At 40.1% G+C, this 54055-nt stretch overlaps 3 protein-coding genes across 8 annotated transcripts; 1 reads left to right on the top strand and 2 right to left on the bottom strand.

Annotated features, from left to right (window-relative positions):
• The first annotated feature begins 8848 nt into the window (after positions 1-8848).
• Fen1 (flap endonuclease 1) lies at positions 8849-13749 on the top strand. The gene is made up of 8 exons (XM_046616499.2): positions 8849-9148; positions 9649-9751; positions 10389-10555; positions 10659-10768; positions 11528-11731; positions 11909-12127; positions 12258-12440; positions 13080-13749. Exons 1-8 carry the CDS (start codon positions 9067-9069, stop codon positions 13152-13154), a joined length of 1143 nt encoding a protein of 380 aa, XP_046472455.1. The 5' UTR covers positions 8849-9066; the 3' UTR covers positions 13155-13749.
• On the bottom strand, positions 11595-17685 carry LOC124214268 (reticulon-4-interacting protein 1 homolog, mitochondrial). 4 transcript variants are annotated; one of them, XM_046616498.2, is made up of 9 exons: positions 17330-17685; positions 16648-16900; positions 15992-16137; positions 15521-15670; positions 15284-15410; positions 15121-15208; positions 14753-14938; positions 14369-14546; positions 11595-14232 (listed from the first exon to the last, which is right to left on the bottom strand). In XM_046616498.2, exons 1-9 carry the CDS (start codon positions 17375-17377, stop codon positions 14029-14031), a joined length of 1380 nt encoding a protein of 459 aa, XP_046472454.1. In that variant the 5' UTR covers positions 17378-17685; the 3' UTR covers positions 11595-14028. The 4 variants fall into 4 exon arrangements, with proteins under 4 accessions (XP_046472454.1, XP_046472451.1, XP_046472452.1 ...); XM_046616495.2 differs by having other exon boundaries at positions 15121-15410; XM_046616496.2 differs by having other exon boundaries at positions 15121-15404.
• A 5392-nt stretch (positions 17686-23077) lies between these two features.
• LOC124214550 (uncharacterized) lies at positions 23078-46645 on the bottom strand. 3 transcript variants are annotated; one of them, XM_046616927.2, is made up of 6 exons: positions 46596-46645; positions 44648-46075; positions 28312-28455; positions 25500-25804; positions 25006-25262; positions 23078-24009 (listed from the first exon to the last, which is right to left on the bottom strand). In XM_046616927.2, exons 2-6 carry the CDS (start codon positions 44949-44951, stop codon positions 23256-23258), a joined length of 1764 nt encoding a protein of 587 aa, XP_046472883.1. In that variant the 5' UTR covers positions 44952-46075; positions 46596-46645; the 3' UTR covers positions 23078-23255. The 3 variants fall into 3 exon arrangements, with proteins under 3 accessions (XP_046472883.1, XP_068990368.1, XP_046472882.1); XM_069134267.1 differs by having other exon boundaries at positions 23078-24006; XM_046616926.2 differs by lacking the exon at positions 46596-46645 and adding an exon at positions 46206-46566.
• Between the last annotated feature and the right edge of the window lie 7410 nt (positions 46646-54055).

The raw sequence follows: 54055 nt of genomic DNA, 5'->3' as shown, positions 1-54055 counted from the left end.
ATTTCTCGACTTCCAGGATAAGCGCTCCGTGGTTCCTGGTTCATGTTTGCAATAAATTATTTCAATTCGTTTTTCGCGCAACCCCAAATTCGGTAGCTGTCAGTCCGCTAATAAAATTTCTCGACTTCCAGGATAAGCGCTCCGTGGTTCCTGGTTCATGTTTGCAATAAATTATTTCAATTCGTTTTTCGCGCAACCCCAAATTCGGTAGCTGTCAGTCCGCTAATAAAATTTCTCGACTTCCAGGATAAGCGCTCCGTGGTTCCTGGTTCATGTTTGCAATAAATTATTTCAATTCGTTTTTCGCGCAACCCCAAATTCGGTAGCTGTCAGTCCGCTAATAAAATTTCTCGACTTCCAGGATAAGCGCTCCGTGGTTCCTGGTTCATGTTTGCAATAAATTATTTCAATTCGTTTTTCGCGCAAGCCCATATTCGGTAGCTGTCAGTCCGCTAATAAAATTTCTCGACTTCCAGGATAAGCGCTCCGTGGTTCCTGGTTCATGTTTACAATAAATTATTTCAATTCGTTTTTCGCGCAACCCCAAATTCGGTAGCTGTCAGTCCGCTAATAAAATTTCTCGACTTCCAGGATAAGCGCTCCGTGGTTCCTGGTTCATGTTTGCAATAAATTATTTCAATTCGTTTTTCGCGCAAGCCCATATTCGGTAGCTGTCAGTCCGCTAATAAAATTTCTCGACTTCCAGGATAAGCGCTCCGTGGTTCCTGGTTCATGTTTGCAATAAATTATTTCAATTCGTTTTTCGCGCAACCCCAAATTCGGTAGCTGTCAGTCCGCTAATATATTTATTAGTATTCGAGGTATAACTCGAGGTGGTTGAAGGTGGTCGGAGGTGGACGAGGAGGAGGACGAGGAGGACGAGGATTTGTGCTGGGTGAGTAAAACACTTTTATAATATTTGATGGCAATTGTAATTATATTTCATCTGAAATATTACAAACTTGTCACGTTTACAATAAATTATTTCAATTCATTTTTCGTGCAAGCACATATTCAGTAGCTATGAATAATCTTATACAATTTATTATATTATTAATTAATTAATCAATATTCTTATAATATTTAATGGCAATTGTAATTATATTTCATCTGAAATATTACAAACTTGTCACGTTTACAATAAATTATTTCAATTCATTTTTCGTGCAAGCACATATTCAGTAGCTATGAATAATCTTATACAATTTATTATATTATTAATTAATTAATTAATCACATTAATCCTTACACAATATTTTTGATGTGTTCCTATACTAAAAATATTTATTACTATTCCAGGTATTACCCAGGGTGGTCAGAGGTGGACGAGGAAGAGGAGGAGCTGGACGAGGAGGAGGACCAGGTGGACGAGGAGGAGGACGAGGTGGACGAGGAGCAGGCGGGGTGGGTCGTGGGAGAGGACCTCTCCTCTCCTCAGAGGAGGGGAGGGGGAGGGGGAGGGGGAGGGGCAGGGAAGGGGGAGAGGTGGGCGGGGAGGGGGAAGGGATGGGAAGGGAAGGGAAGGGAAGGGAAGGGGGGGTGGCGGGGAGGGTGGAGGGGGGAGGGGGGGAGGGCGGGAGGGGGGCGGGAGGGAGGGAGGGAGGGAGGGCGGGCGGGCGGGGGGGGCGGGAGGGAGGCGGGAGGGAGGGAGGGAGGGAGGGCGGGCGGGCGCGGGAGGGGGGGGGGGTGTACTGTTAACTCTAACGGGCTCGCATCGACATCCGTCCTCCACTCTCTCCCTCCCTCCCGCCCGCCCGCCCGCCCTCCCTCCCTCCCACCCTCCCTCCCTCCCTCCCTCCCTCCCGCCCCCCCTCCCGCCCTCCCCCCCTCCCCCCTCCACCCTCCCCGCCACCCCCCCCTTCCCTTCCCTTCCCTTCCCTTCCCTTCCCATCCCTTCCCCCTCCCCGCCCACCTCTCCCCCTTCCCTGCCCCTCCCCCTCCCCCTCCCCCTCCCCTCCTCTGAGGAGAGGAGAGGTCCTCTCCCACGACCCACCCCGCCTGCTCCTCGTCCACCTCGTCCTCCTCCTCGTCCACCTGGTCCTCCTCCTCATCCAGCTCGTCCTCCTCCTCGTCCACCTCTGACCACCCTGGGTAATACCTGGAATAGTAATAAATATTTTTAGTATAGGAACACATCAAAAATATTGTGTAAGGATTAATGTGATTAATTAATTAATTAATAATATAATAAATTGTATAAGATTATTCATAGCTACTGAATATGTGCTTGCACGAAAAATGAATTGAAATAATTTATTGTAAACGTGACAAGTTTGTAATATTTCAGATGAAATATAATTACAATTGCCATTAAATATTATAAGAATATTGATTAATTAATTAATAATATAATAAATTGTATAAGATTATTCATAGCTACTGAATATGTGCTTGCACGAAAAATGAATTGAAATAATTTATTGTAAACGTGACAAGTTTGTAATATTTCAGATGAAATATAATTACAATTGCCATCAAATATTATAAAAGTGTTTTACTCACCCAGCACAAATTCTCGTCCTCCTCGTCCTCCTCCTCGTCCACCTCCGACCACCTTCAACCACCTCGAGTTATACCTCGAATACTAATAAATATATTAGCGGACTGACAGCTACCGAATATGGGCTTGCGCGAAAAACGAATTGAAATAATTTATTGCAAACATGAACCAGGAACCACGGAGCGCTTATCCTGGAAGTCGAGAAATTTTATTAGCGGACTGACAGCTACCGAATTTGGGGTTGCGCGAAAAACGAATTGAAATAATTTATTGCAAACATGAACCAGGAACCACGGAGCGCTTATCCTGGAAGTCGAGAAATTTTATTAGCGGACTGACAGCTACCGAATTTGGGGTTGCGCGAAAAACGAATTGAAATAATTTATTGCAAACATGAACCAGGAACCACGGAGCGCTTATCCTGGAAGTCGAGAAATTTTATTAGCGGACTGACAGCTACCGAATTTGGGGTTGCGCGAAAAACGAATTGAAATAATTTATTGCAAACATGAACCAGGAACCACGGAGCGCTTATCCTGGAAGTCGAGAAATTTTATTAGCGGACTGACAGCTACCGAATTTGGGGTTGCGCGAAAAACGAATCGAAATAATTTATTGCAAACATGAACCAGGAACCACGGAGCGCTTATCCTGGAAGTCGAGAAATTTTATTAGCGGACTGACAGCTACCGAATTTGGGGTTGCGCGAAAAACGAATTGAAATAATTTATTGCAAACATGAACCAGGAACCACGGAGCGCTTATCCTGGTAGTCGAGAAATTTTATTAGCGGACTGACAGCTACCGAATTTGGGGTTGCGCGAAAAACGAATTGAAATAATTTATTGCAAACATGAACCAGGAACCACGGAGCGCTTATCCTGGAAGTCGAGAAATTTTATTAGCGGACTGACAGCTACCGAATTTGGGGTTGCGCGAAAAACGAATTGAAATAATTTATTGCAAACATGAACCAGGAACCACGGAGCGCTTATCCTGGAAGTCGAGAAATTTTATTAGCGGACTGACAGCTACCGAATTTGGGGTTGCGCGAAAAACGAATTGAAATAATTTATTGCAAACATGAACCAGGAACCACGGAGCGCTTATCCTGGAAGTCGAGAAATTTTATTAGCGGACTGACAGCTACCGAATTTGGGGTTGCGCGAAAAACGAATTGAAATAATTTATTGCAAACATGAACCAGGAACCACGGAGCGCTTATCCTGGAAGTCGAGAAATTTTATTAGCGGACTGACAGCTACCGAATTTGGGGTTGCGCGAAAAACGAATTGAAATAATTTATTGCAAACATGAACCAGGAACCACGGAGCGCTTATCCTGGTAGTCGAGAAATTTTATTAGCGGACTGACAGCTACCGAATTTGGGGTTGCGCGAAAAACGAATTGAAATAATTTATTGCAAACATGAACCAGGAACCACGGAGCGCTTATCCTGGAAGTCGAGAAATTTTATTAGCGGACTGACAGCTACCGAATTTGGGGTTGCGCGAAAAACGAATTGAAATAATTTATTGCAAACATGAACCAGGAACCACGGAGCGCTTATCCTGGAAGTCGAGAAATTTTATTAGCGGACTGACAGCTACCGAATTTGGGGTTGCGCGAAAAACGAATTGAAATAATTTATTGCAAACATGAACCAGGAACCACGGAGCGCTTATCCTGGAAGTCGAGAAATTTTATTAGCGGACTGACAGCTACCGAATTTGGGATTGCGCGAAAAACGAATTGTAATAATTTATTGCAAACATGAACCAGGAACCACGGAGCGCTTATCCTGGAAGTCGAGAAATTTTATTAGCGGACTGACAGCTACCGAATTTGGGGTTGCGCGAAAAACGAATTGAAATAATTTATTGCAAACATGAACCAGGAACCACGGAGCGCTCATCCTGGAAGTCGAGAAATTTTATTAGCGGACTGACAGCTACCGAATTTGGGGTTGCGCGAAAAACGAATTGAAATAATTTATTGTAAACATGAACCAGGAACCACGGAGCGCTTATCCTGGAAGTCGAGTTTCACCGCGTAGCGGACCCGAAGCGCGGGATCCGGGAGGTTGAGAACCCGGTACTCGAAATACGTAGCGGACCCGAAGCGCGGGATCCGGGAGGTTGAGAACCCGGTACTCGAAATTTGCGGAGCGCGACTCTCATCCGTCCGCTCTACTGCGCGGTTGCTTCCAGACTGAGGAATTCTGCTAGCTGATTTTGAATTGGTGACGTCACTTTCTGAACATCCGACATCCAAACTATGGTTTCGAACTTTGATACTATGTATGATGATGTATGATGTACGATGTATGATGTACGATGTATGATGTACGATGTATGATGTACGATGTATGATGTATGATGATATGATATGATGTATAATGATTTTAGCTTTCACATTTCATACAAGAAATACACACCTCATCTCTCCTGCCGATTTCAGACTCAAGCGGCCAGGCCCTTCGATGGTCAGCCGTTGACTGAAGATATATTCTTCAGTGAACGGGTCGGCTAATAACGCTGCCGTTCTGCGACAGTTGGATGATGAAAAATTTCGCTCGTATCTTTCAAATGTGTGTTAAAATACACTCGAAGTCTTAAGAAGCGTCGTTCTTTCTCTCCCTATCACCTTTCTAGGTCTTTAAACCACTACGCAGCGTTAAATACCGTCTCATATACGAAGCATCCATTTCATCTCGTTCAAAATTAGCGCATCCGTGATGTATTACAGTTACTCTGAACTTTTTTCCATCCGAATACTTTTCGAAAAACAATTCTGCTCCTCTACCCAACGCAGATACTTCACTTGCGACCAGCTAAAACAACGTTTCGATTCTATGCCTATGAAAATTCAAGATCGAGAGAGCAAATGAAAAGTTGTTGAAATAATTATGAATACTAATGTTATGGAATACATCGAGCGCGCGTCGAATAGAATCCCATTTCGAAATGAATAATTCTTCTCTTTTCATATCATAGCTAATCTAGTAATATAGGTAAATAGGACGGTTGGAGGTGTTCGGAAATGGTAGGAGGTGGTCGGCGCTGGCAGAAGGTGATAGGGGATGGTCGAAAGTGGCCATTGATGGTGGGAGGTGGCAGGGGGAGGTAGGAGGTATTCGAAAATGGTAGGACATTTCAAATGTTAAAGTCGACGATGATCCGGTGCATAATTTTATCGTTACAGATTTTCTTTTCCCATGAGGCATAGAGTATTCAACAACGATAATGCAGTCCTTAAAATTCATCATTCATCTCTGTCTGGAAAGCTAATTCGCAAGGCGTGGTATTCTATTCTATTTGCATTATCAGAAAAGTACCCGTACTCTACATACACTGTTTCTAATCTTTTGCTACATTTGGCTTAATCCCCATGCTTCCGCAGCACGAATAGTCGGAAATGTTTTTGATTATCCATAATAAAATAAAAGAAGTAACAAAGCTTAAATTTATTGTTAAAGCTCTAATGAAGACATCAAACTGCGGTCGAATCAATTCATTTATTATATTTTACATATTATTTGCACATGACCTCTGTATATTTGATAAATTATTCCTAAATACATTGAAACATATGTATTTATAATGAAATATCATGCAATGGGCTGTGTAAAATATAAACTATAATTTCTATCGAATAGCTGCTTTTATGTCAACAGGGCTTTGAGACTCAGTTCAGTTCGTCCTCCTCCTCGTCCACCTCCGACCACCTCCAACAATCGCCAACCACCTCGAACAACCACCGATAACCACCTCGGGTTGTACCTGGAATAGCAATAAATATTTTCAGTATAAGAACACATCAAAAATATCATGTAAGAATTAATATAATTTATTAATTAATCAATAATATAATAAATTTTATTAACGCATTTATAGATACCGAATTGTAGCTTGCGCGAAAGATGAATTGAAATAATTTATTGAAAACATGACATGTTTCAAAAATTTTAGATAAAATATGATTACAAATGCCACTAAGTGTTACAAAAATATTAAACTCACCGAGCACAAATCCTCGTTCTCCTTCTCGTCCACCTCCGACCACTTCCAACGACCACCGATAACCACCTCGGGTTATACCTTGAATACTAATAAATATTTTCAGAACACATCAAAATTATTGTGTCAGGATTAATATAATTCTTTTATTGACATATTTCACCGAGAAGATTGTGAGCAAATTATGGAACATTATTGAAATTTTATTGGCGCATTGATCGCCGCTGAATTTGGATTTGTGCGAAAAATGAATTTAAAGAATTTATTGTTAACATGACAAGTTCAAAATATTTCAGATAAAATATAATTACAATTGCCATTGAATATTGTGAAAATATTATACATACCATGCACAAATAGTAACATAGCTTTTTGTTATCGATTTAAATGAAAATAGTTCATTGTAATCATTGATTTTGTACTATTAGCGTATACGAATGGCTAAAAACTGAAAGCAATCAATAATTATGCAGCAAAATATTTAAGTCACGCCGAATAAAGGTTAATAATAAACTCAGATAATGAAGAAAAAATATCTTTCAAATCGGTTCAAAGTGGAAACCAGGTTCTTCAGACGCTGCTATATGAAAGATCGGGAAAAGTACACGTATGATTTTTTTCTTAAATCAATCAAATACCATCATTTTTAAGCGAAACGTTGATTTTTGATAATTTTTTTTAATGGGTGATAACTAACGAAGCTTTTTAAAATTTTGAGTGTATTTCAACTCATATTTGAACAGCTCCATAAAAATGTCCCTATCATCAATCATCGCAAATTGGCGAAGTTATTAGCTGACCATTAAAGCGCCTCGCCGCTGGAATCTCGAATTGGCAGGAAAGATGGAGTGCGTAATTCTTCGCTGAAATGGAAAAATTAATATTACTTTGAATTGACATATATTTTCATCATCGATGAACGAAAAAACGTAGAAAAAAATGTCAAGTCACATTCATTTCCGTTCAGAATTTTGTTAGTGAAAATCGTTACTTTTTACGTTTGAGCTCGACGATTAATATGACATCACGGTTTTTTCGGTTATTTTAGTACATCGATAATAAAATAGTGTACGAATTGAAAATAATTAGCTTTAAAACCCTTGCTCGCTAAAGCTTGCTCGAGGTCGGATGCCTAGTGTAACTAGTTTTTGTGCTCGTGCGCTCGCTTACTAGTTGTCAGTGTTTTACCATATGCCATAGTTGTAGGGGAGACCGGGGCACGATGGACTTCCCAAAAAATTCTGGTATTTGCTTCACAGTATACAGAATGAACAATGTCTTTGTGCATGTGACGGAAACCGAATCTGCACGTAAGATTTTTCCTATACATATAATGTTACAAATCACGTTTACACATGCATGTAAGTATAACGTATTGTTATTTTGTGATAATAAATTTCGTCGAAAAGTACCACAGAACAATCAGCTCAGTGCTAACAGATTTGAAACACGACGCCCAGCAATTTTAGCTCTAATTGAACGACGTGATTGTATGTATTCCTACGTATACTATGCCAACTACTCACCAATTGCAATTTCTTGATCCTGGTCGTTCGGTTTTTTTTTCGGATTTCAAATGTTACCTGAAGCATACATATTGGTTTGATAGCACAAAACATGACGTTTTCAATAATCGAACTTCTAAACTTGAAAATTAATCCTGAAAGTCAAAAGTCACCAGGTCAAGGATCTGGGCAGCCAAAACCACGGAGCGCTTGTCCTGGAGGTCGAGATCCACCAAGTGGAGGACCTCGACAGCCAAATTAAAACTAACTTTGGTTGATTATGAAAAATTTGTACAACGAATCTGTTTCTATGTCCTGCATGTTTTTTTTTTATTCACAATTTCACTTTGTGTAAAAAACCAACAGGCAGCTAAGGTTGTCCCTGGTCTGCGGGATCGGCGTTGTGTTTGGGTCATCAATCCAAGACTGGAAGTAGGAAGGCGACATTGTTATAGTAAAATCATCAAATTTATATAATCTTTATTTATTTAATATATAATAATAAATTAATAATTAATAATAAAATCAATTATTATTTTAATGATGATAATCGAAATTTATGACATTATTTTGTTAATGATATTATTACTATATTATGAATTTTGTGATGATGATGATGCCATAGAATACTGTATATTAGTACGATTAGTATATATCCTGTAGGTGCATTTCGGAACTAGCTGGCAGAGGTACCCACAAACTCGGCAGCACAAAAGACGTAACAGATGGTCGACAGTACTGGAAGCTAATTTCCCATGGAGCCTAGTAATTTCCGAACGCGCCTTATGCATACATAGCTGTGCGGTTGGCAGCCTCTACTTCAAGTTCCGAAATGGCGGGTAAATGGTTTGGGAATAGCAAGAGTGAATAGTGGTTGGTTGCACGTATTGTGTTGCGGGACGAAAAATGTATTGTGTATACTGTGTGAATAATGAGATGTTGTTCAGAGCCACTTGATTGTGAAATTCTGCTCTTTTAAATTAATCCTTGCCTGAGAATACTCAACTTTCTCTAAGTTATCGAGTCAATATTGTCAAAAGCCATGGGTATTTTGGGATTATCTAAATTGATCGCAGACGTCGCACCGTCGGCTGTAAAGGAAAAAGATATAAAGCACTATTTCGGTACGTAATATTAATATTAATATCAATAACAAAGTTCACACCGTTCCAGAAATATATTTTCAATTTACTTTGAATCCACTTGTTATACTCATACAATATTCTCTTTTAACCCTCACGAGGCGTACTATTGCGGCATCCCGATTCACAATCAGTAAGCACATGGCTATGTCAATACCCGTGTGTCTTTAATCAATTATATATTACGATTTAAGTAATCTATTTCAACTTTTTTTTTACAATTTAAAGATCAGACTGTGTAGAAAGAGATAGTGTTAACGGAATGATTATACAAAAAGAGTATTCTTGATATAACAGAAAGAACGAAAACGAATTCATTAAAGTTTGTCCAAATATAACTTCACCCCTGGGTATCTCAGTGCGCCTCTTGAGGGTTAAAATTAGTTTTGGTCTATCATATACAGCTCTTGATACCAACATCAATTTGTCAAATGGTTCAAGTTGCAAGTGTCATTTTGCCTATTAGTTGTATACTTTTGCAGGTCGTAAGATTGCCATTGATGCATCAATGTGTCTTTATCAGTTTCTCATTGCGGTGCGCAGCGAAGGGGCCCAGCTTACATCTATTGATGGCGAAACTACAAGGTATACCAGAAGTGTTGGTTTCTAATTTTCCTTCACAAAGATAGCGGTTTTGTTAATGGGAAATTTGATGATTTAATTTAATATTGAACCATGATTTTATCATAATTTATGTATGAATTTTTGTATTTAGATTTCATTTACCAATGTCTTTTTTTAAACCATATCTACTTGCACTACTCCATATTTGTTTCAGCTTTTCATTTTATTACTTATATTTATGAAAACCTCTCTCGTTCCATGTCTTTTTCCATGATTCTTACCAGGTAATAGATACCGCCAATTTGGCTCGTGAATCATATCTACTTTGTGGTTTTGGACATGAGATACAACTTTTTATGAAAAAACCCTATTGACGGCATAAAAAAGGCCAAACTTACTTGAATTACAGTCACAAATTCTAGACCCGCAACTTTTTGTTGAAGCAGATTTTTGTAATTATTATCAACACAACAGTTGCAACGATGTCTTTATTGGGAGTATCGTGATTTAAATTAATATTGCAAGATGAAAATTCAGTTTATTAGCTAATGTTCGTAGCTGACAAAAATTTAAATCGTATATTAATTATTAAAGTATTTTTTAATTTGTGCATGTAGTCCGACAATATTTAATTAAATCATTTGAATGATATTTACAGTCACTTGATGGGTATATTCTACAGAACGTTGCGCTTTATAGAACAGGGTATAAAGCCTGTTTATGTATTTGATGGTAAACCACCAAACTTGAAAGGTGGGGAATTGGCAAAACGTGCGGAGAAGAGAGATGAGGCGCAGAAAGCCTTAGAAGTTGCTGAAGCAGCTGGTAATCTAAATAGATTCCATCCTTTGACATTTTCTGTGCTTTAAAAAATGATTTATTGGGATACTAGGCCGCCATAGCTTATGTCATTTATCTTGTCAAATAGGAAATACTGAGGATATTCAAAAATTCAACAGAAGGCTAGTTAAAGTTACGAAGCAACATGCCGAAGATTCTAAACAACTCTTAAAGCTGATGGGTGTTCCATATATTGATGTAAGATTCTCATACATATAGCAATCTCAGAGATCATTCAATTTTTAAGAGAGGTTTGGCGATTTTTATACTTTTCAACAGTCATGTAAAGTACAGTTACTATGAGTGTGAGGATGGTTTTTAAAGATTTTCACGTTTCTAGTGGTATAAGTGGTGTGGTACAAAAAATTCCATACCACCTATTACAGAAAATTATGACGAATTCATACAGAATGTAACATATAGTTTTTGTTTGTTGAAGCAGAATTTAGGTGGAACAGTAAGAATTACCTCAACAAACTTGGTATTTTCTTTGCATTTGGCACTAGACAGAAACAAACATATGTGTATATTACAGTGGTTCACCATATAAAAAAATTTTTTTTTTCAATGCAGCTTCCTCATAAAGCGGTTGTTTATGATCAAAAACATATTCCCTGGAAATTTGAGCTCAATTGGATAAGATTTAAAGGTCCTGCTTTCGAGTTTTAGTTTTTACATTGAAATAATGCGTAAATTTATTTTCGTCTATATTTTCACGCAAAATCGACAGTGAGTCAAGTTCAGCATTTTTTGTACATGTTATTTCAATGTTAAACCGAAAACTAGAAAGCGGAACCTCTACATCTTATCCGATCGAGTTAAAATTTGCAAGGGATTTATTTTTCATCGTAAAGAACGGTTTTCAAACGAAGCAGTACTGAAAAAAATTTTTTTAGGTGAACCACACTAATGTGTATTTGTCTTCAACCTTTAAAAGTAATAATCAAACTGATACAGGCTCCATGTGAAGCTGAGGCTCAGTGTACTGCTCTGGTTAAATCTGGAAAAGTTTTTGCGACAGCAACAGAGGATATGGATGCATTGACATTTGGATGTAATGTACTACTTCGACGTATGACATTTAGTGAGGCCAGAAAAATGCCTATACAAGAGATTCATTATGATAAAGTATTGGAAGGTCTGGAATTGAATAAGGACGAGGTAAATACAAGGCTGATATGAAAAGAATAATTTGAAAATTCGATTCTTCCAATGACACAGTTTTCTATGAAGAGCTATCAAAAATGTCGCCAGCATCAATGATTGGTACTTACTGTTGTGTATACAGCAATATGGTTTATTCCAACCTGACAATTCTATTTCAAATGTTATTTACAGTTTATTGATCTATGCATAATGTTGGGCTGTGATTATACTGACAGCATTAGAGGTATTGGGCCAAAGCGAGCTATGGAGCTAATTAAAACGCACAGATCTCTTGAAAAGATTTTGGAAAATTTAGATACCAATAAGTATCCTGTACCGACTGATTGGAACTATAAACAAGCCAGAATATTATTTCAAGAACCCGAAGTTATGGATCCAAATAATATTGAGGCATGTAGTGGTACTTATATTTTGCAATAATCTTCAGATAACTAGGCGAAGGAAAAATTATAAACCAGTTTTGGGCTCCAAAGAATTTTCAAGTTCTTCTCTTCTTGATTAAAACTTGTTTGTTTTGCAGCTGAAGTGGTCAGATCCAGATGAGGAAGGCTTGGTTAATTTTTTGTGTGGTGATAAGCAATTTAATGAAGATAGAGTTAGAAATGGTTCGAAAAAGTTGTTGAAAGCTCGTGGTACTTCAACCCAGGGTCGGCTCGACTCGTTCTTCAAAGTGTTGCCCAGTACAACTCCAGTCAAGCGTAAGGTAAGACATTGATCTGTTGAGTATCTATTGGATATTCATAACACAGTAAAACCACCGTAGTGTCAATAACTATTCCATCATCCTTGTTTTGACAAATCTGCTTTCCTACTGTGACTGATTAGATTTGTGGAAAGTGACAATTCAGCAGCACAGCACATGGCAGATTACTATAGTGAACTTGTAATCATTTGTGATAGGAAAAAATATACGGGAACTTGTTGTCGATTTTACTGCTCAACTTTAACTTGACTTCCACACTGTTCAAATTTTGGGTGGGTGCAGAAAAAAACTCTCGAATATCTCTGATTTCATACACAAGAAAAGATACACACCTAGTGTTAAAAATGATATAGGTACAAGTAAAAGCAGATAACATTTTTATTGAGCTTGGAATTTCAAAAAATTTTATCTTAATTTCGTAACTTTAGTTAAATTTTGTTGATAAATAAAGATAAGTCATTTTTATTAGATGTTTGATGATTCGTCCCTGTCATGTTTGACAAGGAACTATTAACTGCATTAATATTTTCCCCTAGGAGTTGCCACTAAAGAGGTTTTACTGCCTTGCCTTATTTAGGAATCTAACACTCAGATTTACCAGGACATATTGATTAATTCATTTTTTGTTTAACACAACAGGCCGATGACAAAAAGACACCAGCGAAAAAAGGCAAACCTGCTGGAAGAGGTAAATTTCGAGGAAAAGCCAAGTAAATGGAAAGTTATCTCAAAATTTTGTCATGCAACTCAGGAGTATAAATTCCTCTGTTAAGAGGTCTGCCCTGGGTCTGTCGATTTTTACAACAAAGTAATTCAAGTGAAATTTCGAATTTTAATTATTCCAAGTAACAAATTTTTCTAATATGCAAATGATCCGTTATAGATATGAATTACTAGCTGAATTCAATTCATTCTTTTATTATGAATTCTTTACTTTTACTGTTGGCCATTTATGTCTTGCCAAACAATGTCAATAAGTCTGCAACAATAACTTCGATTAAGTAAAATTACAACAATTTTCAATCAATAAATCTGCAGTTATAACTTCAATTATATAAAAATTCATCCATTTTCAAATTAAACATTATGTATATATATTTTGTTTGCACAAAAGTTCAAATAATTAACAGTTTATAATTTGTTAAGGCAACTCATGATTAGTTCTTAAACTTTCCTTCATATCTAGTTATATATATATATATTTGATAATAAAACATGCTATAAACATTTACTAACTTAACTTTGTATTAAAGCTCCCCATTCTTATACCCTGAATTTTAGGGGCCATTTTATGTAAATATGGCCTTAATTTGAGCTGGTTACGAGTGGAGTCTATCGCAATTTTGAAGTTACGTGGAAGACACACTCGCAAATTTGAAGTGATAATTGGCCAGACTGAACTGTGCTTTTCAGCGTCAACGTCAATTCTTGGTAATTAAAATATTACCTGAACTCTCTGGTGTCCAACTATAAATGTCTGGTTTGGCAATTCATTCAAATATTTGTATTATCAAGGTCTGCAATAGTTGTAACACCATTACTGAATCACCAAGCCATGAATTAGTATATCCTGTAAATAATACAAGCGTCAGTGGAATCTAATTATAGTGCTGCCGACAGCATTCGGATTCAATGCTTCGTGTAAGGCTTGTTCAATGTTGTGTGGTGCATAAGCTTTATGAACAACAGCCTGTAGTTGATCTGCATCAACGAGTTGACGCAATGCATCCAGATTGGCAGTGTTTATTTTTGAACCATCGTTCCATTGGTTTGGTTTCAAACCAAATAAGTACTGTAATCATACAGTAAAAAGTTATGTCAGTCTACACTTGTAATAATATTTTGATTTTATTCATTGTCAATACTATCAAATTACACGAAATATTATGCATTGTGAGAGCAAAATATATTACAAATAAAATACATACTCGTATTAACAGTTTGATTCTGACATATCCGGAAAATATGCTTCCAAAAACAAATCCTAACGTATCGGATGTCAAATGTTCTGGTACTGTGGATACGTAAGAACCATGCGGTAGTAAATGATTTCTCAGTATACAGTCTTTAATTTGTTGACCACCGGTGTAAAAGATGGCGTCGAATCTGCAATAATGGATTCAAAATGAAGAACTGAGTAAAGGATTAATTTTTTCTTGATTTCACTCGCGTCTTTCAGCCAAACCTGGAAACAAATCACTCTTTGAATAGAGATTGATCGAACACATTGGCGTTTTCTTTCTCTCAAAAAATTATTAACGTATTATATTTTTTTGGAATCACCATGTCTGAAAGAAGACATATTTACTCACTTATCTTGTAGTTCTAATTCTTTTTCTATATTCGATTCGTTGAAGGGAATAACTTCGTCCGCTCCCAGAGCTTTAGCAACAGGTATTGCTTGCTGTTTACAAGCTGCAACAACATAACCACCCCAAAGTTTAGTTAGCTGAATTAAAATACAGCCAACTGGGGTAGTCCCACCATACACAAGAATTCTGTGGAAATGTTTATATCGATTACAACAATACAGCAAGTTACTTCACATTCAGTAGTTGTCTGGTAGTTTTTATTTATATAATATTGCAGATCTGTTATTAACATTTATGCATCTTTAGCGTCAATTTTAAAATTCAACAATGGCTTGATTCAGTTTGTTACTAAATCTTTGAAGAATGACCTTTTTCCTCGAGCATTGCCTTCTGCGATCACAGATTCATTAACAATGGCATCCCATGCCAAACATCCACTGTACGGTAAGCTGGCTGCTGCATCAAAGTTTACAAGTTTTGGCCTTCTGGCTACTACGGTTTCTGAAACTACCAAATATTCTGCCATGGTACCTTGTGCCCATGAAGGAACGGCCAGATACACCTCATCACCAATGTCAAAATCTATGACACTTGGACCAATATCAACCACTATTCCGGCACAATCTCTTCCTATTATCACTGGCAAATCTCTCTGTTTCTGCAACAGAGTAACGGGATAAACAATGGTCTTTTTGTGATTTTGTAATGAGTTTGTAAATACGTATTTGTTGAAAAATGCAGATCAGTGTTAATTGCTTGAATATTTACACCAGAGTTAAGAAGCTGTCTGTACGTCCTTGCGTAGCCAGAACATATTTTTGCATCTACGACATTCACAGATGCAGATTTTACTTGGATTAATAAATCGTCAGGTTTTTGAATGGCTGGCATTTCCACGTCGTCTATTGTAGTGACACCCTGTTGAACCATAAGAATTTATGAAACATTGTAAAACCAAAAGTATATACAGAGTTGGAAGATTTTACTTTCTGACTTACCAGACTCCAACGTCGTTTTATAATAATTACGTATTAGTGTAAGACACGTGTGATAAAATGAAAACTCCGATATGTAACAATGTACCACCATTTACACATGCTTGACCTACTTTATTTTTTTACTAGTGGAAACATAAACTATAAGTTCGATCACTTTTCTTTCTTTTAAACCAGAACATCTGGCACCATTAGATACCAAAAGTACACTGGTAACATGCCAAATGATACTTATAATACAAACCTCAATACCAATGTAATGATGACATATAATGGCTTTCATGTGGTGCATGTGCTGTGGTGGGTGGTGACAATTTAAGCCTGTGCTAAATCCTATAAGACTTCCAGCAGTTAAACCAATAACACAAAAGGCTAGCTCTCGTCTTGACACTGAAATATAAGCAAACCTGCATTAAAGAAACTGTAACTAGAATACAAAAGTGTAGGTTTATTTATTACTATTCATTATCTGAATGCAAAACAAAAATTTTAAGAGAATATGAAATTAGGGCAAAAAATAAAAATGGGTTGGTAGATAAGTCATTTCAGAGGGCACTTTTTAGAAATAACTAGCTTTGAATCATCCCATCATTCTTGCATCCAGATAATCATTGTCAATTTTGCAAAATAAGTTTTTGTCACTAGTTTCAGAGGTCTGAAACATCGCTAGCATTCATGTGTATCAATATCCATTCTCTACAGTTGGAGGGAAGAAATTTAGGTAGACAATAACATGCGAGTGGTAAGTTGAATTTCAATTGCGATTATATGCAAAGGAGAGATCAGAGTGAGATTACATTGAACTAAATTGAGAAGCATACGGTCCATGAGTGCATCGTACTTCAAGGATGCAGGTTTTCAGGACCAGGTTCAGTAATGGAAGAGTTGGATAATGCACACCTGGAAGAATACCTCCAGCAGTAAACAAGTTGGCTACTTGTTGATAAAATTCACGCGGGTTGAATTGCAGTGAATAATACTGAAACTGGAGTTGTTCCCATCCAGTGTGAGCCCAGGTCAACAGTTGTTGGCCAACATCTTTTAGTCGTTGGCCATATTCTCCCTGGTAAAATTCCTGCAGAAGTTGTTGAAGCTGCGTTATCCATCTGGCCAACACTTGCTGTCCCTGCTGCGCTATCACTGATGCTTGAACCTGCAAAAATAAGATTTCATGGAAATATAACAATTTCTTTTCTATTGGAAGAATGTTTCACCAGAGTTTTTTATGTAAGAGACATAGAAAAATGTTTTTCAATGTGAAGAAGAAGTTTATGAAATCCAGTTTTTGCTTGTTTAGGATTGGAATTTATTCTAAAGGAATGTATTTGTATACCTCTGCTTGGAAAGTTATAAATAAATATGACTTGATTGAAATCTGTAACTTGTACAGTTTCTTTTACTATATTATTGGAATTATGGCAGGTTACATTTGTGACTGGATGATCAAAAGAAAATTAGAAAAACTATGAATGATAGTTTGCGGGCAAAAATGATGGGAAGATATGTAAAATATTATTGTATGCGTTTGTAATTTTTAACGTTTTAAATGAATGATCAATGAAAATTCGAACGGAACAAATACCTGTAACGTCTCGAGTTGATTGGATATTCGAAAACGAATTTCGTCCATTGTTAATATTAAGTAAAATTCTGATTTTAATTCAAAACATTGTCGAGATCAAGAATCACGTTTGAAGCTGAGAGAGGCTCAAGCCAGAAAATAACCAGCCAGAGATACGGCACACAAGTGATATAAATAACTGATTAACACATTGCATGCATCTCAAAAATAGATGCAAAGGATATTTTTTGGGGCTATCGTGTTTTGAATCAACTGCTCGACCCGACGATTTTATCCTTACAATCGTGCGATGATGAACATCGGATACAAATTTCCTTAAATTTAATTCATTTTCGTATTTCCAAGGCAACAGGTTATGGTAAATTTGACTTACAGCAAAAGTGCGTACTCAATGCGCATTCGGTGCAATCTCCCTAGTTTTCCTGTCTCTCCATTGGTTAAAAACTAGGGATTCTATGCTCAGTGCACATTTTTCTTTAAGTCGGATTCCCATTAGCTTCTACCCAAATCACGTAAGTCAAATGATTTGTTGGGCTTTCAACTTGTGATGTAACCCCACTTGAGTTATGATCACGAACGTCACGAATCACATGATTTGACTGATGCACCCTCTACCGAAAATATATTTTACTGACAGCCAATTGAGAAACTGATGATTGCGCAAAGCGATGCCTGATAAGAGCTCACACGTCCGCCTTTTTCGTGTTATTAACTTCATGGCACCTTGTGCGTGATTGAAAATATAAGTATAAAGACTCGTAGTCTTCTGGGATTTTTCGTGATCGAAAATGAACGAGTTAAATTCATTGTTAAGAAGCGTCCTCTGCGTCCTACCTTGAAAGGGCAACTCAACCGGCAAGCGGTCCGTACGTAAAGTTTACACAAGAGCGGATGTTACCGTCGCTCACCGGGTGTGCCCAGATAATGCAGAGTCGAATGTTATTATGCCTATAGAATGACGAACGGAAACAGATTGAAATTTTTATATAATCCCTTAGAAAAACTACAATATATTAGTATTTGACCAGTGAAAATAATTTACTTCACTTATGCTCGTTTCCACGCCACCGCAAGCGGTAGAGCACCCAGCGCGTTTTTTTTTTTACGTTGTATCCCCAGTAGGCCTACTCCACAGAGAATAGTTGCAAGATCGATCTGGTGTTCTTGGAAAAATTACACATGACTTTTTTTCAAATGGTAATTATGGTAAATTGTTTTTCCCAATCAATTTGTACTCGCGTGTATTCGCAATTTGTTGCGAACGGCGATTGACTTCGGATGTTCGCGCACGGTTTTTTTTTCTTATGAGGTATGAGATAATCACAAAAATGGAGAACCTGGTGAATACGCAAAACAATCAAAAACGAAACTAAGATCGAAAACACGAACCGCTGTAAGACGTTGGCATTTACCTGTCGAAAGACGATGCAGAAATCTTTGAAGAAATAGAAACAAATCGGAATAGAATAAGAAGCTGTATAATTCTATGGTGAAAGACAAACCAAACATGACCCAGAGCGACTCGAGAAAAAAAACTCGACGTTAAAACGATCGCAATAAAAAACTGCAAAAGCATTAAAAAAAACTACAGCCAAATAAATTTTGCTACACTTCGTGATCACGATGATTCTGAAGTACATCACTAAATCTATGTATCGGTGAAAACAACATGACTAACCCTGAACCAGACCTAAGCCTAAAAAATGAGGCGTTGATTTTTCAGTATAGTTAATGAAACTCGGTTACGTGGAACAAATAAAAATATAATTAGTGCCATATGTCGATACAGACAAAAATATACTTAGTTTAAAGAAGTGAAAAATATAATTAACGAAAATAAACAAATTAATTATCTGAAACATTTTTGTTCCTGCGTGTTGAGCGCCGGTTTTCAAATGCCGCGCTTTCTTTCATAACTAAAAGGTATCAAGTCCACGCGCTAAAGGCGCCGTGGAACTTGAAAACTTTATTATTCGTCAAACAATTGACCGAAGAGCTGAAAAATTAGCACATTGAGAGTGCGTAACTCTTTTATGTACTGTTTGCAAAACCGACGGGCAAAAAACCGTGTACGACTCCCGTTATTAATTGGCCCGCAAAAAGCTGCGTCCAATTCGCGTTATTAATCTACGCGCAATAAGGCGTGACGAACTGGATGGAATAATGATCGGTAATGACTAAATAATTGAATTGAATAACGATTAAAAAATGGTTGCAAAGTGACAATAGGCAATTCGATCTCGTTAATATTCAAATGCTTACAAATGGTTGAGAGACTCGAATACGGAGTCTTTTGGTAAAAATATTTCTGTGATCGTTTGACGCTGTGGATTACAAAGGTTAGTAACATCACGGTACATCGCGACCTTCCTACCCTCGCCTGTTTCCCAACGAAGCCACCCAACAGAAAAGAGAGATTCACACATTCATTCATAAATCCCGCGACGGATCCCAAAACGTCCGCCTACCTACCCGGTTACCTATATTCGACCTAATCGATTCTCCCTTGTTTCCAACACACATCATTCTTCATCATTTGCGCCGTGGTCACTGACTTACATTTTCGTTGGTTACCTGTTGGGAGCAAAATGTTTTTGTATCGTAGTCTGCCTACTCAGAATACAGTATCGCGGTCATATCCCGCCCACCCTAATATTGCATTTATTATTTTAGTAATCCACCACTTAAACGGCATCATTGGTAAATTCAAACGTAAATTATTACATCAGTTGCAAAACACAATTCGATCTCGCGAGTGCCGAGTAAGCGATGGTTACCTGTCGCGATGCTTATTCCACTTTTAGCAACGTGTAAAATTTCTAAATGAAGTAAGCTACGCTAAATTGCATTATGAAAAAAAATGATTCGACTGAAAGTCAAGCACGTTGCGATCGTGCATGAGCCTAACCATGCAGCTAAGAAATCGAAGATATGTGTAACAATTGTTACCGCCACGCCACGTGACAGAGGAATCCCAGGGAAATACCCATAACCTAACACATGCAAACTCACCAACGTTGCCGAGAAATGGAGAAGTCAACCGGAAGTCTCTGCTTAAATCTGTGAAAAACAAAGCAAGACACTCGAATTAATTTAGCAAATTGGCTTTTCGGTTTTCAAATGAATTATTACTGTTGTCTATTTTCATATTTATGCATTCCATATTATGCAAGAACAAAAGTTCGGCTTTAAATGACCACCGTAAATTATCAATCAAAAATTGAATTAAGTACAGTGCAACCTCTGAATAAGCCCTCTCAAAATAAGTCCGCTTCCCCTAATCTTCGCTCGAGAGTTGCCCCCACTACTTCACGCATCGTAGCACATCGCAGAATCTGGGGCGAACCTCTGAATAAGTCCGCCCGTGGAAATTGTATTTTGGTCTCAATTTATGCTTTGAATAATAGTATAGTAATGAATTAATCTATCGTTAACACCTATTAGTATTTGAATTTTTTTAAAATTTCGATATATTAATAAAAAAATGTAATTATCTTAAAAAAGGTAACACAAAGTAAAATATTCAGCAATTCTTGTCAAAAAATAATATCATTCTTTAATATCAAATAATATCATTCTTCGCATGTACTTGAGCATTTGAAATTTTAAAGTAAAAAACAATTCTTTTTTTTATAGCGAATAATTATTTTATTATTAATGCGAAATACAATTTATAATACATAATGCAGTCCATAGCGCATACATTGTGCATGTATGTTACGCAAGGGGCCTATACACTTTGCACGTGCAATTCGTCGAATGAGCGAGCGGACTTATTTGGAGGTTGAGCCGAGAATTTTTTTTAGCGAATTCGGACCGCGGGTGGGGGTAACTCATTTCTCGGAATTATATTCCCCTAACCGCCCGAGCCCGGTCTCATTCGGAGGTTGCACTGTATTGTTACCTGAAATCTGGGATGCTCCACACTCTACGTAGTAGTTGTTGTAGCATCTCACGTGCATTGGTGAAGCGATGTACTTTTCACATAAGTCACATCTTCACTAAACTCTTATAATCCAAAAAACCCGCACCCCAATAACACTCGATTCTACACTCACTTTTTGTGCTGTAGTTGTCTGACTGAACCGACCGAATAAACTTGCTAACAGTGCAATTGCGCATTCGCCGAAAATCAGCCAAAATAATTATAAAATTGCACTCGACGCACAGAGAGAATAATACACATCACTGAAGTCTGAAGTTGTACAAAACAATGAAAACTCAGCACACGAAATTCACAATCAACGTTCGCAGGATGTTTTTATTTCAGTAGCTCAGTTTTGGATCGGGCTATACGCGGCTCCTCGTGTATTATTTACAGATAAGTATGGTGGAAATGCATTGATCAAAAATCACGACACATCCTGAAGAACGCGGTCTGTACGTTGAACCGGTACCACCGAGAACACGTGACTTCGCTCGAATTGCTCGGAAACGACTGATTCCGTCCGGCGCTCAGATGAGAGTAAAATCAGTTCTCTGAAGGACGGAACATAACAACCCCCCCCCCCCCCCCTGACGCTCTTCCCATGGAGTGGGGGTAGCTACACACGCTAGCCCAGCTGCCCCCCCTCTTCACGGTAGAGCGACAGAGAGAACGGGAGAATTATTATCTTCTGTCCTTCAAAGAACTGATTCAAGTCCATTCACGGGACGCTCACGCCGTTACTTACGTTTTATATTATACCTATATCTCTATGGTGCAACGCGATCTACTGCTTAGAGGATTGCCGTAACATGCGACGTCAGGCGGAGTTTGAAGTCTCCGACTACTTATGGCGTTGACTCAAGATCTGATTTACGCTCTGTCTGTAAATTGTTGAAATGAAAACTTTCACTTACCCAGCCTCTGAGACTCGTCAAATCTCTAAGATCGCGTGCCAATTTTCATACATTACAGGTTCTTCTTTTACGGTATGATTAATGCATGAAACTCATTTGTTTTTACATATCTGTGTTTGGCATTCGATATAAAATGAGGCTATCATAGCCTGAATCGCGTCAGTGATGCATAGGCTTGGATAGGGTTTGGAGAATAGTCAAAATACGTGACACGTACACGCAAAAAAGTATTTTTTTCTCGGTTTTGATGATTTCCGGATTTTCTATAAATCCTATTAATCATAAATCATCAAAACTCCAAGTAAAAATCTGCTACGTCGCATCGTTATGGAGATATATTCATTTTTGTCAAAATCGACTGAAGTCGACGCTTCTAACGTTTAGGAAGACGGTTTTGGCTGTACGACACATTTTTCGAAAAACTAAGCAGCGTTCAAATAAAAATTGACCCGTTTTCCATCGGCAATTTAATGTGACAACTTTACCTTCACCCATCGCCAACCTTAAATTGAAGCTCTTTAAACTCACGTAATAAAATAAATCACTATATGGAACACCAGTTCGGTGTCCCCTCGCGAATTCATTGCAACTCATGTATGTCATAGGCCATTGAAAACTAAAAGTGACGTATTTTTTTCATCGGCAGATAAAAGGCTTAAAGAGGTGAAAACGGTTCCCAAAGATAGGAACGCAATTGGATATTGATTTATTGATCCACACGATGAATTTGAATGAATCCAACGGTGAAATGTTCCTATTGAAGAATGAATTTTTGAAATTCGTCAATAGAACCTACGCCAAGTATATTTACCCTCGCACATTCTTGACGTCTGAAACAAATCAATCGAGGATAACAGATAGGCACTCGTACAACAATCGTATATTGTTTCAAAACAGATGCATTCGTCATGTATTTGAATATATTTACACGTATGTATATAATTAGAAATAAGCTACGAATTTACATCTATCTATATTGACAACTATAATACAAATGTCTAGCACGCCAATTAGCTTCTTCCTCGCAACATATCATATTGCCAGAATCGGTTACAACGGTTCGTTTCATCAACGACCCCGAGGTTCATAAAACCGTGTTATATACCACGTCGACGTCGGTGTTGATGATCGAATCGATCTGTTGGGAGGTGTGTATTAAATTGACGTAATTATTATGGCCACTTCTTTCGTCAGCGTCGGGATAAACGCTGTCGTTTCGCACGGTGATTTTCACTTTTGCGACGATATGAGTATCCGATAGGTTTGGCACGTTTTCAGCTGCGGCATTCTCGCATATCTCCGCGTATATGTCTTCCGCCTTAGCCTTCGTCAGGTTTGGCGGACTAGATGAAAGCACCAGACTATCCCTAACACGGGCGTAATTTGGCTCAAGCTCAACGTGAGCCTGATGTGTGTCCAGAACGCCAGCCGAGATCGATCTCTGAACGGGTTGCTTGGGACCCCTGTTGCTGCTGGATGACGTCACGTCCGGTTCAAGACTCGCGTACTTCTCCCCCGAACGCATGGCGACTTCCGGTCGCACGGCGAACGTGAAGGAAGCCGACTTCTTCGCCGGATTCCGGCTTTTGCTACTTTGTGTTAGCTTCGAGATTTTTTCGAGGAAACCACCACCGTTCCCCGTTTGTCTTGTCTGACTTCGTTCTCGACTTGCTGTCTTCTTTAGATTCTCTAAACCATCGCGGAGACTTCGCAGGATTGGCTTCGTTTCGGGCTTTGGCTTGATTTCCTTCAAATTTAGTTCCTTTTCTGGCGTGATCTTTGGCTGCCACGTATGCGGTGCGACTCTTGGCTCCGTTGCACGGTCACCCAGTGTCCTGCTGTTGTACAAAATAAGAATTAAATAAAACGGGTTTTGTAACCCTGAGCCCCTGGAGTGAATTCAAGTTTGAGTTTAAGGGGGAATGGGTCGTACCACCTGAATCAAAACTGAGGAAAAGAGGAAGAAAACAGAAACGTTTTACAAAATCTTCAGCATTGTTAATCTTGATGTTGATTATGCCAATTATGGTGAACACTAATAAAACAACAGCCTTACGGTGCGATGGCAATGAATTTGCTAACAAAATTCGAAGAACGCAAGGATACCAACGATTTGAGAAGCGTTTTTACAATTAAGACGTTGCAAATAATTGAACTGTTGAGACTCTGTTCACACGCTGACCAGATATAATTTATAAATTGTGCGAAAACCATTCAAAAAATTTTACATTAAGCTACAGTTATAATGTGCACATTTAATTGTTGACAAACATCTGTTATACCGTACTTACGCAAATCTATTTTTATCTACTCTAAGGTCAGCTATTTGTAAAAAAAATTTCAGGCCATCTTTGGAGATCTCTATAGTGAATAAAATAAGCCCCGAAATTATCAAAAAGGGATTAAAAAAACACCAAAGTTTGGACGTTTCAATTATAATACATTTTTTCAAAATGCTAATACCTCAGTTTGTTGTATTGGAATTCATTTTTATTTATTTCTATTAAATAGTAGGAATTTTGTTTCATTTGCGTTTAAAAACTTAAAGAGAAATAACACTATTGAAGATTTTTGGGACGGTTTTTTCTCTCCTCCTAAACTCTTATTTGATCAATGGGTCTTATTCATCCATAAACATTACTAACTCGAATTGGACCAGGGGCTAGGATGACTGGAATTTCAAAAACTGCAATTAAGAGTTCATAAGAATTCAATTGTTCAATCATCCCGGTCTGCGTATTTTTTAGAAAATTTGGCAAATTTCTATAGTGCTATCCTATTCTATCCCAGAATGTACATACCTACATAGGTATGTATAATAGAGACACACGTACCAGCAGGCAGTCAGTAATCTCTGCATCTTTGGAGATGCAAGGAGCCGAGTCTCCGAAGGATAACCGAGACGAGCGCGTCTAACTCGTGGTGCTCCAGGCCCTGAAACCATCAGTTCGAGCATTTCTGGATCGTGCACTGGTCTCTCCGGTACGAGACATCCCAAGACGATTGAGCCTCTGGTAGCTGTTTGAAACTGCATCAAACCCGCGTACTCACGGGGAAGAGGGACTGGCAGCGGACCAGCCACTAGTCTCACCTGTGATAGGAATGCAAAGAGAATTAGAAATCTAATTGTCGCCTGCATCATTTGTCGTAAGGTCGCAGCATTGTTTTTGTAGACTCAAGGTTCGCACCAATCAATCACCAATACAATTTACATAGAATAACGTTACCGCACACATTATACAAAAGCGCGCATTCGCACGGGACTAATCGTTCGGCTGCTGCTGCAAGGAGTACCTGTAACAAGACCTTATGGTACAGGAAGACGTACCTTGAGTGGCAGATCCCTCTTAGCGAGCTGGTGCACCTTGTAGAGTATGGCGTCAGAGTCAGTGTCCAAGCTCCCGCTGGGGCAGGTCGCGTAAAACTCGCCTCTGGCAGAGAGAGGAGCGAAGATTTCCCTTCCGTGGGAGTCTAGGCACTGCGCGTACTGATCCTTCTCCAAAGATCCCTTAACCCCGTTGATCCCAAAGGTCAGGGGATAGCGCCTCGTGTCCTGGAATACCGCGACCAGCCGTAGGACCTCACCGGCACGGACCGTCGTTTTCGTGTAGTGAGCTCGGAGGTTACCGTTTTCTGTGAAAGACGTAGTAATTGACCATTAGGGTGATGACCCGGAGTGTGGGACTCTTGGAATAACGAGAATACATCAATGTCGTGTTTGGTAGAAAACATGAACGGAATAATCGCCAAGATCGGCTCTGATAATTGTCAATTCAGAGCACCAATGTGTTGTGCACCAAAGTGGTATGTGTATTCGAAGTATTGTTGCTGGTTGACGAACTGACGATATTGATTAAGACAGTTGATGAAATAATTGTTTTTACTAGTATGATCTGTATAGATCGAGGATGTGTAAAGAGTGTGAACACAACTTCGTTACAGTATCGTGGGTCGGAAAAGTATATGAAATTTGTACCGTTGTATAAAATGGAAAACCTTAATCACAACAATTGTTATGTGTTACGCTATACATGTGCCTTGGATAAATGAGGGCATACTGATAGAATGAAAACTCTAACAAGTTGAACGATTATCGATGCCAAAGAGTCAAGAAGACGAGGTATGAACTGCAAAAAAGGAAGAAATTTAAGTAAAAAAGTGAAGCGTATGTATATACTTATAACATGAATAAGCAAAAAAAAAAAAAGAAAGGTAGCCATGTTGGATAAAAAAAACAAGTCTTGGTTCAAAATGAGTCCAAGTCTTCCAAGCTTTCGACAAAGATTTGGGTCGCAATAACACTTAAAATGAAGATACGCAATGATCTTACCGCGCTCTGCAATATGTTATGTTCGGAATTGACTTTTAGTCAGATAACTTCATAGGGTTAAACGTCGCAGGGATTCCTGCATTCCTGGATTTACTACAGAGAGTACAACTCATGCTGGTGAATCAGAAATTTAATAAAAGTACAAGACAGCGGGTCAAGAACGCTTAGCGATGAAAGGTTCATTTGCATTTGCAATTGTCCACGAAGCACGAAAATTGAATGCACTTTACGAAACTTGAGCATCGATGTGATGGATCGTTCGAACGAGTCGTTTATGATTTAAAGTACTACAAGAAAATTGAGTTTACATTACATGGAGATTTTTCTACGACGCCTCCAACAGATCGACAACTAGTTTGATAGTGACTTTGAAATAAAGAAGCACCTATGAAAGAAATTGAACTTTGATGGTCTATATTGTAAAACCCACTTTGCGAATAGATTTGATAGCTGGTAATAAACAAAATACACAGGATTAATCATTCCGATGTAAGCATCTTTCCGAATTGAGGGATTGATCCTCTTTGTATCGGATGTTCTATTTTTTTGGTACCTGGATTATTTCGTGAAAGTGGCCGCTCACACTCAGGGAGGTGGCAATCCTACGCAGCATAACGTAGGACACGAAATCACCGCGGCTGGTCGAGTGGCTACTTTCACCAAATATACCCTGTATATTTTCAATCATTGCAGGATCATCCGTTCGCACCATCATCAATGTGCACGGCATCCAACGACGATCGATCGTTAATATTCTGCAAGTCAGAAGTGAACTATGTAATGACGTGATTCCAAGTGGGTTTGGCTCGGGAATTTCCGTGTCACGGGTAACTGCTTTCAAACGCTCCATCAACCCAGTGTTAAACATTCCCATTTTCAATTACGTGCGTCTCATGCGAACGCGTGCAACATTCAAGGTGAAAGTATTTCCACGTGATACGAGGAGATGAAAAAGGAGCGAGGCATGCTTGATTGCTCATCGCCAAACCGCGTAGCCTGCAGCTAGGCAACTTGGGTTACGTACGCGTCAGCAGTAGTCTCAGGGATCCGAGTAAGTCGCAGCTGACTAGGCGCAATTAACAGCCGATGATTAATTGTAAGAGTGAATCGGGCGGAACAGCGGTATCAAGAGTTGGGAAGAGAGAGAGAAAAACTTTTAAAAAATTTTCAGCCGTGTTATTCGTGCGAATGATAGTAAACACGGATTAAATATACCCCCTAAAAGTTGAGAGAAATTAATTTAAGATAATTCGATTGACGCAAGTTAAGATATCGAGACGATGCGAAAAGGTTTTATGATTAGAACGTTCAGTCCGATTAAGCTCTGGTGTTTTTTTTAAACAATTGTTTCACCATATAGATCCTCAGATATTATTTGAAAATAATATTACCGATAGTTATCTTAAGACGAGATAGAGATAGATTTTTGTAAGTACGATACACCGTGCAGCAGATATTCGTTATGAATAAAAAGTTCGCGTTATAACTGCACGTAATCTTTTTTATAGTGTTTATTGGAATTTAACCAGTGAGAAAAACAAGTCCAAAATGATGAGAATCGGAAGAAAACTGCAGGGTACAATCAGTTTGAACGTTTTAATCATAAAACCATTTCTGAAATTGTTGATATTTCAAATTGCGTTATTCACATTTTCTCAGTTCATTTCTATTATGTGGTAAAAATTTTGTTTTATGTCTATTTTGGTATTAATCTTCGTAAACAATATTGCTGAAGATTTTTGAATGAATTTTTCTCTGTCCTCGGTTTGGCCTATTCACCCTTGAATCTGATGAAATAAGTTATTCTTACCCATTTTCGAATGCGTCAGGGTGTAAGCCCTGAGAGGCGAAGTCAACAGGAAAGCTGGGACTCCGGCTCTCACAAGAGTCTCAACTCTTCGATAGACTCTCGCAGTTCCGGTCATGTTGCTGCCAGACACTACGGAGAACCAGCCTGGAAAATAAAAATGTCACGATTAACGATTGGTCTTGCTTCAATTAACGATTTCTATGATGGTATGAATTTTGTCTTACTCCGATACCACCCACAACGCGTCGTAATAATGCTCCGGTTGGTTGGGGAATACGGTGTAATCACGATCGTAGAGCGCGTACGCGCGATTCAAGAGAGAAAATTACGCGAAGATCGAGAGGGAAAGAAAGAGAGAGCGAGAGAGAGAGAGAGAGGAAGAGAGGAAAAAGACCGTTTGATATTAATTTGCCGTTAGCGGATGAAGAGTAGTCTCTGCTTGTACATCATATTCTACCTACTGCGACTTGTTAACTAAATTCGAATGGGAACTTTCCCACGATATCTCGTTATATAAGTTCAAATTAGCTCATCTCGCCGGATTGTTATCCCAAATTCAAATTTATAGCGTGATTTTAAGAACTTGGGTACGTGATGTGATACATACATGTGCACGAAATTCTTGATGGGCTATTGGAATTCGTTACGAAAACCTTCAGGGAATACTTGTTACTTATAAAAATCAGTTGCACGAATGAATTTAGGGAAGGCTAGTAAAAGTATAAAGTCACACTCTTGGTAAAATTTCGGTCGGATCAACAAAATATAGCTTGGTTTTTTCGCAGTAAGCCCGATTCCATTATCGGATTCATAGTCGGTTTGGTTGCTGGATGCTTGATCAGGACAAGATGGTGTATCCAAAATTTTCGAAGTGGTGAAAGATACCGTCGTAGAACGGCGAGCGAAAAAAAGCATTCAAAGAGTTAAATGAAACATACAATATTTCAATTATTCTGAAGTTTGAATGGCTACTATTTCATAACCAGAAGTTGTGAAATATTAAGAAAAATGCTGTAATTTATTTTGATTTCTATAACTTGTCTGAAGATGGAATAAAGCAACGAAAATTTTGTTAACAAATTTTATGGTCAATTATACTTTTTCGCAGTAACTCTGTCAAGTATAAAATTTGATTAAAAATCCCTCTCTTGAGGTAATGGGCGCTTATCATTGCTAAAGAGTTAGCCTTGATTCACGATATCAATTGGTTGTGTTGCGATGTAAAAAAAAGAATCCAAAATTTGTCAGAAAATAACTATGACATAATTGAAACCGTATAACACCGATTTCTCAAAGTTAACTCCTCGATAATACATATTCGTTTCGAACATGTTCGTATAGCTGATGCCGTTGTCAATTTCAACTCCGAAACAAAGATCGTACACATAATGTATTCTTTTCATAGAGTCTCTGTGAGAAATTTTTTGCACGCATCAGCGATTGAAACATCGATAATGATTGTCCTCCGGAGTTGGCCATAGTTCTTAGAATGATAATGACATCATAAAATTCAGAAGCCGATTATCCATGGTCAAGTATTCAGTCATCGTGATTTACCTTTCGCAATTATCGCCTATACGTTGGCTAATATAGGTGTACGAGCCTAGGGGATCTTCGACTCTCTAGGAACGGAATAAGATCGGTGTAAGATTTATACAGATTATGCTAATGAAAGCCGATCGTGTCCCGCGATATTACCACCACCTATATACCTGTATGAGTTGTACAACTATATGCGAGATAATATCTTCATCCCGAGGGCGAATAGGGTAGTTACTCCAAATACTAATTGCTAGGTACCTAGATTGTCGAGTCCGCGATCAACGGAGCGTTGGGTTAACAACATATTCTCCTTGACACTCAACTTTGACATCTTGGTAATTATAATGGGTGAAATAATTTATCGATCCCAGAGCTGGTATAGAGCTTGGAAATTACGACGTGCACACGTATAGTTCCAGGCATTCGCTCTACCTAAGCATCCTAGTTTGCATGTTTAGCAGAGACAAAAAATGCTTAGATACGTTCGCGTTGCGCCCGCGATTCCTGTAAATAACAAAAGGGCTGCGAATATCAAATTCGTACCAACCGTTTTGATTTATCGTCATTCCAATTGAGACACACCCGGTAGTCCCTCGTAACTCTGATCAGTTCGGTTGGTCAAAGGATTGGACTGAATTTTTCACCACGTCGAAACTGGTCGAATCCAACGCGTTCAACGTACAACAGATATGCACGGTACAAACAGCTCGTAAACTCGGGTTTTAAAATAATTGCGGTTATTATAGCCACGCTGATGGTACCGCTATAATGTAATTAAATTTTAATTCGACGCTGTGGTAGGCAAGAGCACCTTCACTGGCGCCGAGACACGGTGAAGGTGTTGAAAATCGTTTCTCGTTACTCTTTTGATTGCAGAAAAAGGATCCTGGCCAACGAGGCACTTCATTCACCGAAGTCAAGTCACGTTTTACACGAAACTCGCTGTATATCTCTGACTTTTTTAGTAGATTTCAATTCTGCTTTGTGATGTAAGGACAACAATGGTAAAGACGAGAAATTAGATGAAAGAATAGAATCTGAGGGTAATGTTCTGACGTTAATACTTAATTACGGTCTTCGGAATGACTTCCGATTTTAAATTAGTGTAAAATTTAACAAATCTTTTCAGAACGAATCTAGTGATGCGCATCCAATTTGCAATGTGACTCACGAAGTGAAAAGTTACGGTCAACTGAATGTACCCATGAATTGAAAAAACAGCCAAGACGTTGGTAACAAATTGAAATGTATTTCGGAGGTAACGAACTTCTGAAGAAGCGCAACCTGCAATTAAACATTTTCAAAAATATGTTTGTAGCTTACGAATGCAAAAAATCTATGAACCTCGCTACAAAATTAAGAAAAAGGTCGATTTTTGGCCAACAAACTTCCTTCGACGAGGTTCGAGATGTCTTTCAAAGCCTGCGCGAACTAATCCCACGTTCGGTGGGTGCACCGAGAAAAATTTCATTTGTTATAGTAACTAGAAAAATTCAGTAAAACAGGTATCGTTAAAAAAAACTGTTTGAATATCGTTGAAATTATGAAAAACGAAGTACGCGTAACCATTTTGCGCTATTGTCTATCCTTTTTTGGTAATTGCAACGCAAAATCAGTTTGTGAGGTTAACTCTACTTTTTTAGTTAAACAAGGCTTTAACATCAATTTATTGTTGCACAAGAATTAAATTTTCGCAACAGTTGCAAGAAAATATAGTAACAGTGATCGTAATGAGAAAGAATAGTAACGGATCTAGACCTTCTGGTAACAGCTGCAAAACTAATTTTCATTTTGTACCTAGAACTATATTTTTCGATTGTGGTAAAAATTGAAATTAGTTAAGGACTGAGCGGTAACCGAAACTAAAAATTTCTCTCAGTGTGCAGTTCACGGTGTAACCCGGGGGTCCTTTTAGCCGAGGACACCGGACGACGCCGAGGATCAATTGACCGGGGGACCCTTACTTCCATCTTGGGAATGAAAAGAGCCGATGTCTCGGGTCGCCTCGGTCATCCTGCCTTCGCAGCTCTGTCTTTTTTGGCGTTTTCCTTTCCCCGCCGTCTGCTGAACGGATTAGCCCAGGGCATCATTATTTTACGGTTCGCACGTTCGTCTCTATTTCTCTTTCTCTATCACTCTCTTCGCTATCCCTGCCGGCCTCTTTGTTAAATCATTTGTAACGGAGTCTCGCGTCCGATAACGTTGTACCTAATATTAGGCTGGTATCACACTGGCTAAGTTTACTCAATTTCTATGCTGCCGTATAAAAGCTTCGAAAACGGTTCGGTATCGGAATATGAAAAGTGGCGAACAGTCGGACAGTGCGGGTTACCTGATCTTGGAAGATTAATAACTTTCTAGGCGATCGAAAGAACGATACTCATATTTGGTCACAAACGATCAGCAATTAAACCTGGGTCACGTGAAAGTTCTCATCAATATTAACAAAAGTTACCAGCCGAGCTAAAAGTTGAAGGTCAGCTGTAATGTATGTACTAATGAAAGTTAATTTTGGATCCTGGGTGCGTCATTCACCCTATTGTAACACGCAAATCGGGGAAAAAATATAACCATAAGTTGCGCACGGATAAGTCCCTTACAATCCCACCGCAAGGTTTGATCAAAGTTAGTGGTGTACTTTTCAGATCTTCCAGGAATCCATCAATGCATTATCTTCGCTTCTCTTTAAGTTCTCCCATTGTTTTCTAATGCTTCGTCAAAGTACAAGTTATACTCACCAACTGATTTTTTGATTTTAGATAAAGCTAGCATGAGTTATCGTGTCCAACGCCAAAATACTGGATCTGCGAAAACTAGTTCTAAACGGCTAAATTTTCAACATTTGTAGATGAAAATTTTATAAACTATGATTCAAATATTGTTTTTTCATATGCCTTAAGTTTGAATCAAATAATTCTTCCATTATGTTTTTAAACAGTCAAGTCATGTATTCCATTAACAAGTTATGTTAAACTTATCGTTTTCTGAGTAGGCATGCTGTCACGAATCATAGCAAAATTCAGCGTGACTGCAGGTCTAGACACTGCAGCAAATGTTTCAAAAGGTAAGCCTATCATGGAGCCAATGCACTAATTATACAGGAGGTTACACAAGACAGCAAGTCTTCCGCCACTTTCCATTTCCATAATGGACATCCGACACAGAATTAGTACAGCCCGATGCGTCTAGTTCTACGTTATACATATGGTTCAATTATTACGACCGCAGCGTGTATATCCACAATAAAATCTGCGTGGAAAACGAGTGCGAGCAATTGCGAGGAAGTTGCATTGGCAGTACTGTCTTTGATTAACGAGTTGATTTCTCAATTCTCATTTTTTCGTCAAAGATGAAATCACCAGCAATCTGTTTTTGCTCTCATTTTCTTCTTGGGCAATATTTAAAACTGCCGCGCGAAAATTGATGAGCATCGAAAATAATCCTGTTGTTGAAACAGAATTGTTTCAACCGTGTGAAAAACGACCATTTTGAATTTCTTACAGTATCTGAATTCGCGTGTTGAATAGGCAAAAAGCTTATTTGTTTAATTTCAGCCAACTTACATTTACCACAGTAAGTATATACGAATAATAACATTAACGCAAGTTTTCTACATAACAGTCAATATTTTATATACGAGTATTGATTTAATTGCCAGCCAATTAAGAGGAAGTGGATACGTAATTCAGTTCTCATATAGATATTCTGAAGCAAACTTGGGAAAGATAAACCCACATTAACTATGTATATCCACAAGATCCACGAGAACAGATAGCTGCAAGAGCTCTCGCACGATTATCGTTTGCATTGGAGAGTAACGATCGGATTTGAAGGAAAAAGAAATCGGAAATTTATCAATTTCCTGCTGATCAATTATAAGGTTGAATAGGACTGTCTGATTCAACGGTTATAAGGAACAAAGAAAAAACCGTTCAAAAAATCTCCAGCATTGTTATTTACGCTAATGATGGTGAACACGAATGAAACAACATCCGAATTGCGTACGATACTAACGATTTAAGAAGAGTTTTATTGATGAAACCGTACAAAATGATTAAATACTTTTCAGCGGTCAACTGAAAATCATTTTACAAATATTTATGCCTAGAGTGGATAAAAGTAGATTTGTTTAAGTATATACGGTAAGATGTCTTTAATGTTTTTCAGACAATTTGTGGGGATCCGGCAAGCGAGTGAAATGAGCTTAAAACATTACAACGGGATCAAAAACACCAGACTTCAATTATTTTGAACGTTTCAAAGCCTCTTTCCCGTCGAAAAAAATCATTTTTCGCAAAGTCAAAATGTTTGATAGAGTCTTTCAATTTTCATGCCTAAATAAAAAGTTTTTTGACCAAATTTATTCAGTGAAAACCTTCTTTGGAGTGCGTTACTACTTTTCAAATTAAACAGCTGTTCCGTCATTGTGGGAAATATGCTACAATCGCTGTCAAAGGGTCCCAAGGCCCAAAACCGAGATACTGGGATCGGATCGAGTTTGAAAGGCTCGGATACGTGCATAGTGCCCATTGGCGGGGTGGAACTTTTTAGTGACTGGACCACGAACAGCATTTTCGCATTGCGCGGCGACATTCTTAAATCAATTAGCGCTCTACCCAAAGAACCAGCCGACCTTCGATGATCACACCACGCCGTACAACGCCTTCTGCGAAGTGTTCAGCTCCGCGAAGTCTTGGAAATCCTCAAGACTCCGCATAGTTTTTGCCGGAGGCCGAAGGACCTCGTCCTTTTTAGGGGATCTTCAATAGAAACGTGAATTCCCCCGTCAAGCAGCACGAGCGCTACCGACAGTTATTTTTGAAATTTCTTTAGCCGGTCAATACGCGCGTGACTTTTTGCCTCCTTACCGCGGATTTCGAACTATCCGAAGACACGAGAGAGTCAGTGAGTAAAATTGATTAACGGCAGATCTGCGCGGGCAACTGAATCCCGCGATCATAGTTAGGTATACGTATATCTGTAATAAAAAATTTTAATTGGCCAATTTTAATTGACCTTGCGTTACTAGTCGAACATTAATTTTCTCCATCTATATCGAGATCTTCGCTGCGGCATCCCTCAGGGCTAATTGCGCGATTGCTTGCGGGTATAAGTGTTTGGTATTAATTAACGACATAGTTCAATAACTTGCCGTTACAAACCACGATAGTCAAGAACGTTCCATTGTGACTATTTTCATTCCACGCTGTGCAATCAACGAGACTTTAAAAAGGTTTTACTACTAATTCATGAATATACCGACCTCAAATCGATTAATTCCGTGTGACGTGGCGATAATTTTAATGCCGTCATTGTTAAACGTCGTGCTTGAGATTTGAAATAAAAACAATGGCATTACCCAGAGGTTTGTGCTTCCTCGCTTCGCCTTTTACACATGCAAACTGATTCACCGAAATGAATTGCTCTGTTCGCCGAGGTCCGTTAGAAATACGCTCTAGGATATCCGACGACGATTCAACCGAGCCCCGAAGAATGCCAGCCCTGTAAATTGACCGCAAAGAAATTTCGTTACGGGCTGTTATATATTTTATTCGAATCTTGCAGCCGCATCTTAAACTGTCGCAACACTCTCGCCGGTGTGAGAGGACTATCTTAATAAATGAGCCTCCCAAAGTGAACGCTGGTATTTGTGTATTGAGGTACGCGTTTAGAAGTACTCGTTACGCAATAGGAATATATTTCATGTCTTCCTCGCCTGCTCATTAGGGCTGCTAATTAAATTCATGTTGAAACAAGGTCGGAAAGTAACGAGGAATTTGGAGCGGTCAATCATGTCGCTCTGCACGCAAGCCCTTTATATATTTCTCATTGACAGCGGCACAGCTGGACATTTTTACAAGCACGAGGCGTGATTTCGACATGCTGTCGGAAAGAATTCGACCGAAGCTTATACTTTCCATAGATATTAAAACTATGTCACTTATGTCCTGAAATAAGTATTTTTTCTCGTACTGAATAAGTTTATTACGCTGTATAGTGAAGTTTAACAGACTTTCGCCATTCGAGAAATGTGGGGTTTTCATTGGGTTTTTGAAATTCTGAATTATTTATCAGGAAATTTTTCGTTTGTTCGATCATAACTCGAAATCTGACGGACCGATCTAACGAAATTTGGTTCATTGTTTTGACTTCACTTAGAACCGATTAGATTTCGGGGAAAATCTGTGAAGCCATCCCTGAACTATTCAAGAAAACCATGGGAACAACTGAATGTTCTGGGGCAGTTATTTTTTATGCTTCTTCCAATTCAGAACCACAATAAATCGGTTGGCATCAAAAAAAAAAAAAATGTATAAAAATATGCGGAATCATTTGAAATCATGCGTAGTGAGGAAATGTGAGCGAACAGTTTCTTGACCCCGCCGAAATTTTTACGGCCATCCCATTTTCACAAAATTGATCTTGGCACGTGCTGCTTTTAGGTTCCTTAAAATCCTTCCAGACTGTCAGACTTCCTCGCAATATCCCGCGCTCGTAAATTTAGTCCTGCCCCAGCCGTTCCCATCTCTGAACCCGCACGCGAACACCTGGGTATTATATAGCCTATGGATTTGGGAACACCTTGACGATAGCTATGTCGGCCTTATCCTATTCTTCACGGTAGTGAAATTGACACTGGTATACGGGTGCGGGACAAAACGGGTAAACGGCAGATAAAGGGTTGAACATTTTTTCTAGGAAACTTATCACCCGAGTGCGCACGCGTGGCACCAAGTTTTTCGATTGTTTAGGCAGGCCTGCCAACTGTGTCCGTCTAGTCCTCATTGGGAAACTTCAATAGGCGCAAGTTTCTCGACGTTATCTTGACTTACATGCAGTGCCGTCACAATTTGGCAACCTCAAATTCTTAACGCGACATAACCTTGAAAGGCCTATAAATTTCCATAGCTAGCGTATTATCGTAACTAGGTTGGTCAACCTGATGAGTAGACGGAGAACTCGGCGCGAATCGGTTGAATCCACCAATGGAATCATATAATTTGGCGCATGCGCAATTGGATGCCCAGTTTCCTGTGACTGTCATAGTATGTCATAACGAAAATTTACTGTAAAAGATATTGGTTCGCGTTAATTGACACCGAGCAGTATAGTTTCAGGGCTCGTGTGTTATATATATCAATTTACATATGCTAATTGACAAGCGGCAATTATGAAACTGTGCAGAAACGGCGCAGAGTATACGAACGGTAAGCTACATGTGCTGGCAAATCAATTACAATTACATTACCTTTAACGAATGGCCGTTGATCGTGTTGCACTCGACTCCACTGCATACGGTCATTTTACAGAATCAATTTTAATATTCATTCGTGTCCCTCTCATTCCATTAACGCATAATGGCAGCCATACGATTCTTGTATGGAGTGTAAATAGTAATACGCGTGAGGTATTCCTGCTCACGAATCGCTCCGGAATCCCACTTGGGGATTCCTGCGGGTCGATGACGCGGGTGGACAAGGACGAGGGTCACAGCTGGGGCTTTGTCAAGGCAGATGGCTCGGGTCTTGTTGGTTCAAGATGGGTATCCAGGTGCAGGGGGTCACTTTCACAACCTCAAAACGTGAGGGTTTCAGGAATTAATACCGATTTCATAACCAGAGGTGAGAAAAGGTCGTCTCATCGTTAGCTCAATTTACGATAGACATTTGTTATGAAAAAGTCACGGAGAGACCAAAATTACTAATCAGAATGGTGACTGAAGCTAAACCCTGGGGTACGGTACAGGAAATTAGTTATCATGTTCGTAGGTATTTTAATTATTTGTAGGCAAGTACACGTATAATGTAGTGAAATTCATTTCATATCTGTCAACGAGAAGTACAAGTATATAAATTATTGGCTAACCATAACAAGAAAGTGTTCAGTTCGAATATTATCGTAGGAAACACTATGTAAGAATTGATACATAACTTTGAAATTTTAATTTGCTAACTTTTTTCACATCAAAAATGGTTTAATTTTCGTCACTTAAGCCCAACGCTTTGTCGATAGCCATCGCGAAGTGTTGTCTTCGAGTGGGTAACAAAAAAGCTTTATCGAGTAATCCTAACGATGATAGGGATTTGTGTAGCGTGTAGAGATGCAACGGACGAGAGTGAAACGCGTTATACGGAAGATACAGTACCTGAACAATCTTGATTTTATTGCATATTTACAAAATATGGGTAAAGCTTTCTAGACGAACTGAATAAAAATCGAGATGATTCTTACGCTCTATCGCGTATAATAATACGCCAGTCTCTCAACTTTCTACCGGTCGAGTTCCGTCAATCTACCCTGGCAATGAAGAATAGTTGATTTGTAGAAACAGAGAGAGAGAGACAATTAAACGTTTTAGCTCAGTTTCGCTGAGACCGTAACAACGACTTTCTCGAGGCATATAATTTGTCTTAGAATAAAGATCGGTCATTTCAGCCGGTTAAGGGAGGGAAAAGCGTGCGGAAAATTTCCATGCAACTCTCGCTATTGCGACTGCTCCTGCCTTCGTTACATAGATTCCAAGGCGAGTATCGCGAACAGGGATCTGCATCGTTCGTAATTCTTGTAATATAGTGATACCGATATATTCCAGGTTATAATGCGATATTAGTTCGGCGGCAAGTCAACCGTGAAAGTGCCGTTCTGGGTCCGGCGCGCGTGATGCTTTATGTAGTCAACTAGCCATGCAGGTTATACTTGCGTGGATTCAAGAATCGTTATTCATACGATTGAAATGGCGCAGAAAAAGAAACGACCTCAATATCCAAGCGTACGAGGCTTTCAGCTTAAACGTTACGACCCGTTCAGGATACGGTGATCCCGAAGTAACGTGAGTCGAATTAAATAAATCGAAGAAATTTCACTTTACTTATGAAATTCAACCCCGGCACGGTAGTACCGCCGTTTCTTTGTATATTACACACGTGTGAACTCCAGTTGTGAACACGTTGTAAGATAATCCGAAGAGCCCAATCAGCATCCAGATGATTCATTAATTTATGTATAGGAATCAAGTATTACGGAATGTGAAACACAGACGTGACGCTCGTGTTGCATCTCCCACGTAGCTCGATCAGACGGCGGAAATCATGACAGATCGCCGTTATAATTGAAAGTTGATGGTTAATTCGGGTCTTCTTGTATGCTGGACATGATCACCAGCTGTCCTCTCTAGAATGTTGTTTAACTCAGAGATACGTATCTGAATTTTAATCTTCTTTACACGTGAATTTATACTGTATAATATAACTGTATTCCACCATCAAATGTGACGTCGATACCTCCGGGATTTGCAATCAAAACTTTAGCACTTAAGCCATTGTAGCTGGGATTTACATCGAAAGGCATTCGTAGTCAACTGATACCGATATATCGGAATGAGTTTCTTCATAGAACATTTTCGCACGTGATTGATTTCTCAAGTATCAAGTAGTAAGTATACTTACTAGTCGGCATGTTTCAGAGATTGCCTGCCGCAATGAGAGACATTGAAAGTGAGAATACAGTAATTTTTGAAAAGAGAAAAGATTTTATGTCACCATAGAGACTACTTGATGTTATTAGAATTGTTTGGATTATTGATACTACTTTATGAATACTTGCACTTCAATCGTATTCTGGGATTACCGTCTTTAGTAGGTATACTTCGGAACACTAATAACGATGCCACTACAACCATCCCGAAATCAAAACAATATTCAACAATTCCATGCAATTGGTCCAGTTCCAGAACGATAAGTCGTTTTGAGGTGCAAATACGTTATACGTATGAACGGAGATCGTGAACGTATGTACCATAATTTGCGGAGTCACGTAACGACCGGCCCTTAAAATGGCTGGGCACTGAAGATTTGCTGATCGTCGGACAATTGAGACGTTTGCGGCCACTTTGCGAACCGCGGTAAGTTCCGTTCGATCTGCACCGTATGTTGGAAGCGTTACGTTTCGCTGATTTAAATCTCGTCAACTTCTTGCATCGATTCAATTAACACCTACGTGCGGTGGCATTCCGAAGTATTTTAACGATCCGAAACAGCCTGAGATTTGCGAGACCTCAGCAGGTAACAGTAAATCACTTGATATACGTGGCGGATCAAGACTCAAAACTGTATATGTGACACTGAACAGTGCGAAGAGGAAACATTTCGCCTAATCCGTAAGGTCGCCTGTGTTCAATCGGGTCACTGCACTTTCGGTAATCATCGACTAATTTCATCACGGTAATTAGTGTATAAGCTCGATCTACTTGTAGGCCTGTCAAGATCGCAGACTTCGATTACTTTTCTATCTTCTATGATTTTTCATGAAACTAATCAATTTGTGGATACAAGTTTCGACATCGACGAAGCTGAGTCGTTAATCCGTCGCCGGATGTGGGCCGTGAGCATCAATATGTCATCTTAAGCTCGAATTATGACGTTTCGGATATTAGGCATATATACGTAAGATTTATCGATCACGAACAACATGTTACGCTTGTAGCCAAACGCTCGTTTGAATACCAGACTTAAATATTTGAACCTGGCAGCCAAGCTAATAGATTATTCTATCCCACGCCATGGTAATGCGTTGTGTAATGTGGTGTCCATTTTTTCAGAACTCTAGGCATTGGTTGTACAAAAAAAGTCAGTGACAGCGTCGTCAGAGTAGTTTGGAATGACAAATAGAAACACCCAAGTGTTGCGCTTTAACGATCTGTAATTGGACTATTTCATTCGTAATTATCTGTATCATTCCTCATATCTTTCACTTTCGATTGATGTACGTATTTCTTGAAATCCAACTTTGAACCTCGCAAGGGCACCAGATCACTTGTAAAAGTCAAAGATTACTTTGAAATTCACTGAAAAAGTCGTATTTTTCTGCAATTTTTTTCAATTTCTTTGTTTCCGTTGACTTTACATCAACTTTCAACAGTCGAATGATAGTGCGCAACTTGGCGAGCGCGCTACTTGGAATGATACTATAACGACATTAAACGTTTATCCATGTGGCCATGGTACTTAACAATTTTCACATATTGTTCGGCAAAAAACTCTTGTACTATTCGTTATCAGATTTCCTGCACCATTCATGACCAATGAACATCCAACTACCACGTGTTGCCCTTTTTTCACCGGAAAATGGAAGCAGGTATCTCTGTTCCGTGATAAGACACGATTTGCATTGGCTACCAAAGTCAGCCGTTAATCAATGGTTCATTGGCTCATGAGATCTCCTCCGCATCTCGTGCATAGGCGCAACTCTATCCGTTAATACTCGCACCGAGACCGCGGTGTTTCGTTATCTTCATACCATATTTCCAATTATCGGCTGTAACATTGAAACAGCTTACTTACGGAGCGTCAGTCCTTCCCATAAATTAAACTGTAGATGCTTCCTGCGTGCCATCTTGAACCATATTTCAGCCGAGATACGAGTCACCGAGTAATGCATTATACGCGTTTCCAGGGTGCATCTTGGACTGTCCTGGACTGCCGATGACCTCTCGAAGACTCAAAGGCTCACATCGCGGAAATGCGGACATCCGGAATTCCCGATGCACGACGCATCGCTAAATCGAGAGTGTATTCCTCCTCCTGAAGGGATCCGCGTGAATCAACCAGCTGAGTACGATTCTCTGACGTGGCATAGATCATAGATCACTGCCGGCGTCGTCGGTACAAGCTGCTATTCGCACGCGCCTCGGCCCGCTGGCCCCTCTCTTTTTCCATCGTCTCCTGTCTCGATCTCGGCTTGATCATGCCTCTAAGTCATAACCCGACATCACGTCAGTCATTGGTGCGAAGATCATTTTTCCGTACTGCGAAGGTGGGCTTTCGAAACGAGTCTCTTACGCGATCGTGACGTTTAATCTATCGGGATCGCGGATCTGGCTCGGTTTCCGAATTGAACACATGCTTCCACGGAGGCGGAACTTCGGCATGCCGGTCAATTCAGCAAACAAGGAGGTACGGCTCGATTGACGATTACATACCATAGCAGTTCGCATCAAGTCCCGCGTTCCTGCGGTCAATGATCGGCCGGTACGAACATGCTAACTGTGCTCGATAATATACAATTACTGACCATAAATGGCTCGTGAACAACTGATCGGCGTTGCACGTGAACAAACAAATTTGCGAACGTTAAGATCAGCATCGATCGTCGATCTCTCGGGTCGCGGTTCGCAGTTGACCTTCTGCCCTTGGCATATTACTTCGTACAAGCAACTCCCGCTAGTCTTATTCGCAAAAAAATCTTCTACACATTATTTTCTGATCGGCCATAGAAGCCTCGCTAGTATTACTTGTTTGGAACACGCGATAGAATATCCTCGATGTTATAGCATTTCTTGTGGTGTTGAGAGTACTTAAATGTCTTACTGAAGGGAGTGACGTACGCCGTTTGCTGTTTTAGCGGTCTTCGATAAATTGTGGATGATTAATGCTTAGCTTGTGTGATAGTCGTATTTTAGTGTAAAAGAACCTCAGGCCAGATGAACTTCAGGTTGTGTGTAACGAAGCAAGGTCTCGACCGTTTGTACGGTAAAGAGATGGGTTAGATAACTTTATGCAAAAAGAAAAGACAACGGTATTGTTGCAACCGTTGTTCATCATTTAATTGATTCCGAAGCGGTCACTCGCGATTTGAAGTCAGAGATCAAAACATATTAAGAAATAGTTTTTGTATAGTGATATAAATTCATATAATGCTTAAGCCCCATAGTGAGGTCAGATAAATTCTTGATATTAAGGACGGAAAACGAAATGAAAAATAGTATCTGCAAGGTATGAATGCAAGAACCTATACAACGCTAACCATTCGCGTTGTGAATCTGTCAGATGATTCGATTTATAGGAACCTATCGAATGAGTGCGGAAGAATTTTGTGCAACCCAAGTTCTAATTTGCCTGACCCGAAGTTTAGAAATAGAGATATAACAATAACAGTTATTAACATGTTATACCGTAACGCAAAATTTGAGTTGTTAAGAGACGATTTTGTGAAAATTGAAGAAAATTTCGGTTTCAAACTGCTTCAAAACTGCAACATATACGTACAGCAATTCGAGTTCTACCTGACGATGGCGCGTTAAATCTTTCTTGCTATTTTGAATTATAGCTGAATGATGGATTTATACGCCACCTGTCTATCATCTGGAAGGTCTCACGTGAGCTTCAACGAGCCTCAACGATGATTACTTAATTAATATTCCCAAGTTTATGATAGGTACGCGTTGGCTGAGGTTACTGCACGATTCTACGGTAAACAATTACTCGTTTCCGCGCTCGTCATTTAATAGGCAGAAATGGTTTTGCCCCCCTTGTTACACCGGATGTTTCCATCCATTGTTTCCTTAAATCATACCACAGAGTCTTGTGACTATTCAGGGAACTTGTTAGCTCCACTTTGTGTTACAAATAATGTTGTTACAAACGCGTTCTCTCTCGTCAGGCGTAGCAGATATAATTAACATACTATAAGTACGTTTCAGGTTTCCACTGCACGGATTCGCAACAATCGGCAAGTGTCTTTTGCACGGAGGATTGGATTAAGCTATTAATTCGTTTAAAATCGGTTGAAAATGCTTCTTAATTTGCAAAGTGAATCTTCGGGATCACTCGACAAGCTTGGGGTAGATTCACTTTTTCTCGGATGAAATTAAGATTAATACTTCAAATTGAGAATTATATAGATAGATCATAGATTACAGTGTAATGCGGGTATCGCGAAGATACAGCGCCGTGCTAACGAGTGGGAAATGTGTTAATGGCATGCGCCCACGTGGCACACGTCAGCATTGCACCAACAATAGTACTTTACGATGCGTTCCTAGCTAGATGTATATTTTCCATTAGCAATATAAGGATCGCATTTCCACCCGAGTCTAATGACCGGTAAACTTCTCAATAAAAATTTAAACCTGACTGCAGAAACAGAACCTTATTATTATCCACTTATGCCTTTCATCTCGGCAGTTATTTCTATACGATTGTTCTAATTTTCTTGCGGATGCAACATGTCTCTACAAAAAAGATGATATATTTGGATCGATATCCTCGTTCAGCCTTTCTAATTAATAATAATTATTCCTTTGTCAGTGGGCTCTTGTTCAGTAAAACACAGTATGTACGTATTTAGAAAATCGGTATCAAGTAAGAGCGAACGTTCCTGAATGGTGTGAATACAGATCCAGTGAAAGTGTAATCATTTTGTAGGAAGCTTAATTTCTTAGAGTAACCACAAAAATAATCGATTTAAATGAACATTCAAGCTTTCTAAAATATATTCTAGTTCTTTAATGTCGTTGTTATCAAATGATGAAATGATGTATTGAAACAAAGTAACAAAAATGTCGCGGTAATTGTCGTATTTAGATTCCGAATTGATCGGTAGTTCGATTTTAAGTTTCATATGCTCTAACACGTTAGAAAAGAGCACACGTTATATGAGAAATTTTCCGTTGCAGAACGGGACTATTTAGATTTTATTTAGAACATTTGAACATAATTGTGGCAAGCTCTTAAAACGTGAATTCTATTTTAATAAACAAGAGGATCGATTTTCATCCTGAAATTCTCAGTCGTTCAAAACAAGTCAATGATATATAACGAAAAAATATTGAGACAAAAATTTGTTTTCGCATTCCTTTAAATAGATGTAATGAATAGTCAGTAGTTCCGCAGGCAAGTTATCGATTGAAAGAGAATTTTCTTAACTGCTTTAGCCGATTTCGGTACCGGGAAAAGCGTGTTGACGTAAATGATAAGTCGATCAGTAACGCAAGATAAGACTGGGTAACGAAACTCACCGGGATAGCCTTCGGGGATGACGATTTCTGGTCCCACCTTGACGTCGTGCCGGTAACGATGCATCAGCAGAGTAGCCGTGACCCTGAGTGACCTTGGCTGCTGCTTGTAGAGGAGAACGGGCCTGCCACCCGTACCCTCAAGTCGCACAACCCTCGGTAGGGAAAATCTATCGAGGAATTCCCGAAGGGGCATAAATCCACCGGAGTTCGTCTCCGCCGTCGCTTCGCGCGAACTCGGCAGAGACTTTGGCAGGGATGTTCCTTCGCCGCTGGAAATCGTCGAGAATTCGCCGTTCGACGACATTCTTGTATCGTGATTCACGATCGGATATCGCTGCTGCTCTTCGAGGTTCAAACAGCGTCGATCGATGATCGGTGGTATTTCATCACACCAACTGCTTCCAATTGTGTTTCCAACAAGGTTTTGTAACGTGGTGGTCAAGACAAAGTCACATTCACTCACTTAGTAGGGACGGCGTAAACGCGTCCACTTTTCACCAGGCTTCTTCCACTCATGCCGGTCGACCTAAACGAGGTTTAATTCTTAATACGGCGTCGTAGACGAATTTTCACCTCGCTTAGTGACGCTTGAAGGCTATGACGATTCGTCCGGATAATAACAGGTTTGTTAGAAACACTTTCTTCGGTTATGTCACAGTAAAGGCACTGAGAACTTCCTGTCGCCTTCCGCGTGCATTAATTCCTGAGGATCGGAACTCCTGGGAATACACTAGCCGACTAGTCAGCCTGAGGTATTGTCACTTCCGAAGTTGACGGTGAATCCGTATGGTTTCACTCTCGAGTCAAGACTGCGGTTGTCATTTTATTCACTGAACGATATCCGTTGCCTCGGGCAACAGAACGCAGTGAAGGTTAGGCGACGAAAATAATCAACGTAACTAGCTACGTTTGATTTAACACAGTTTCAGTCTACGCACTAGCGGTTTTACCTTCACAATCGAAGAACTAATTTTCTTGTTAGTCGGTCCTCGACGGATTAAGCACTGACTCAATCGAATTGGCACACGACTACCAAAAGCACTTATACACGAAGCAGAAGTTTTCCAACTCTTCAAAACTCATCGTCGTCCTCTTCTGTCCTTTCTTTCCACCGTAAATCAGCTTGTTCGTTTCCATCAACGACTCCGGGAATATGGGCATTTGGATGGTCTGCGTTATAATTCCTTCATCGACGCTTCGTCAACATCCGTGAAATGCTCTTGACCGTTCTTTTGCATTCGTCAAGAGTCTAAATCCATTTACGAATGATCGAAAGTTCGATTCTTACTATTTGTACAATCGATAAATCCTGTCTTCGGTCCACTACTTGCGGGCATTTGCGCGATCCCTCACTTGCAACAGCTTTTTCTTTTCATGTACCCTCTCTAATGATTCGGAAGTGGATTGCGAGAGGTGTGCAACAGTAATCTGAAACGCGACGAAAGAAGAAACAGGGATGAGTTATCTTCCAAGTAACTTCTGGACATGGTTGAAAATTAATTGTAAATTATCTTGGTTCGGATTTTTAAAATCTACATTATAGGTATACATTACATACGGTACGAACTCATCGAAGATACTTTTCCAAAGATGATACAAATTTTGCGAAACGAACAATTCGATCTGACCACTTTTCATTGACGTTTGACGCGTACCAATCTGAGTACGAACGAACTAGGAAAAAGCGAATAAATTCTGCTCATTTAAAATACAAGATTCTGTAAAACGATTGCACGATCCATACAGTGAGAAGAAAAACGTATAAAAAAAAGTGAAGGGCTGCCGAGTCCCCCGGGGTTTATCCGAGCATCCGATCGACTGAAACTGGCAAATTAAAACGTAAACTGGGCAACTGATTGGCGAGAGGGAGAGAGGCAGGGAGAGAGAGAGAGAGAGAGAGAAAGTAAAAATGTGAAGCGAGTTGTCAAACAAGCTTGGCTGGTCGTACTTCTGCAGAACGATGCGATCGTGGCGGAGGACGCGAAGTCACTGACGCCGGGCATGAGGCGAGCTGCACGTAAGTGCCACGGCTTTCGGCTCCCCTCCGAGCCCCTGAGATTGGCCGAGGCCCCCACTAGGCTGGGCGAAACATCGCCAACGTTGCCTATTTGTAAAACTATTCCATTGTGCCTAGCGTTTCTCGTTTCGTGCTTCCGACAGACGTGCCTGACATACAGCGCGCGTTCGATATAACAAACGCGGCGATATCGGCGTTAATTCGAGTCAGTGAGATACCGCCGCGGTTTGGATCCGAGTAACGCCGATTACCCGTGCTCTAATTATCGGCAATTACGCTCTATCCATGACTGGGAGTCCTTAGCGCGCGAAAATAACGGTTTCCTATGGATCGTGGTACAGTTGGCTGCGGTCGAAACAGTCCGCGATACACCGTAAAAGAGGCATTGGCCCTGGCTATTCGGCGAACGCTGATTCGAGATCTTTGGGGAATTCGGAGTCCGAGTTGTTCGATAAAGCAACTGTACATACGGAGTGAATTCCTGACGACTGCACGGTCCGTTGTCTGCTAAAATTTAATGCGCACGCGCTACGATCCGAGAGCGGCTGTTTGCCAGGGCGACCAACCGTCATAAATGTAACCTCAAAAGTCTTTTCATTTTTCGCGGGCAGTTCTAGGTTAGATACATCGCAGCGAACTGCCATCTAAACTTATAACAGTTGGTCACCCTGGTGTTGCAGCGCGTGCGCGTTAAATTTTAGCAGACGACGGACGATGCAGTTGTTAGTAATTCACTTAATGCGCACAAATGACAGTTGTAGCGAATCGTTGGTCTGGCATGCACTGCGTTTGAAAAAGTTTTACGCCTCGTGCGTTGCAAAACGGCAGTTGATTCCTAACACTTTTTGAATTGCAAACTGAAATTGGTTATGAATAAAGTAAAATTCTGTAATGTATAATATTTTCCTTTCAGGGTATACACGAATACGTAGAATCTACAGAAATATGATGGAATCACACAATCCAGATCATGTTCTAAAATTATGCATAAGATCGAAAACGGTATTTACTAAAATTTACAAATATTTTTTGGCTGCTTATTAATATTCAAATTGTCTATTGTGTTGAATTAAAATAACATCGAAATGATCAAAATTTAGAACGGCTTTAGTTTGTCAAAATTTACGCGTTATATTCTCCCAAATACTTACGCAAATTTATGTACATAATCAACAAGAATCATTCGGCTCTTCGAACTTTCGTGATTCGATCATTCAGGCATGAAGACAAATTTCTAGTTCTGGCTTATTACAGTGCTATACGATTTCAATTTTTTACCACTCTGGGTATGAAATAAAAATATATGTTGCAACTCTAACCAGATAATCTAGCTAGACCGTGTTACTGTTCCTTTGAACACAACTACTCGTACTCTATTTTTTGTGACTGTTGTAATAATTTCATGTTCGTATATGACGATAAAGCGACACGTAGTAACAAAATTTCCCGAATAAAATAAAAAGATTAATATCGAATTTATCAGTAAGTATATCGTACTGACAACTATGTAATTTCCCTATTATACATAGCTGCTTGTATGTACCATATTTTCACGTCATACTAAAAATATATCAAAGTTGATACAACGGCGACCATTTTATTATAATTTCCTGCATAAGTAACTGTGCCGAAAGGAAGTTTTCAATCAGACATTGGCGATAATAATGGTCGAACGGAATTTTTAACATTTGGAATGCTGATATGCGTCACCCGGAGATAGGTTGTGATCACTTGTGATTATAAACATACAAATTAGGCCGAACGTTGATCTTATATCATTACGTACCGTGTTTCCAAGCTCATTAGGTAACAAGTCAAATCGGGTATTCAGGGGTTGAAGTTCACGCGGATCATTAGGTACAAAGTAGCGAACGTCCAGAGAAGGAAACGGCTGGTTTCGAAGAGCAGAGCGTTAGTTCGGCGCACGAGAGGACTGACCGTACGTCTCGTAATAATCATGACGAAACTAATTTGCAAGAAGGATCATTGAAGAGGGCTGTCGGCCTTGCGGACCCCCGTCGATGAATATGTCGCGCACTTCGTTGGGAGGCAAAGACGATATTCCCACGGTGAGAGATCGCGAATCCGCGTTAGCACAGTTGGTGCAGAAGTACCAAGGAGCAGCTGGAGAATTGCGCGGCACGCTGAGTCCGCAGCAAGGACGAGGTCGCCATTTTATATATAAATACACCAACAATTATTATCGCAGCGTGAGCTGGGTGTGCCTTGGTAGCTACTGCAGCGGCATCGGCATCGGCATCGGCATCGGCAACAGCAGCAGCTGAGAAAATGGAACGGGGTTCATGGTCTGCTCAAGATCAAGGGGAGAAGCAAAACGAAGCTGCAGCCTGAAACTCGTTATCTTCGTCCTTCGTGTACTCGTATACGCCGCGGAATACCGCGGCTGGTCGTTATTTTCGTCAGAGCCAGAAGTCAGCCAGATCTGAGAGCCAGATATCAATTGTGCGCACACTCCGTAAGCGCAGTCATTAGCCGTGGGAATCCTATTAGTTTCGGTTTCGATTTCCGTCCGTCATCCACCGGCGAAATCGGTTCGGTCAAAATCCGGACGAGGAATAAAGATTTCGCGCTCATCTTGTCGTACCTTCGAATCACCGGCCCAGCCGCGACTTTGGGCCCCGAAGGGCCCGTCGACTCGCCGCGACAAGGACCGGTTCGAGTGCCCGCCCTGTTCCTCGAAATATCTTCTTCGCTAAGCGGGGTTCCTTGGCGGCGGCGGCAAGTAATGCAACTGGGCTGCGATTAGAAGTCGTTCTGTAATCGGCGAGTCGGCACGTCGCCACGATACGTACCTCCATTAGAATTAAGCGAATGAGAATGCACGGGGCGTGCGTCCTAATTGGCATCTCCTATCGAACCTTTTTCGTCTGGAACGAAACGCGGCGAGTCGATCGTTCGATCGATCGTCGCGGTTGGCACGGGCTTCGCGCGATCTTCTTGCCAACTTTCGGTGAAATCGAGCGATGGATTCGAGGCCGGTGATCAATTCGGTGAACAGGAGCTGACGAATGGCGTAAAAACTGTAAAAGGGGAGCCGAAGAGTTCGAAATTACTATTGGCGACGCCTCGATGCTCCGTGAACAGCGCGGTCTGGATTTCTTCAAGGACGCCTGCTGGGGTGAATCACCTTTTGTTTCTCATCTACGAGGAATTACCTACCCGCCCGGGAATTTATAAGCCAATACTCGCGTTGGTTGTACACACGTAGCGATATACTCGCTCAAGTTGAGCCCTGGTCGGCAGCTGGACATTAAATAATTCTGTTACGTTCTAACGGCGCTTAAACGGCGAGTTCAAGTCATGACCAAGAGCAAAAATACATAGTGAGCGGGGTCTGAACGGGTCTCGGACGATGCTCTGTGCGGATCATGTGCCAACCCAAGAGATGCTACGGATATAACGGATATGCTGGTTTTCTCTTGATGGTTAAGATCGACGAAAAACGGGTGGAGCTGCATCCCGCAGGTGTAAGTAGATAATGGGAGTCATTAGCCGAGGAAACAAAGTGCAGGGAAAAACCTGCACCGATACAAGTAGTTTCAGTATCGAGTTAATTACTAGACGTAAATTCGAGCAGGACTTTCGATAATTCGATAGTTGTTTTCTTACTTAAACTGTTTCATTTTTTCTCCCTTTACAACAACGTCGCTTCAGTGTTTATAATCCCGGGTGCAGAATGGGCATGAGGTGTACAAGCCCATGGTTATAGCTGCCGAACGCGAATATGCAGAGGTGACTGCTTATGGTTTTCTAGAATCAAGTAGCGAAGGTTACGAACGGTTTAGCGCTGAGGTATTGTCCCAAGGAGTAGTCGATCACACGTGAAGTCTGGTATTCATCTCGGTTATTAAAGTCATCGGGCTCATTAAACTTACTTCAAGCTGTGTTGCGTCACTTCAAATCATTCGAAATCTTTGGAACTTGAGCTTGAAGTCGGTTGGAGTCATGCTACTGTTTTTGATGCCACGTGAATTGTCTTGTCGACATTAAGAATCACAGAGTCAATTGATGGCATTTGGAACTGCATAGTTTCTCAAACTTTCATATAACGAGATGCGTTGAATTTGCTGCAAGTTTTTCGAATCTGTTCGGTGGACACAAGTTCCAACGTTTTTTGTACTCATCGTTTATGTTTCCGGAAGTAATTTGAAGCTGTTGTGGAACTACGTTCCATTTCAGAATGGTCTATCCTTTAATCCCAAGGCTTACCTTACACTATCGAAATTATCGTATCCCCTCCTTACTAATCAGGATTTGAGCTCATCTTCACGTTTCCTGTAGTTACTGAACTCACTTGAATCCACGGATCCGTCGTCTGAAATCTTACAGCTTTGAAGTAGGCTGAAAGTACGTTCCGCATACCCTAAAATGTTTAAACCATCATGCGACCCCCTTGATGGCGACTGGGATCCTTTGAAATATCGTAGTTTCATTAAAATGAGAAAATGAAGTCGAGGCGGCACTGTCAGCTTTTCTCTTGTCGTACACCGCATGCACGTGCCGGTAAAAGTTTGTCCGTCGTGACGGAAGCTTGCGGGGGCGGCGAGTCAATGATGAGGCTTTTATCGGTTCTTCGAGGTGCAAAACAGCCTTGTTGGTTTGTCGTACATTGCGTAAACCGAGGTAAAGGGCCAGCTGCCCAGCCTCTCATCTCTCCGGAGACGCGTAGGCCTCGGACGTGGGCGAGGAATAGCAAGTAACGCGGTAACAATGGCGGAATAACTCGATGATGCCTATCCACCAGGGTTTGCCAAACGTCCAGCGATGGCGCATCCTCTGATCATCCGACCGTCGAGGCGGGAGAGAAATCAATACGCCAATTAGCACTGATTGTGAAGTTCGAGGAGGTCGGCTATCTGCAAGTAATGCAGAAGCTCGGGATGAAGACAAGTTTGGAATTGAGATGATCAAGCACGAAGCTGCTCGTTGCCTTCGCTAGTCGCCGAGCCCGCTCACCTCTAGATGTAATTGCAGGGTGCTTGGATATTTTTTATCGTCTCATGCACCGTCACGTTGACCGAAGACTTCTCATCTTATTGTTGTCTGGTGTTCTCCGGGGCTTTATGATGAAAAAGCTTGTTGAACGGCAAGAGATGGACTTTCGAGAAATTCATATGGAAATGAACAGTAGGCAATAACAGTCGTGCGTTTGTCGGTTGCGTCCGCGAAGCCTCGTAACTGGAGAACCACCTCAAGTGTGAATACAAGTTTGGAAAAAAAAAAGAAACTGCTTTTTCTCACCAACGCATTAAAGACCGTCCAATTTTGTCAAACAGGTACTCATCCCGGCTAAGTTATCAGTTGCTTTCTGGTATTGAAATAAAACGATGACCAACTTCTGCAGGATCTTGTAATTGCGGATAGCGGCAATGCGAGTGGAGATTTTGCGTACAAAATGTGCGCAGTGAATATTCAATCAACAAGAATTATTGCAGCTAGTGATAACCGTGGTGGAGCTGCGTCGTTATCTTATTCGAGAAATTTTTCATGTAAATGGTTTAGTCGTTACGTGTATGTGTGTGTGTGTGTGTACGAGGCAATTTCAACGCTATAAGGCATATGGCTGCTGCAGATGCTAAAGAATGCCGTACTTAATCTACAAACTGAGATAATGTAAGGCCACGGCAGTATTGTGAATTTCATCGTGTGAATGCGACGCTGAGACGCAGACTAACTACGCGATAAAACCAAATGCCGTGAGAGAGAAGGAGACAGAGAGAGGGAGGGAGGGAGAGATCGTTTTTCGCGTACTGAGCGACGCTACAGGTATTAAATTATTGCTCTTCTCAGGCACCTTGGTGTTTGAGCCGGTGTGGGGAAAATATGCGACGAAAAAAAAAAAGATTAAAAATTATGGTAATCACATTTCAGCCGACGTTTATGGGGCGTTGGTCAAGGCTGCAGCGCTATTGTTTGAAACACGCGCTGTAACGAGAAGAGGGATTAAAGAGAGACTCGGACAGTACTGGGAGTCAATTTTGCATTATATTCTTCAATTATTTCTGGACGCTGTCCAATCTTTTATATTCATGATGAACGCGAAGAGAGAAGAGAATACTCGAGGACCGTAATAGCGTCGTAGCTTCTGCTGCAGCTCCGAAGGGTATATCAGAAGAGAGTGCATATTCGATCAGTATGCTAATTAACAATATTTAAATGCACGGTCGCGTCTTTTTCGCGATATTATTATCATAAAAACATGGTCTTCTGCGTCTCGGGTTCGGTGACAATCCTTATAAACTTTTGACATTATACAGTCGATTGTTATATGTCTTCCTTCGAAAATTAACATCCTTGCCTGAAACGGCGTCATAGCCAGTCTTTGTTTCCTCACAAGCGTATATGGTGTCCGATTCTCTATTAGAGCCGTTGAACCCGCAATTAGCAGGTGATTAATTCATGAGAAACAAAAATAGCGATGTGAGAAAAGATGCATGAATCGAAATTACCCAATCGTCTCTGCTTACTTGAACTATAGAAACTGCTTTTCGAAAAGTTTGCGACTACCAATGGTATGCTGTAATTACGAGAGTCACTCGAACGGAGACATATCTTCTTCATGTATTCTTAGCAGGCATTCGAGCAAATAAATGTAATCGATGATTCACCGATCGGCTGCCATATTACATGGAACCTCTCGACTCGGTTACCCGTCACGGGTAAAATAACACGGCTCCACGAGCTGCTGTTCGAAGTTACGCAGAAATACGAAACCTGCCACTGGTGTGTACAGGTATGTCGCGTAACCGAAATACGGAGAAGTATTTACAGCCTCAAGCACATTGCTCGATGAATGAAACGTATGCTTGAACGTTCGACATTCGACGAAACTCGTTTTTGCATATTTAGCAAAGACACTTCTAGGCATTTCACGATATTCCGGGCTCGGCTCGAATTCCTGCTGCATGATATTTCTCGCATTCTTGCCTTTGCTGCTATGGCGTCGATCGATTCCTGATTGCATTATCTATGCGTCTACGTATCCATATACACTTTTATTACCGAGAGCAAACGGTGGAACTTAGGAGGCTGAGTGACCGACCGCGCCTGCGCAAGATAATTGGACTCTATTGGCTGGCGAGATTGTACCGCGGAAATATTTTCGTCTGCAAGGCAGGGGAGCCAACTTAAACGAAACTGGGCATGAGATGTCAAACTTTTCCTCGTCAGTACCCCGGCTAGTTAACTGTAAAAAGTTGCTTTCTCTTTCCGAATCACTCGATGAACTATTCGAGATTGGCCTAACCTAATAGAAAATATTACATCTCCCATTACATAACCTCCATAAGCCGCATTTCACAACTGAAGCCTGAAGTGGCAAGCCTGCATGAAAAACCGTCCAAGATTCTGCATGCGCAGTAGAACGCTCA

This window comes from Neodiprion pinetum, chromosome 3, assembly GCF_021155775.2.
Source record: "Neodiprion pinetum isolate iyNeoPine1 chromosome 3, iyNeoPine1.2, whole genome shotgun sequence".
In the NCBI taxonomy this organism is placed as follows: Eukaryota; Metazoa; Arthropoda; class Insecta; order Hymenoptera; family Diprionidae; genus Neodiprion; species Neodiprion pinetum.
The sequence above is the reverse complement of the archived record's forward strand: the minus strand, read 5'-3'. Positions and strand labels throughout refer to the sequence as shown.

Coding starts and splice junctions, on each gene's coding strand:
- Fen1 (XM_046616499.2), top strand. CDS start 9,067: ATGGGTATTTTGGGATTATCTAAATTGATCGCAGACGTCGCACCGTCG. Junction 9,752..10,388: donor ATTGATGGCGAAACTACAAG/GTATACCAGAAG, acceptor TGATATTTACAG/TCACTTGATGGGTATATTCT. Junction 12,441..13,079: donor CAACTCCAGTCAAGCGTAAG/GTAAGACATTGA, acceptor TTAACACAACAG/GCCGATGACAAAAAGACACC.
- LOC124214550 (XM_046616927.2), bottom strand. CDS start 44,951: ATGTCGTCGAACGGCGAATTCTCGACGATTTCCAGCGGCGAAGGAACA. Junction 25,805..28,311: donor CCTGACGCATTCGAAAATGG/GTAAGAATAACT, acceptor CGTCTTTCACAG/AAAACGGTAACCTCCGAGCT. Junction 25,263..25,499: donor AGAGGGATCTGCCACTCAAG/GTACGTCTTCCT, acceptor TTCCTATCACAG/GTGAGACTAGTGGCTGGTCC.
- LOC124214268 (XM_046616495.2), bottom strand. CDS start 17,377: ATGGACGAAATTCGTTTTCGAATATCCAATCAACTCGAGACGTTACAG. Junction 15,671..15,991: donor ATCATTACATTGGTATTGAG/GTTTGTATTATA, acceptor ATGGTTCAACAG/GGTGTCACTACAATAGACGA. Junction 14,233..14,368: donor GAATCAAACTGTTAATACGA/GTATGTATTTTA, acceptor GTATGATTACAG/TACTTATTTGGTTTGAAACC.